General features: G+C 38.7%; 1 protein-coding gene across 5 annotated transcripts; it reads right to left on the bottom strand.

Annotated features, from left to right (window-relative positions):
• Window positions 1-36,790: 36,790 nt before the first annotated feature.
• On the bottom strand, window positions 36,791-60,790 carry pfkpa (phosphofructokinase, platelet a). 5 transcript variants are annotated; one of them, XM_059524292.1, is made up of 23 exons: window positions 60,556-60,790; window positions 57,449-57,522; window positions 56,632-56,709; window positions 56,314-56,503; window positions 55,923-56,088; window positions 55,743-55,787; window positions 55,523-55,631; window positions 54,303-54,398; window positions 52,561-52,653; window positions 51,870-51,995; window positions 51,387-51,451; window positions 50,590-50,659; window positions 49,259-49,405; window positions 48,199-48,269; window positions 47,981-48,068; window positions 46,486-46,638; window positions 43,397-43,549; window positions 41,516-41,680; window positions 41,237-41,298; window positions 40,670-40,781; window positions 38,676-38,775; window positions 37,484-37,589; window positions 36,791-37,395 (listed from the first exon to the last, which is right to left on the bottom strand). In XM_059524292.1, the coding sequence occupies exons 1-23, from the start codon at window positions 60,644-60,646 to the stop codon at window positions 37,239-37,241; spliced, it is 2,517 nt and encodes an 838-aa protein (XP_059380275.1). In that variant the 5' UTR covers window positions 60,647-60,790; the 3' UTR covers window positions 36,791-37,238. The 5 variants fall into 5 exon arrangements, with proteins under 5 accessions (XP_059380275.1, XP_059380274.1, XP_059380272.1 ...); XM_059524291.1 differs by lacking the exons at window positions 43,397-43,549; window positions 54,303-54,398 and adding an exon at window positions 54,900-54,995; XM_059524289.1 differs by lacking the exons at window positions 46,486-46,638; window positions 54,303-54,398 and adding an exon at window positions 54,900-54,995.
• Window positions 60,791-72,089: the final 11,299 nt, after the last annotated feature.

Raw genomic sequence — 72,089 nt, 5'->3', positions numbered from 1 at the left:
ATGTCTTGTACCTCCTAGCAAGGCCCAGCTGGGGTCCCGTGTGGTTCTGTTTAATTTGAAAGTCCGGTGGTTTGTAATGTTTAATGTGTCATTTCTACTGACCTTTAGTTAATGGTTCTGTCACACCATTGAAAAGGTCATATCTCTATTTCCTCTTTATTGCCAAAATGAGATGCAGAGTGACCCTCTGACCTCTTTGGTGTGGCCAGCTCACAGTATCAGTGGAGACTGATTAAATTACCACCTCTGCACACCGTTTATTCTAAGAATACCTCTTTCCTTTCAAATGATCACAGACCTTGCACTAAAATCTGACCTGGTTTGTTCCACCGGGTTGGAAGAGACCCCCTACACTCGAGATGCTTGCTAATGCTTACCACGCGAGATGGAAGAGGCGGGCGGTTCGTGAATCACAAGAATTTAATTAATGTTAATTAGTTTTTTTGTTATATTTAAACAATGCATGTTAATCTGGCCCGGTAAATTATGAATTGTCAAGCCTGTCTTCATTTACATTATATTAATAGTCATATTAGCAAGAAGTGCATAATTAAACTTGATTACGAATAATTATTCACATAAATTAGATTTAGGCTCAAATTATTGCTGTTAAAGTCCGTGAAAAGCTATTTAGCAATAAGAAAATGTATTCTGCAAATGCTTTTAGTATTCGCGTCATCTGCGCATACACAGACGCACAAGATCCATTCCCTTAAAATAATTACGGCCACATTGATATAGGAATTTGCATAATTTAATGACTTATTCGTCCAAACTTCTTCTCAGTAGTTTAGAGGATTTGTCCTTCTCAGTCAGCGTAATTAGAATAACTGCACCAGTAGGAATACACCAGTCTCAAATCCAGACACTCTCAAAAAAACAACAACACTTTACTCATAGACATGAATGCTTGAAATGGGTTATGCTGGTCAACAGATATAAACTGATTTATCATTAATATTTACAAAAAAAAACTATATATATATATATATATATATATTAGTGGTATGCAGTAGTGGTTTGAAATGAAGAGGCAAAGTCCTTTTTATTTTATTTTTTTTTTCAGATGTGACCTGGACCACAAAACCAGTCTTAAGTCACTGGGGGTATATTTGTATCAATAGGCCAAAAAAAAAAAAAAAAAAAATCTAATTTTCTTTTATGCCAGAAATCATTAGAATATTAAGTAAAGATCATGGTCCATTGAGATATTTGGAAATTTCCTACCGTAAATATATAAAAACTTAATTTTTGTTTAATAATATGCATTGCTAAGAATTTAATTGTAAAACTTCAAAGGCGATTTTGTCAGTATTTAGATTTTTTTCGTACCCTCAGATGTTGTATCTCAGCAAAATATTGTCCGATCCTAATAAACCATACATCAATGGAAAGTTTGTTTTTTCGGCTTTCAGACGATGTATAAATCAAAATTTTGCTAATTTTACACTTAAGACTGGTTTTGTGGTCCATGGTCACAAATGTAAATTCATGTCCCAGTCTCATTCCCTTGGTTAAATAAACATTACTTTATCAGAAAACACCACATTAACAATATAATTAATATTTTATTTATTAAAGTAAAGTTTGACTCTCATCAAGTTAGTGTTGTTAGCATTTTACATTAATTCCAAAATAATAACTCAATAAGTCAGTAACAGTTTAAGCAATATATTTTATTTATGAACTTATGTTCAGCCATTCTAAATATTGTGGCAAATACTGATCACAGACTTGTAGATTGACCTCAAATTTCCCCAAGCTAATGATTACTCACTAAAACCTCCCACAAATCATGTTTTCAAGCCATCTTATTTTAACATAACAAAGTAGTTATATCTAAGCGTGTGATTTGTTTGTTTACTTTTTTATTTTATTTTTTATTATTATTATTATTACTGTAGAACTGTAGATTGAAGTTATATAGAGTAGCTCACTTCCCAATGATGGCATCATATTGTTCATTCACACTGATACACGAACACAAATTATTGCATTGAGTTATTCACAGCTGAACATAACCAGTCATATCCAGTCATATTGTGATGGAATCATTTCTTTCTTTCACATGACTTTCCCCCATTCATTCTCTAACCACCCCCCACCAAACTCACCACACGCTCTTGAGGGGTCTGTTAAAACTCAGTGGGCTCAGGGGAGGCAAGAAGGAATTTTACTGATGTAGTTAGTTAGTTAGGCCCAATTTGTAAGGGGAAATAATTTGGCACAAGATATTAGGAGCATTAGAGCAAAAATATTCTGCCAACAAATATGCTATTCCAGTATCTACATAACAGTTCATATAACAATATTTGTTCATTTCATAAATAATAAATAAAGCATCAGTGCTTATAGCTTTCCCCCCCCATCGTACACATATGCACCTAGAAAGAAATTTGCACAAATTACAGTCCATAACTGCAAATCAAACAAAGAGATTTCCACATTTGAGAGTGTAAATCAAACAGAACTGTATTTCGAAGCTCACATTGTTCTCCTTCACTACGCCTGCAGTCACGTTGCATAACACTGGTTGAGAATAGTTTTTTTTTTTTTTTGGCTGGGACAGTGAAATGACAATCTAAAAGCTGTCATAAATGACTGACAACTGAGGTGCATATTCTTCTCCATAGCACAAGCCTGCAAATAGTGTGTGTGTGTGTGTGTGTGTGTATGTATATATATATATATATATATATATTTATTTATTTATAGGCAGAAACTTCTATTTATTTATTTATTTATTTGTTGCTATACGGAATGCAGTCCTAGAGAAAATTGAAGAAAAACTTTCAACTTCACAGAGGCTACTGAAAATTCAATAAAACATAAGAATTTGCCTGTTTGAGAGCATGGGGGGACATCATGCGATGTTACAAATACTGTACACTGCTTGATGGATGGATGGATAGATGGACAGACATATACTGGAGGGACAAACCATTTGAAAGCATTGCTTTGTTTGAAAATGCTGACTGTATCTGTCTGCTGTTTGCAGATTGATGATGATGGAACGTGATGATGATCTGGGATACATACTCTGAAACACTATAAAAGCACATGCTGAGTTGCCCAGATATGGATTAGCTCTATAGATAAAGACCATTTTAGAAACGATAAGCGTCGGTTTGAAATAAACTTTCACGGTCTGGCTGTTTGAGACATTGATTCTAGCTTTATCCAGGCTGAAGATAAGGTTCTGAGATTTACAACAAACGACGATGCTTCAGAGAATATATGGGGAAAACATTGTACATTATAAGGTCATATTAGTCTTATCATCTATCACCAGATTTGATCGGACCACACATGTAAATATGATAGATATAGAGTTAGTCTTTGGCTCGGCAACATATCGTCTTCCAAATGTTTTCTCAGCCTACGCAAAACCATATGGACTGTGCAAATCTGCAGTTTTCTCTTTGTGCAGACTGTTTATTTTTCCTTTTAAATGCTGCTTTCATGGTTTCACAAAAGGGATTTGTCAGAAATGAAATAAATATAAGAGAACGTGTTCACAGAACAGGGCAAATCGACAGAAACAACATAATAGACCCTCCAGAGCGTTTGTTATGTCCTCTATTACTGTACCTCAAATGACATTATAAAACAACTTTCTTCCTCTTTGTGCTTTACAGAATGTAATCATTCATAATAATGGATTCGGCACACTCAAACTCAGAATGTGTCAAGAGATTTAACTCAGAAAGGTATAATGGTAAGAAGCCAGGGGCATAAACAGATATCAGTCTGAAAACTCACGGTGAAGCAGTCAGATTAGAGCTCTTATCGCTTGAGAAACTCTGGTATATTAATTAAATCAGAGTGACTGTATTGATTGCAATATTTTTTCTCATGTGGGTCCAGGAGGGCTGTAACCTTGCTGTTTTTTCACCCCCAGCATTCTGCAGATTTGCCCTGAGGTTGAAAGTTTACCGCTGACACACAAACACACCAGTGTGCCGCTAAAGGCCCCTGGGAGATTTACGGAATGAAGGGGAAGTGGAAGTGTGTGGGGTGAAAGAAAGGTTACGTCAAGCCAGGGCCAAACTCTCTGACAAGGTGTCGCTAGACAAAAAGACTAGAAATGTACAATTTACATTCATGTGAATGCATTGAGGAATCGTATCGCCTGCAGCGATATCTCATTTTAGCTTTTAGTCACTGACATATTTTGTTTATTATTTATTTTGCTCTTTTATTGTGGAAAGTGTATAATTATAGCTGTCACAGGCCTGTGATTTGAGCGGCTGTGTGTTGAGACTGGCCCAGGTGTTGAAACGGCTGCACATGCTGATAGTGCCAGTTGCCATCCTGACAATTACAGGCGGGTGATTGCTTGATTGGCAGGGTTATTTTTGGGCAATTATTTTGATTTTATGTCAGTCAGTCATGTGTAGTTACACTCGGCAGACCGTGATTTTTTTTTTTTTAACAGGATATTTTTTGATGGAATTTATGCTGGTATCTGTGTTTGGGTGCATGCTTGTTTTAATTTAATTAATTCCAAAATTACATTTTTGGACAGCTTACTGCTTACTGCTTCTACTACAGGACTCAAACGCAAAGTAGGTGAAAAACAGAGATTTATTTCTCACAAAGCAAAACCAACACAATAGAACATTAACAAGAACAGCGAACTAGTCCTTTGGGACTCCAGTGCCAGACGGGAGAGTAATGCGGACCTCACGGGCTGTGGAAGCTGTCCCAGACCCAGAGTTCACACAGGACAGTCAACCAGAGAGGTAGCAAGGGACGAGTGGCTGTCTCTCCACACTAGGTGTCCTGGGGACAGTGAAACAAGGGAAGTGCTTGAATAAAAGCACTCATAACTACGTGAACACGGAACACACCAAACAATCTACTCACAAGGAAGGACAAGAAAGCAGAGGTTATGAAGGAAGAGGGGAACCAGCGACAGGTGAGGGAGAAACAGCTTGTGATCTGTGTAAGTCATGAGCTGCTGAAATTGACGGCACAACACAGACAACTGAGGCACCCTGAACAGTGACACTTTTTCCCTTCACCAATGTGTTTCTCAAAGGTTTATTTAACCTGAAAATCTAAATTCTGTCATAACTTAATCACTGTTACATTGTTCCAAAACTGTTTGACCCCCTTTCTTCTGTGGAACACAAAAGGAGATATTTTGCAGAATGTCAAAGTTGCACTTTGACTTATAATGAAAGTGAATGGAGACAGAATGGAGACATTTTTTTTTGGAAAAAAATAAATAAAAAATACCATCAAAATAGTCTGTATGGCTTGTGCAGTAAATCCATTTTGATTTTGAGTAAAAATGTGTTCCCTTTCAAGGGAACTTCGAACTGCGTCCTCTGAGGGGACACTATGGGGAACACCTCGTCGTGACCCGTGTCTGAAGCATACTTTGAAAAATGCCAACGTGTTGGCCGGCGACAGCCTCTGACGTCACTACCAGCGCGACTATAAATACGCGCTCGTAGGACCCGTCACTATCTTCTTCGTCTTCAGTTGACTGTTTTGTTTGAAGCGTGCATCTGAGAAACGACCAAAACGGTAAGAGCGATCTATTACTGTTTTCATCATGGCTTCCACTAGCAAGGCGTTTAGACAGTGTGTGCATCCGTGTCAGCGTTATCTGACACCCGATGAGACGCACACTCTTTGCGTCTCTTGTTTGGGCGAAGAGCACGCGCGCGATGTCCTTGAGGGGGCGGTCTGCGTGCACTGCGAGCGTTTCTCTCTGAGAAAGCTCCACTCTCGTTTGTCTCTCTTTTCGAGGAAAGAGGGACAGCCATCTGGATCCCGCGGCTCAGGTCCCGCCGTTGCCGAGGCACGGAGGAGAATGAGCTCGTGGGGATCACAAATGGATCTCGCTGAGGAGTGTAGAGAGGGACCTTCCTTTTCACACTCTCTGGCGGCGAACGAGAGCGAACTTCGGGAGGCAGATGTGGTATCATTAACCCATTCTGACACTGAAGTAAGTGCTCTGCTGGGTTCTACCCAGGAAGAGCAGGAGATGTCTGAGAGTGGTGAAGAAGCTGAGGCTGAGCCTTCTCAATCCTCCTGTCCCGCGTATGAGGAGCTGTTAGAGGTTATGGATCGCGCCACGGCAAAATTAGATTTGCCATGGAAGCGTGCCAGCAAGGTGGCGCCACGAGGTCGCCTCGCTTAGCGGTACTTGTCTGACCATAGCCCTCCAGCCCAGGTGAGCCTTCCATTCTTGCCTGACTTACATGCAGAAGTCGAAAAGGAATGGAAGAGGCCGTTTTCCTCTCGCATCCACCGGTTTCAGCATACGAGCTATGCTAATATCGAGGGCTTGCATGAGAACGGCTATGAGAGGATGCCCCCTGTAGAAGAGACGCTGGCTTGCTATCTCTCTGTGGGGCAAACATCCTCTCTTAAATCTCCCGCTTTGCCATCTAAGCCCCTCCAAGATACATCCCGCTTAAATGGCAGGTCATACGCGGCAGCCGGTCAGGCTGTGGCTTCACTGCACACGATGGCGGTGCTCCAGGCCTACCAGGCTGACCTGCTGAAGGACCTGGATACAGGTGAGGGCCTTTCACCTGACCAGGTAGCCGAGCTGCGCCGCACCACAGACCTCTCTCTCCGAGCTACCAAGCAGGCCGCCTCCGCCATGGGCAGGTCTATGGCGGCCATGGTGGTGACGGAGAGACATCTGTGGGTGAACCTGGCTGACATCGGGAAGGAAGAAAGGGGGTTTCTTCTCGATGCTCCGGTCTCGCCTTCTGAGCTTTTTGGTACCTCCATCGAGATGGTGGTCGGGAAGTTCAGGGAGGCAAGGGCGCGCTCAGCGGCCTTTAAATCCTTCATTCCACGAAGGTCCAGGTCCGAGCCCGAGCAACTCAGGGGTCCTGGCCCATCTCGATCTGAGGGTCGTAGAGGGGCGCAGAAGGCTAGTGTTGCGGCTCGCGCTCCTCCCCCGCCTAAGGGCAGGGGCAAGAGGAACCGCGGGTCACGGAGCGGTAAGCAGGGTCTGAGGGACGTGATTCGGACGAGGCAGCGTCCTCGCCCGGGTCAGAGCGGTAGGATGACCTAGTAGCTCCGGATGTTTTTAACCTCTGTTTTTAACCTCTGTTTTTAACCTCTGTTTTTTGTCCTCCCCTGCCTAATTCCCCTGTAGCCACCAGCTTTCCACCTGATCGAGGTTAGGTGGACGGTCTCTCACATAACAGTCTCCTTTCTGGACCTATGATGTTTTGGTTGGTTCTATGTTCATAGCAACCGCCTTACTGACGGTCTGTACCAGAAGGGGGCGCCCCGCAGCGGGACTCCAGTACAGGAGGGTGGGTGAGTAGGTAACCCTTGCTCTACCTGTTTATGGACGTTATGTTGCTGGTGGTTATATGTCTACTAACAATCTCTATGAGTTTCCTTTACAGTAGCTAGGTGGCCAAAGAATTGGCACAGCACTGCAGGGAATTCCATAGATGTCCGGCCAGGTCACCCTGAGGGGCCGCCTGGCGCATCCGGGGAGGTGGTGGTTACGGCAAGAAGCTCTGTATTTACTGCCTCAGGTGATGCTCCCCTCGCCTAGAAAAGAGGGTTGGAGCTCACCGCTCCCATGCGATCCAGCGCCTCTGCGATGCTTGGGAACCTCTCTGTACACACGCTTGCCTGTGTACTTTCTCAAAGCCACATAGTGGTCAGTGTGCACGTTAACGCTTTGCGCACTGTCTGAAATCCACGTAAAGTGGTAAGTGTGCACGCAAGACTCTGCGCACTTTCTGAAATCCACATAAAGTGGTAAGTGTGCATGCAAGACTCTGCGCACATTCTAAAATCCTGTATGGTAAGGGTTACGCGCTCCGCTTCGTTCCCTTTCTTGGGATGATTCGCCCCCGGTGTTCCTTGGGCTTCATCCAACCAGTGTGTATTTGTTATGCACCTCAAGCATCGCTTCCCTCAACATGAGGGGCTGGGTGGTCTCCCTGGAGATTTGGCTCCCACATACTGTGCGTCTCCACTAAATAGCATATTGTGGTTTTCAGATAGTAGGCTTCACCAGGTCTCTCTGAAGGTGAGCTCCCACGTTCGGTGGTCGCCAGGTAGTAGGCCTCACCAGGCCTCCCTGGAGATTTAGCTCCCACATACTATGCGTTTCCACGGAATAGCATGTTGTGGCTTTTTCAGATAGTAGGCTTCACCAGGTCTCTCTGAAGACGAGCTCCCACATACTGTGGTTGCCAGGTAGTAGGCCTCACCAGGCCTCCCTGGAGATTTAGCTCCCACATACTATGCGTTTCCACGGAATAGCATATTGTGGCTTTTTCAGATAGTAGGCTTCACCAGGTCTCTCTGAAGACGAGCTCCCACATACTGTGGTTGCCAGGTAGTAGGCCTCACCAGGCCTCCCTGGAGATTTAGCTCCCACATACTATGCGTTTCTACGGAATAGCACATTGTGGTTTTCAGATAGTAGGCTTCATCAGGTCTCTCTGAAGACGAGCTCCCACATACTGTGGTTGCCAGGTAGTAGGCCTCACCAGGCCTCCCTGGAGATTTAGCTCCCACATATTGTGCGTTCCACTAAATAGCACATTGTGGTTTTCAGATAGTAGGCTTCATCAGGTCTCTCTGAAGACGAGCTCCCACATACTGTGGTTGCCAGGTAGTAGGCCTCACCAGGCCTCCCTGGAGATTTAGCTCCCACATACTGTGCGTTTCCTAAAAAACGAGCTCCCGCGATTTGTGGTTGTCAGATGGTAGGCCTCACCAGGCCTCCCTGGAGTTGAGTTCCATATTGCTTTCAGTTTCCACTGAGGTGGTTATCTGGTAACAGATAGTAGGCCTCTCTAGGCCTCTCTGTAGGTGAACTCCCACATATTGTGGTTATCAGGTAGCAGGCTTCACAGGCCTCTCTGAATGTGAGCTCCCACATACTGTGGTTGTCAGGTAACCTTTCAGTACACACGCTTGCCTGTGTACTTTCTCAAATCCACATGGTGGTCAGTGTGCACGTTAACGCTTTGTGCACTTTCTGAAATCCACGTAAAGTGGTAAGGGTTACGCGCTCCGCTTCGTTCCCTTTCTTGGGATGATTCGCCCCGGTGTTCCTTGGGCTTCATCCAACCAGTGTGTATTTGTTATACACCTCAAGCATCGCTTCCCTTATCATGAGGGGCTGGGTGGACTACCCACATATTGTGGTTGTCAGGTGGTAGGCTTCATCAGGCCTCCCTGATGGTGAGCTCCCACATACTGTGGTTGCCAGGTAGTAGGCCTCACCAGGCCTCCCTGGAGATTTAGCTCCCACATACTGTGCGTTTCCTAAAAAGCGAGCTCCCGCGATTTGTGGTTGTCAGGTAGTAGGCCTCACCAGGCCTCCCTGGAGTCGAGTTCCATATTGCTTTCAGTTTCCACTGAGGTGGTTATCTGGTAACAGATAGTAGGCCTCTCTAGGCCTCTCTGTAGGTGAACTCCCACATTTTGTGGTTATCAGGTAGCAGGCTTCACAGGCCTCTCTGAATGTGAGCTCCCACATACTGTGGTTGTCAGGTAACCTTTCAGTACACATGCTTGCCTGTGTACTTTCTCAAATCCACATGGTGGTCAGTGTGCACGTTAACGCTTTGCGCACTGTCTGAAATCCACGTAAAGTGTAAAGTGTGCACGCAAGACTCTGCGCACTTTCTGAAATCCACGTAAAGTGGTAAGTGTGCACGCAAGACTCTGCGCACTTTCTAAAATCCTGTATGGTAAGGGTTACGCGCTCCGCTTCGTTCCCTTTCTCGGGATGATTCGCCCCGGTGTTCCTTTGGCTTCATCCAACCGGTGTGTACTTATTGTACACCCCAAGCCCCCTCAACTTGGGGGGGCTGTGTGGGCAATTCTCGGGTAGTTCAGCAGCGCTCCCCTTTTCTGAAAGGGTCACCTATGAGCATGCTGCTCGGAGCTCGGAGTCTTCCTCTCTTGGGAGACTGATTCCCGGTTCTTCAGAGCGCTCCAGTACCACATACTGTTTGAGACGCTCTGTGAGAGCAGGCATCCTGCTGAGGCCTCCAATTGCTCTGCTCCCGGGCCATTCTTCTACGAGCTGCTCTGACAGAGTCCCACGAGAACCCCTCCTTAGAACAGTATTTTAAATCCATGTTATGGTAAGTGTGCACGGGAGTCTTTGCGCACTTTCTAAAATCCACATTGTGGTAAGTTCGCACGCTAGTCTCTGCGTTCTTTCTAAAATCCCTAGATGGTAAGGGCTTCGCGCTGCTGCTTCGTGCCTTTCTTGAGTTGGTTTAAGCCCCGTTCATCTTGGGCACCACTCCACCTAGGTATCCTCGGATACCTATCTAGAACAGGGCGCCGCTACTAGAGTGCTGTGGGGACAGCCCTTTCGGCAGGTTTTTGCGAAAGCTAGCAGTAGCCCCTGTGTGACAGGCAAAGACTTGGTAGAGGAAAGTGCCAGGCTCTTAGCCGTATCCCTTTAAAGGAATCTCTGTGATTCCAAGCCTTTAGCTCTACCCCGGGCCAGGGCCCTACAGGATAAGTTGGGTATGTAGCTTAGGCCTTTGGCCGTAAGGGATAATGTCATAAGGCAGCCGTCAGACCGTCCCAGGGGCGACTCCCGGTGAAGAGAAAAGCGGTAGAGTTGGTACTTAGTGTTTGCCATGATTCTGGTCTGCACTCCCCTCAGCATGGCGGCGTGGGTATACTGTTCCCCATAGTGTCCCCTCAGAGGACGCAGTTCGAAGTTCCCTTGAAAGGGAACGTCTCAGGTTACGAATGTAACCATGGTTCCCTGAGAGGGAACGAGACACTGCGTCCTCTAGCTCCCTGCCATGCTTCGGACGCAAGCTTCACGAAGAAGATAGTGACGGGTCCTACGGGCGCGTATTTATAGTCGCGCTGGTAGTGACGTCAGAGGCTGTCGCCGGCCAACACGCTGGCGTTTTTCAAAGTATGCTTCAGACACGGGTCACGACGAGGTGTTCCCCATAGTGTCCCCTCAGAGGACGCAGTGTCTCGTTCCCTCTCAGGGAACCATGGTTACATTCGTAACCTGAGACATTTTCTATACTAAGAATGTGGCAAGATGAAAATCACTATTTTCTGTTTCAAACTTTCACATAGCATCTTTTTTTCATTTTTTCAAAATGCAATAAATCCATGATACTTTTTTTTCCTTCTCAAAATGCAAAATTCATTGAATCAATATGAAAGTTATATATATATATATAAACTGATGAAAATACACAACATAGTAGGTTGATACAAATATGTCAGCCTTTAAACTTGGTATATCTTATATAGGCTACAGGCACTGAACTAAAAACACATTCATCAGTCATCACTCCCAAAACAAATTCAACGGATCATCTTGTTAGTGCTAAAAATGAATTACAGCAATAAAATAAAATTTCATCATGAACAAGAACATGAACAACAGTAATACATTAGACCACAGAAATTCCAAAATGACATTTCCCTTACATTCAACGTCCAAAAGTGCTTTCATCTTTGCCATGTTAAATTCTTTTAGTTGACAAGTGCTATATTAACAAAAACATAAATGGCATTAATAAAAACATTAACACCGACAAGCTATGCAATATAATTGTGATATAGCTTGTCAGTGATCTATGGCTCTGTGTATTAAATGCATTTAAATAATTTCCATCTGAAATCACGTGATGGACATTTACCGGTACAATTAATCACAGAACGGGCATTACTGACGAGATGCACATGACATTTTATTGTGCAGCCCTTGTTTGTTGATCACAAAATACTAAGTAAATGAGGAAAACTAGGATGTCGGGTGTATTCAAAGTGTCATCATGGTGGGGAAGTCGTGGCCTAATGGTTAGAGAGTCGGACTCCCAATCAAAAGGTTGTGAGTTCGAGTCCCGGGCTGGCAGGAATTGTGGGTGGGGGGAGTGCATGTACAGTTCTCTCTCCACCTTCAATACCATGACTTAGGTGCCCTTGAGCAAGGCATCGAACCCCCAACTGCTCCCCGGGCGCCGCAGCATAAATGGCTGCCCACTGCTCCGGGTGTGTGCTCACAGTGTGTGTCTTCACTGCTCTGTGTGTGTGCATTTTGGATGGGTTAAATGCAGAGCACAAATTCTGAGTATGGGTCACCATACTTGGCTGAATGTCACTTCACTTTCACTTTCATCACTGTCTATAGAGTGCGTGGAATTGTGTGCTGTGATTGGTTGAACGGCTATATTGCATTCTGGAGAGAAAGGACACTGGCGTTTTCTGCGGTTTGGAAAAAAAGGGCGAAAACATGACCTAATAACTCTGCGAATATCGCATTTTGCGTAAAATTAAAAATGTACTTTTCAACAGCAACCAGATACAATACTGATTTTGGCAACTCATAAAAAAAAAAATGGAACCAAACTCTTCATATATATATATATATATATATATATATATATATATATATATATATATATATATATATATATATATATATATATATATATATATATATATATATATATATATATATATATATATATATATATATATATATATATATATATATATATATAGTGGCATGCAAAAGTTTGGGAACCCCTTACAGAATTTGTGAAAATGAGAGATCATACAAAATGCATATTAGTTTTTTATTTAGTACTGTCTAGAGTAAAATATTTTACATAAAAGATGTTTACATTTATACCACAAGAAAAAAAAAAGGAATGAAATATTTGAAATTATTAAATAGCCCCATTCAAAAGTTTGGGAATCCTTGGTTCTTATTACTGGGTGTAATTACCTGTTGATCCATGACTGTGTTTTTTTTTTTTTTTTTTTTATATATTGTGATAGTTGTTCATGAGTCCCTTGTTTGTTCTGATCACTGCTCTTCAGAAGATTCATTCAGGTCCTGCAGATTCAACAGTTTCCAGCATCTTTTGACCCCTTTCCAGCAGTGACTGTATGATTTTCAGATCCATCTTTTCACACTGAGGACAACTGAGGGACTCAAACACAACTATTAAAAAAGGTTCAAACATTCACTGATGCTCCAGAAGGAAACAAGATGCATTAAGAGCTGGGGGTGAAAACTTTTGAACAGGATGAAGATGTCCACATTTTTCTTATTTTGTTAAAATATAATTTTCTTCTATTTAGTACTGCCCTTCGGAAGCAACAGAAGATATCTGCATGTTTTCCGGAATAAAAAAAGTAAAATTGACCTTGATCTTCAAATTCCAAAAGTTTTCTCCCCCAAGGATTCTTCTGAAGAACAGTGATCAGTTTAACTGTTCAGAACAAACAAGGGACTCATGAACAACCATCACAAAACAAACAAACATTGTGTCGTGGATCAACCAGGGAACCACAGACAGCATAATGAAACAAGGGTTCCCAAACTTTTGACTGGGGTTATTTTAATATTTGTCGCTGTCCATACATTCCATAATATATTCCTTATCTTGTATAGACATATATATATATCTTGTATAGACATATATATATATATATATATATATATTTTTTTTTTTTTTTTTTTTTTTTTTTTTTTTTAATGCTTACATCCCAGTTACATCCCACAAAACAATCATGAATCTTCAGAAGACTTTTATTGAGCTATATGAGTTGCTTTGCTATATGACATTTTTGGAGCAAAATCTCCATTCTCCAATCTGTTGCATTAACATTCTGCAAAAGATCTTTTTTTGTGTGTCTCACCAAAAAAAAAAAAAAAAAGTAAACTGAGTTACAGGTTTGGAATGACATAAGGGGAAATAAATTGTGACCGTATTTTCATTTTGGGTGAACGATTCTTTTAAGCTTCAGTAGTCCTTGATTTATCTGTTTTTGTTAGTCATATTCATAGAATCACAGCTGCAGTATCTACTATTATTACACTCTATAATCTTACAGTTTCTCCATCTCATATTTTTGCACCTGAAGCAATCTCTATCTAGACCAACGCAGCAGCCAAGACCATTATCACTGTTGCTCTGGCTGCAAATGCTGTTGATAAGGAACAGAAACCTACTTTGTGCTTTAATGAAAATGTCAAAAGACAAAAGGTCATTAGTGAATGCTGTGTGTACATGTGTGTGTGGCCCCTTTGCACCTCGGTTTTTCTCACAGAACGTTTCCCTCAGCTTTCCAAAGGCGAAGCACAGCGACCTTACTTTTCATGTTACTTCAAGGACAACACTGCACATGCTCTTTCAGACTATTACAATATCCATGGCAACTAGGATGTGTTACAGCAAGGTGCTTTGTGTGTGTATTTAGTGATAATTTGTTTAATGAAAATCAATGAAGGTAATGCACAGAACAGTGTAGGCCGTGCTAATACGGGTCGTGTTCTCAGATTAAGAGCGGCAGCCTCTAAACAAACTATTAGTTCTAATGAAATCTAATCAGTACATCAAGAGAAAAGGTTTTGCTCCACGTCGTCTCAAATGAGCTCAATTAAATCAGGGCTTTTAGCTCTATTACAAACAGTGTCAGCAGACGCTAACCTAAATAGCTTTTGGCTACAGTAAAGAATTACGCTCAGCATAACAGATTTTAAGGAAACGCTGAGGAGACTTACCGCTGTCTACAAATTGCCAGTAATCTGTCTTTTGGAATTGTGGGAACCAAAAATAGAGTCTAAGATCAGAGCGTCGCAGCAAAAATGAATTGACGTCGACACATCAACCACAACTATGAAGAAATTGCATGAAAAAGCACTTATTGAGCTTGGAAGCCTGAGTAATGTGTTTCCTTCTGATGATCAACGATTTTCCCCCTCGCTTCTTTCTTTTAATGTCTGGGTGGTAATCGTTCCTTCTTGTGAGGGGGGCATCCGTGTCAGATATAGGCTTGTGCTTCTTAAAAGCTTGCAGTGCTTTAAGCGCACGGTAGGAAAATGCCTGAGTCAGCATCAGTGCAGCCAGTTCAGCAGGTGCGACACGAGGCAGGAAAACACATCAGCACCTCCTCCTGTTCGATGAAACACGCCGTACATGCACTTCTCCCCCATGTTCATGAATTTACATGAGGTCAGTCATCTGGCTGACAATTTTCAGGGGCAGTGAGGAAATCCTGTTGTGGGGCAGAAATTTGATGTGATGTAAATTGCTCTAAACGCACGGCTGAGATTGACTGAGTTGTTACCGGAGCCGAAATTTTTCACTCTTCTGTAATGACGTTTGGCTCAGCGAGATCTATGGCAGAGGATGCCGTAAATAACATACTTATCATAATTCTATGTAGCTCTGAGGGTTTTGGGCGGTGGGATAATTTCATGCAAACAAGCCAAAGAAGCCACTTACATGCCTCAGCGGCGGTTCATTGGCCATCTCCAAAACAAACTAATTAACCAGCGACTCAGCATCTGTTAGGATGGAAGAAAAGTCTGTAGAGAACGCCTGTGGAATGGTGGGTGTTATTGGACAAGACCTCTGTATGGACTGAAATGACGAAAGTGTGTGTTTAAAAATCGTATCGTTGAAATGAAAGGCTTCCGGACACTGTTAAGTGTCAAGAATTCAGTGTGCTAAGTTGCCTCATTTTCATAGCCAGTTCAGTTTCAAATTTTCCAAAATAAGCTTCAAATGAGCGCCAATGTGAATTCCTGCTAGCCTTCACACTCTTGGTTGGGTGATTTGGCGACGGCAGAGAGATCTTGACTGAAAGTTTTTAGGTGTCAAATTCGCTGCCCCTGAGAAGCAACATTGTGCGGTTTATATTGGCCGCACAAAAGGAATTCTTAGTTGGATGCTATAATTAGGGACACAATGCTAATAAATACCTCGGCGTGGCAGCTTTTATCTGGCCTCAGGATAAGAGTCAGATTAGAAGAGTCAGACTCCCCTCTTCCAGTTCCATTGAACAAAAGGCAGTTTTTGGCGGGAAAAATTGCTCTGCACTGGTCCCTTGAATGTTCTAGTCTTGAACAAGGTATTGCTCATGTCAGTCACCAACAATAGGGCTAATGTCCTCTTCAAAGGATGCGATATGCATGCCAATGTTAAAATTATGAATAAGACAAATTTGTAGAAATTAATTGTAAAGTTTAACACTGGACTGTTTTATTTATTTAAAAGAACCATGAGATTGGGAATTAAACTTTATTGGTCCGACTTTAAACATCTGATTATCTAAAAAGAACCATCATCATTACAAGAAACATTAGCTTAATACTCTGGTTTCACTGGTTTGTTACTGAAATGTGAAAAATAATCAACTCATAAGAGCCATTAGCCTGAAAATTGGCATTCAGCGGTTGCACAATAATACACTGAACAACGGTGTTCCATCTGCATTGATAAAAAGAACACACATTCAAGAAAGATTTTCATCCCAGGCTCATTGGAAAACTGCCTGTGGCAATGTTGTTGTTGTTTTTCTTTTATATATATATATACATATATATATATATATATAAAATACTACATTGCTTCTTGCACATTTTGTGGCACTTTTAAAGTAAAATGTCTGGGTTATGTTTAAAGGTGAATTTGGTCATGTTTTATTGTTGTTGGTTTGGTTGGTTGTTGTATGTATCGTGGAAGTACAGAAATTAATGTTTGTTGATTGGTGCTAAAAGATTAATGTTCTATCACATTTGAAAATAATGTATTACCCACTAGGCATATGACGGTGTCAAATTTTCATGTAGCGATTAAATTGCTTATGCTTCAAACACGGTATTGAAATTTAGTTGCAAAAGAAAAAAATAACTTTGCCACAGTATCATTTCAAATGTTAAAGAAAGGAACACCCCCAGCCCCCAATGCTCAGATGCTTGCTTAACTGCTAAACTGTTTTCTCACCGCTTTCATTTTTGTTGTATTTTTGTTATTGCGTGTAGCACTATGCAGGGCAAGGCAAGTTTATTTATATTGAACATTTCATACACAATGGCAATTCAAAGTGCTTTACATAAAAGGAAGTATAATAATAATAATAATAATAATAATCACAACAATGAAAACAAGGGATTTAAAAACCTACTGTTAGTAGTGAGCTCTTAAAGATATAGTTCACCCAAAAATGAAAATGTGATGTTCATCTTCTTACCCCCAGGGCATCCAAGATGTAGGTGACCTTGTTTCTTCGGTAGAACACAAACTGAGATTTTTAACTGAAACTGTTGCAGTCTATCAGTCTTATAATGTTAGTGGATGGGAATCACGGCTAAAACATACAGTAAAAAAAAAAAAAAAACAAGCACAGCGGATGCAGACTTATAAGTGCATTACCACCATCTTTCAAATGGACCATTGACACTCTATTGCCTTGTCCAAATACCCACACTTGCATTCTTTGCACTTGATCACTTGACTACTTATATGATGTTTAACTACCAAATTATATATAATTTCTTATTAATAATAATACCACTCTGGAGCGCTATTTGAGATGTCGATTTAGTGTGTGTTAAGTAGGGTGACAAAACGTGCCATTTTCCGAGGACACTTTTTTTGCTATATTGCCTAAAATATCCACGTTTTGGTTCACCGTTCTCTGTAGAGCCCACCTTCTCACGCACAACGATTGGTCAGTTATGTGCAATGTCTGTAGGTTATTGGTCAAATTATCATAACATTCATTAAGTATGTAAACAGGAAATTAAAGCCAAAACCTGGATATTTTATTTTTTTGGATATTGGCAATATAGAAATCCTGACCAGGACGTGTCCTGGGAAAATGGCACATTTGGTCACACTATATTAGTGTTTGACTTGAAGCAGCACTGAGCATACCGATCAGTGTATGACATCAAAGTACAGTGAGAGCGATTCAAAATCACAAGAAGCCATCTGCTCTCTAGAGGTCTTATGGTTCTTTGTCATACAACAGTTGGTCTGCACAACGCAAACAAAGCCAAAACGTGGATATTTTAGGCAATATAGAAATCCTGGCCAGGACGTGTCATGGGAAAATTGAAAGTTTGGTCACCCTAGTGTTAAGGTCACTGTTCTTTGGCGTTTTTTTTAGATCTGGACAGTCTTGCACACTTTCTTCCTGTCGTGTGCACGTGCTTTCAAGTGACCAAGACCGCAAGTGTGGGTATTTGGACAAGGCATATGTACAATCTCAATTAGGAGTGTCAATGGTCCACTTGATTGATAGCTGGCAGTAATGCACTTTTAAGCCTGCATCCGCTGTAAAGCAAGAAGAGGAAGCCTCCTCACACCCTGCTTGAGAACATGCTCAGGAAGACACACTTAGGAGAGTTCGAACAGTTTGCACATTGCGTGAATCAGAGGTAAAAAAAACTATATAAATACTGTTCAGTATCTTGCACAGACCGATCATTTTGTGTCTTTACACATCAATGCATAGTCACGAACCACAGGGTTTAATTTGGTTTTGTCTGTGTATGTTTTAGCTGTGATTCCCATCCACTTACATTATAAGACTGATGGACTGCAACGGTTTGAGCTAAAAATCTCAGTTTGTGTTCTACTGAAGAAAGAAAGCCACCTACATCTTGGATGCCCTGGGGGTAAACAGATAAACATCAAATTTTCATTTTTGTGTGAACTATCCCTTTAACACAAACACACACATTCTCAAACTTTGTTTAACCTCTTCCCTACTAAATAAAAAATCCTCCCAAAATACCTAACTATTCCACTACTTCACCCACTAATTACTTTAACCATCATAAACCAAAGAAATAGAACTCAGAAGTCAAACTGATTAAGCAACAAAATTTTCTTTCTTTGCACACATTTTATTTACCTTCAAAGCACTTACTTTAACCTTCTGTTTAATCTTTTAATATGATTTAAAAATATATTTAAAATAAATTTAAAACGTTAAGCATAATAATAAAAAAATAATTATACATATAATACAGTGCAATCAGTTCAGACGTAGCACAGTGCTCATTCAATAAATGGACAGCTAAACAGATGAGTTTTGAGTCTGGATTTACATGTGGCTAATGTTTAGCACATATGATCTCTTCTGAAAGCTGGTTCCAACTCTAACAGCATAATAGCTAAAAATGGACTGCCCTTGGTTTGTGTGAACCCTTGGTATTTCTAACTGAGTTGATCCTAATGATCTGAGTGGTCCGTTGGGTTTATATTCAGTGAGAATATCTGCAATGTATTTACGTAGGTCCTAGACCATTAAGTGAATTGTAAATGAGTAAAAGTACTATAAAATCAGTCACTGGAAGCTAGTGTAAGGACCTGAGGACTGGTGTGATATGCTCAGATTTTCTGCCTCTAGTCAAAATCCTGTCAGCATCGTTCTGGATGAGCTGCAGCTGTCTAAGAGTCGTCTTGGGAAGGCTGATGAGGAGACCATTGCAATAGTCCACGCTGCTGGTGATAAAGGCATGAAACAAGTTTCCCCAAGTCTTTACAGTAAACAAAACATCTAATTCTTGCAATGTTTTTGAGATGATAGTATGCTGATTTAGTTTCTGCTTTGACATGACTACTGAAACTAAGGTCTGTCTCCAGAATCACACCAAGATTATTGATTTTTTTTTTTTTGTAGTTGTTTGACACCTAGAGTCAAGGTAGGCAATAACTTTACAAACTTCGTCTTTGTTTCCAAATGCAATGACTTCAGTTTTTTTTCTTGTTTAAGTAATGAAAGTTCTGGCACATCCAACTGCTAATTTTATCAACGCATTGGCAGAGGGAGTCAATAGGGCTGTAGTCATTTTGTGATAAGGCTAGGTAAATCTGGGTATCACCAGCATAGTTGTGATTATCTCATTATTTGACTTAGTGGGAGCATATACAGGCTAAATAACAGTGGTGCAATAACTGAACCTTGTGGGACTCCGCATGTCATGGACGTCCACTTAGACTTATTCTAGCTTATACTCATATAATAACTTCATGCTTTTAAGTATGGCCTGAACCAAATGAAAACCATTCCAGAAAGCCAGACCCAGTTTTCCAGTCTCTCTAGAATTATGTTTTGATCGATAATGACAAACGCAGCTCTAAGATCTAGTAGTACCAGCACTGATTTTTTGCTACAGTCAGAATTAAAGCTAATATCATTTATTATCTTAATGAGCACTGTCTCTGTGCTGTGATGCGGTCGGAAGCCAGATTGAAAATTATCCAGGTATCTATTTGAGTTTAAGTAGTTGGGCTGGGAATATCACAACTTAAGTGCCCTTGAGCAAGGCACTGAACCCCCAACTGCGCCCCGGGCGCCGCAGCATAAATGGCTGCCCACTGCTTCGGGTGTGTGTTCACGGTTTGTGTGTGTTCACTGCTGTGTGTATGCACTTTGGATGGGTTAAATGCAGAGCATGAATTCTGAGTATGGGTCACTTCAGCTGATTAAAAATGACCTTTTCAATAATCTTGCCTATAGTGGTCTGTTATCAAGATTGATCTTTTTCAGAAGGGGCTTAACAACTGCCTCAGAAAGAAGTTTACCACTAAACAGTTAAGCACACTTTTGAAAAAAGATGTGGGAGCTACTTGCATATACCCTATACTTTTACCTCTAAACAAAGAAAGTATATTGGGGCCTTTAAACGTGACGTAATTTTTTTTTATTTGTAGTTTTGTAAAAATCTACTGGTTCGTCTCTGTTTGCTCTACTCAAAAGTGTGTTTTGTTTTATTGGAAGAAAGAATTGCAAGAAGGGCTCAAACAGTGTTAATGCAGGCCCTTACATTAGGTCATATGAGATCAAACGCCTATTCGACAACACAAATATAATGTTTGCATTGTCGATAATGTCTAATCTAATGTTGTGGTTCATAAACAAATAATTTCAGTACCAATTTTCAGCCCTAATTTTGAAAAAACTATTTTGAGATTATAAAAGCATTGGTGGAAGATCAAAAAAATATATTTTTTTAAGCTTTTTTCATTCTTTCTTCTATTGTCACTCGTGTTTCAAAAGACGGAGTACCCAAGAACTCTGTATATTGTGAATGCAATGCTGTACCGGTTGAGCTACTGTGCAAATTTACTACATTAGAAGAGTCATGTGAAGTTTGGGTTTAGCTGATGACAATATATAAATATATCAGTATTTGCAAATAATGCACTACGGTACTTTACTGCCACTTTTCACACATTTCAGCTAAAAACTGAATTGAAATATATGTCTGGACGTGGAGTTTTGCCAAAAATGTCAGTACAGCCACAGTTTTACACTGAGCCTATGTTTTCCATTTAACTAGAAAAGTAGTAAAAGAGTGAGATGAAGTGATTGTGAGATAACTCATTCTGCTCAGCAATACCCCAAAAAGCCGGCAACCCCTGAGTAAAAGACCCACTCTGAAAGCCCAAAATACATGCATGCATCTCCACTGTCTCCTTGTGGCTTTGTTGCCATGGAAACCTGAGGATGAAAAGAGTTACTTGTAGATTAAATGAGATATTTGAAGTACAGCCACCCCTCGAAAAGTATAAGCTCTTTGGAAAATATTCCTCAAATTCATGTAGATAGCGACATTTTCACTCAGTCAGCCTTTGATGGGCTTTAAACGCATTGATCAAATGCGTCAATGCGCATCTGTGTACTAACAAAGTCGCTGAATGCAGCATTTCTTACCTCTGTTTATGATAAAGCATTCAGTAACATATTTATGAAACTGTGAAATAAGAACATGAAATATGATTTTCCTCAGCGGTAACTCTGAGTAATGGAAGAGATTCAGTTGAGTCATCTGTCACTTAGAAGTCAGTGTGCATGTTTGTGTCTTTGCCAGACTACTTTGAAATGTTTCTGAAGACTGCTACATTTCCACTGGCTTCAACAGATGAGTACACCTATGACGGGATGACATCCGAAAACGGTCGAGCTGTTTGCATGCTTGCTGCCGCTCAGGGTGTGTGTGGATGCATGTTTGTGTGAATGTCTCCTTTACAGATGGCCGCTTTCTGAAGGAGATTAGCCTGGCTAGCCTTCCCTATGACGAACACAGACAGAACATCCCAATTCCCTGGAGGAACAAGCAACTAAGATAGCAGGCATTCAAACCGAGGAGGCAGCAGACACATAAACTGTTTCCCAGTCTGTCTCAATCAGAGTCCACTGAGCAGCCAGTATAGAGCGTAATTTATTGTGCACCTTGTCCGCTGAATGAGGCCTAATGAATCAAGGAATTAGAGTGTTTATGGTGGCAACAATCTCCGTCCCACTGCTTCATTATAGCGCACTGAATTGCATGTCCTGGTAATGGACAGGCTTGGAGAGCGGCGGTGCAGGAAAAAAAAAATAGCCTCCCAAACAGGGATGCCAGGTATGTGTAAAAAAAACTAGCCCAATCATGTTCCATAGGAAGATGATTATCACTACAATGTTGTATTCCGGGGATGGGGGGATGGGGGTTAAAATTTATTTCCAAGGTGTTCCACCTTGGTTTTAAACACATTCCAGTCCACTGAAGTTAAAAAAATAAAAATTAAAAATTAAAAACCTGTGAAAGCAGTATAAAAGTAGGCAATTTGAAGATTTGTCAACACTGCTAACAGACTAATAATAAATTTGACTTCCTACAGACATTCAAGGAAAGCATGTTTGGTTTCTGCCTCAGTTTGCTTAGCTGCAAATCTACAGGTGCATTGAGACACAAAAACCAAGAAAATGTAAAACTACTCTATAAAACAGCTGCTGCCAAGAAATGTACAGTCATTATATTACTACATAGTCTACAGTCAGCTTCTTTCAGTAGTTACTCCCTATAGATTACTTGGAACAGCATTACATAACCAGAACATAAAATGTTTTGTGTTACAGCTGTAAAAAAGTGCACTTTGATCACATCTTGTAAACATGGGAATTACTACATGATTGGCATTTTTAAATATATAACAAAATAAATAATGTTACTACAGTAGTTGCCAAATTTGTAAGGGGTCATCCACGCAGAACACGTTTTTGAGTTTTAAATAAAAGTGATTTAAGATCAAAAGCTGAATTCCTTTTAACTTCAGCTTCATTCTTTTAGAGTGCTGCATTGTGCACAAGATGGTGTAAAACACACGAGATGTGAATGCAATGGTCAAAGATGTGTATCTAGCCTTTTTTTTTTTACATATGAAAGACAAATGGAAAAGCATTGCAGTGAAAAAAATATGTAACGAAATATGAATAATTTTCATTAGAACTTGTATTGATACTTTTCGGTATGAAATGCATTTTGCATTTATGATCAATTTCAAAGTATATTCAAGATAAAATACATTAAAATAGATCATTTTCATTAGGTAGAACTACATATTTTAAACTTAGGGTGTCTTGCTGTTAGCTTAGAACCATGCTAACGAATAACTTTTAAAAAATAACACGTCATGTCTCCTATATGCATCTTATGAGGAACACTATGTGTCATAAAATCAAATAGTGATTTCTGAAGGAAATTTTTTTAGGTAACCCTGCCATACTGTTAATGGGTAACTCAAAGCGGGGGAAGGGATGAAAATGCCTGTCATATTTCAGATCTCCCACCGGACTAAAGATTAACCAGAGCACCATTGTGTTGGTCTGTATACTCATTCACCATCCTTTCTCAAGATCCCATGGGTAAACATATAGCCAGGCATGCGCTGAGCACAACATGCTTCACGCTATCAGCCCTTGAAGTGATTAGACATAATTCAACTTTAGCGCTCACCAACAAGCCCAAACTATGGCGCTGTCGGGATGGAGGTCAACGTGTGTAAATATCTCAACACTTATTAATGTGTCAACGTTCTAATGTGGCCACAAACAGCCCACAGGGGACCGGTAGCGAAATAAAAATGGGTGGCTGAAACAAGGTTCGCCGCGCCATTATTTTTATACGTCTTTACGACTCAATTTAGGCCGTGAGGAAATAAAAGAAGCCCACATCAAAGACAAGGGTGCAGATGATTTACCAGGCCTGGATGTGTGTGTGTGTGTGTGTGTGTGTGTGTGTGTGTGTGTGTGTGTGTGTGTGTGTGTGTGTGTGTGTGTGTGTGTGTGTGTGTGTGTGACTGCAATAGCTCTCTCGGCTGGCGTGGGTGTCAGCCAGCGAAGTCTGCTAATGAATAGGGCTTATTTTGATGAGTCTCTTTAACCTTGGTTAAGAGGTCTGGATGCAGATCGGGGGTCGGGTACAATGTCATGAAACACTCGGTTGCCTGGAAGAAGCTTGTGTGTCTCACATGTGTGCAAAAAAATGCCATTTCTCTTCTCCTAATTACGCAAACAGACTCAATTAAAACGCACATTTTAAATGCAAATGAATGCACTTTTATCAAAATAAGTCAGTTTTTTCTGCACTACCCAGACTTCATATTCCAGATGGACGCCATGGTTAAGAATTGATTAGTTTTTTAATTTTATTATTTATTTATTTTTAACCAAGGTGGTATAATGGTAGCTTGGCTGCTGGGTTTTTAATTGTTGCAGCTTTAAGAAGAGAGCCGGTAGCATCTGTAATGATGGTGACTTGCCTCGCGTCGGGTTATTTTGCAGTTGTTTCGGAGCTGATGGGGCGTACTAACACTGAAGGAGAGCGACAGTCAGTAATTAAAATTCTGTTCAGCATGACAACGCTGTTTCATGCCTCATTTTTCACACACAGGAGGAATACACAATCCGCACCATGAACACAATAAGTAAATAAAAGATGCTTTTTGTCATAAGAGACATGCAAATGAGAGGAGGGGAATGAAATCACAGTGTGCTGTGTTTACGCTTTACATGTACAGTTTTACATATGTAACACTGTGAAGATTACACATGCTATGTGGTGAACCTCATGTAACAAGCTGTCATGAATGATACGTTTGTAATACTAGCTTACAATACAAATTAAGCAACATTGTGTTTATGATAATGACTATAATGCATTTGAGCATTAAGATGAGTCTGTCATTAGACTAGTCTTTACTTGTAAACAGCGAAATTTATGAAGAAAAATCTTTTAATATGCACTCACGAGTCATGCACAATAATGCCAGAAACATGCGTTAATAAAGAAAAAATGAACAATTTAGATTTCAAGCTGACTTTAAGACATTCATTTGACTTAAGACTTTAGTAAATTTTGGTGAATCAGTTCCGTTTGTTCCCGTGAAATTCTGACTGATTTCCTTGTGTCTTCACTTGAAAAGTCCTAGCCTCCATTTTTTTATTTTATTTTTTTATTTTTTATTTTTAAAAGTATATGTTTTGCAAATATTCACAATAAAACAAACAAATAAAGAAATAAGTCTGTTCAAAATGGGGCACAATATTTTGTATTATTATGAATGAATATTCTGTATTTATGTATTTGTTTAGTGTTTTCCCTGTATTTTGAATTTTGCATTACATTATTTTAGTGTTAACAAAAAGGTTTGTAAAATTAATAGATAATTGCCAGTACATTTACATTTCCTTTTCTTTTTTTAATGAATGTGTTTTAATAATGATACTATTTATAATAGTTTTATTTTATTTATTATTAAATACTCATCCTTGAGTTAATTTTAAAGAGCAGGTCATGGTCTTTTAAACTGTCCTAATATTGTGTTGGAGCCGCCTGCAACACTATCTGCATCTAAGGTCAGAAAATGCTGTAATTTTCCCAGAACATACATTTACACATAGAGTAATTTGTCCATGATTTCAAAACAGTTCATTCTATTCAGTTCTGAGCAAAATGTCTGTAAACCCCTCCTTTCCATAAGCCTACTCTGCTCTGATTGGTCAACTGGCCATGCCTGTTGTGATTTGCACAAAGAGAAGCTTTTGAGCAAGATAGCGAGCACTACCATCTGTGTTGCCAAGTCCGTGATTGTTTTTGATGTCGCGGGTTGTAGCAACCTCAGTAACATCATATTTAGGGAACGGAATGTAAATTTACCATTGGAACCCTGGCTCTCAATTGAAAATGTACACATAACATATCAATCGTACTTACCGGTTGTGGTTCGGAGACGCTTGTTGGTCCAAATAAAGAAGATTAGAAGCCAACAAAGATAAAAGGCAAGATTAGAGAAGCAGTCCTCTGTAAAATGACAAGCACAGCAAAAGGTTTGAATTGTATTGCTGTGGTATGGTGGACCACAGCATCTTCTCGACACAGAGAGTATTCGTATTTCGTGGGAAGGCAGGATTATGCTAATGTGTTACTCGGTGATGTAACAGGCAGAAGATTAAAAAATATAACGATTCATTACGGTGATTCTGAGTCGACTCTTTCTTTTGAGAGACAATATCTGTATTTATCATGCACTTTTTTGATTAACAGCCTTGTAGACTGTTTATATTGAAGGATAGCTAGTTTACAAACTACAAAAGAGATCTTTTTCGAAGACCCATATGAACTGCTCTTTAAGAAAAAAAAACTTTTTATTATTTTTTGTTTTATTTAATTTTAAACACTGAATCTAAGTAGCAAAAAAATGGATGCTTGGTAGAAATTAAGAGAGAGAAAAAATAAATGTTTTAAATAAATGACAGAAATACTGATTATCACCTAGCCCTCTTTATTTAATTTACATCTAATCAGATTATTTTGTATAAGTGTGATTTGTATAGTAATGGACACGTGTGGGCATTTATCACAAGCACGCGACTGTGAATTCGGTGACTTGTTAGTATGACTGAAGGCAGACACGGGTGGGTCTCCTGGGACGGTGTCCGTGGGGCTCGTCAATTATTGTCAGTCAGTTATCAGCATTTCTCCCGGTATACGGAGGTCTCCGCGGATCCTCAGCATTTAACCTGGGCCTCCACACTCTCGGCTCTTTCATCAAAAGCATCCTGCCTATTTTGTTTCCCAGCACCGCTGAGAGTTATTGCTCATGACAACAACTGCAGTTCTCTCTTTTCTCTTGCTCCCTCTCTCTCTCTCCACTCGCCACTTGCTTGGATTGTATTACCCTGTGATATTCTAGCCCTCTTTATTAAATATGCATGAACCCCAGAGATGAAATTAATTTTGGGAATGCTCACTTTTGAATTTTCAAATATGCCTTCATCTGCCTTTGCATCAAACCTTGAATGTGTAATTTCATTTAGGATAGAGGCAGTAGATTAAAGCAGCACCATTTGGCCAGTGATCAATGCAATGCTGAAAAAGAATCGCAACAAAAACTATCAATATCTGGGGGTAATGTGGACTAAAAGTGGGGTTTGGGTGAAAGGTCTCAAGATATTCGAATGACTGGAGTGAATTAAAGCACAAACGTTCACCAAAAAATTAACATTATGTTATTATTTAGTCACCTTAATTTCTTTCCATATCTCATTTAAATCAAATATTGGCGCATGAAGATAGCACTGTTTTAACAAGGTGGAGATACTGTAGATCTCCTGGGGTATCTGGTACCATAATGTCAACAGCAGGTTCCTGTACTTTGCAGGATGGTGGTGATTGTAGTAGTTTTGCACGGTGCACCGATACTTCAAAAGTATCGCGATTCTCGGAAATTAAAAACGTCACGATTCCTAAATTTATTAGTATCGATACTTCAAAGAATGACTGCGTTCCAGATTAGTAAGAGATGTATTTCATGTTGGTGTGTCCAACGCACGCTTCCAGTGCCTCCCTATGGACGGCTGTGTGTTTTCTCCTCACGCAAGCAGCAAAAAAGCACTACAGCGTTATGGCTGCATTAGTGGCTTTACTAAACTGATTTGGCTTTACTAAAATGTGTGCAAAATTGCATTAAATAGTTTAAATAAGTTGTTCAGATGAACAAAGCACGAGGTTTTCTTGCATAATTAACATTTTAATTGTTTGGTCAGACAGTTCATATATAAAGGGGATTAAATGTGGACTTATGTTCTGTATGCTAATTATGAAAACGAGCGTATCTGCACAGCACCTATAACTGCGCTTTGTATATCGTGATAACACTAGATTGTAGTTTGAACCTGCTTTTTAAATGGTTAATGTCAGGTGAATTTGGAGGCCAAGGCACTAACAGAAATTAAGATCATGTTCCTTGAACTGCTCCTTGACAATTGTGGCATGATGCATTATTCTGTTGGTAATGCCCATCACCGGCAAAGAACAAAGTTGCCATGAATGGGTGCTCATGGCCTGCGACAATGTTCAGATACCTGACAGCTGTCAGGGATTGTGCTTTTGGATAATGGGGCCTAAGGTGTCCCAAGAAAACATCATCCACAGCATTAAACCACCATCTGCAGCCGCAACAATGAATCCAAGTGCCATATTATCAAGAGTCATAGTTCACGGTTTGTTAATACCGAGAATTGGAGCCTTTTTTTGTTGTTTTTAGAGCTCATCTGCATTCATGTTCATCACGCTGTTCACTTTCACTGTATTAAAAGATTAGCTTGAGCATTCAACCTATTCAACCTACACCTATTGTGTTCCACTGAGAAACAAAGTCACACTGGCTTGGGAAAACATAAGGATGAGTAAATGATGACAGAACTTGCATTTCTGGGCAAACCAACCCTTATTTCATCCTTACATTCTGTCACAACCCTGTTGTTGTCGTCTTCATACGCTCCAGCTGTGAAGCTTCCTGTAAGTCCCACACTCACCAGAGTTGAGACCCAGCATAAAAGCAAAGTGTGCGATTGGTTCCACACACACATTCCCTCTAACTACATCTGCATAATTACATTCTGCAGCAGGGAAGTCTCTCTGGAGCCATATTGTTTGGAGACCAGTCAAATCCCCTCTCAGGCAGATTACCCAAAGGCTAACCAAAGCTGATTCCAGAAAAGCGTTTTTTTTAGCCTTTTCTCCTCAGAGATATAATTGGAAATCCAGTTTACCATCTTTTATCAATGGTGAAACTATGAGCCTAACTACTACCTTGATTGGGGTGGGTCAATAACAGTTCGGGTTGGATGTGGCGGGTCGCTCGAAGGCGACCCCTGAGCTCTTATCAAGTAAAGTGGTTTTTGATTAGTGTTAATGGGGATTGGTAATGGCCTTTGGCTGTTACATGGATGGTCATGCTTCAAGTCAGGGCGCACAGTGGGAGTTGTTTGTTGTTGCGAATGCACACGCATAATTGCTTTCTCAAGGGCACATAAGCCATGCGTTGCTCTCCTATATTGTGTGTGCGCCGAGAAACTCATAAACCCATTTGCAGTGTTTTGCCGCCAATTCGAGTAATGCTTTAATGTTTTGCGCTCACGTGTACCTGAGATGTACAAACAAGGCCGGTTAAACTGCATGTGCTTTCTTTTTGCCTGCCACACTGAATGCATATCGAGCTTTGCCTTTGCATGCTAATGCATGCTTAATAGTATTCTTATGAACTGCCAGCGACTTCATATGTTAGCCAGCACTCTGTCAAATTAATGTCAATTCCATTAATTGCGCTGTCCATTTTCTGGCTCTCTCCCTTTCGCCGCTCAAAGTTTCTCTACCCAGCGCGGTCGCAGTGGGCCGTCGCCACTGCTCTTCACAGATGAAATTAATGTCTGGGGTCATTTATCAAGAATGGGACCCAAAAGTGTGGATGAAACTCTGCCGATGAAAATCTGTCCTGAGAAATGTCACTGAGATATTAGGTTTAATATATCAAATCATGGGTCTTCCCAACAGTGCTGAGCCAACACCAGTTCACCGCCTCATGCTGTGCGTAAACACCGTGGCACGCCATCGGCTTCATCATCTTCAGGAAACGGTCAGCGCGCGAGGAACGCGAAAGGTGTCATGATTGATGCCTGGTTTTACATACTATCATCTGTCCCACAATAAAATTTGAGAATCTAAGCAAACTATCAGCTCACTATCTGCCACATGAGGGATGAGCTCTTTTTAACGCTGCGTCTGTGTAGTCATGATCGATGTTTCACTTTAGAAACCAATGTGGCGAACAGCAGCTGTGATTGTTGAGAAGACAATGCTAGTTTTGATGAATGCTGCTCACCTGCATTCTGCACAACCTCACAGTTCATGCTGGATTTGAAATCTAAATTGATATACAAGGTGTGAGAAAGTTGAGGCTGGAATACAATACATGATTTGTTTTTTTTTCAGATATTTGCATGGATTTTTAGTCTGGAGTAGTTTGACGATAAATGTTAAAAGTCAGAGCCAGATCTTACAGTTATGCATGATGAGCAAAAACGTCTCTAGGTTACGAATGTAACCTTAGTTCCTCGAAGGAACGAGACGCTGCCTCAAAAGCGCTTTGGGGAAACGCCTTTGGCAAGATCAATTCTGAATATCGTGTGCAATCAGTCCAATGGAAGAGCGTGACATCACAGGCGGGGTGACATAGCGACCAGGAAGCTATAAAGGCACGTGCCACGCAGCTGGCTTCAGCTTCGAGTAGGAAAGCAAGCGCCGGCAGGGGTGCCGGGAGTATGGCTCTTCGACGCAGCGTCTCGTTCCTTCGAGGAACAAGGGTTACATTCGTAACCTAGAGACGTTCCTCTTCAGGAACTCGAGCTGGGTCAAAAGCACTTTGGGGAACAATGTGCCAACACTGCCAGACTACCAATCCCCTGCCTAGTGTGTATCCGAAGAGCACAGCTAAGGCAAGAGGACAGAAGAGCCAGGAGCGGCTCGCATATCGAGATTGTAAAATCTGGCAAATGTAGAGGGCATGGACCATCCCGCAGTGTTGCAGATGTCCGAGAGGGACACACCTGCTAGAAAGGCCTTAAAGGCAGCCATACCCGGCGTAGAGTGAGCCTTGGCTCCCATAGGAAGGGGAAGACCAGAGGACTCATAGGAGACGTTGATAGCCTCGACTATCCAACGACTAAGGGTCTGCTTAGAGACAGGGGAACCCTTTTTAGGAGGACCGTAGCAAGCAAGCAATTGGTCAGATTTTTTCCACAGGGCAGCTCTGTGGACGTATGCGTCCAGCACTCGCACTGGACACATACAATTTAGCTTCTCCTGGTCTGGCTCCCAAAAGGGAGGAGGGCAGAAGGCCTGCAGTACGATAGGTTGTAGTGTAACAGAGGGAACTTTGGGAACATAACACGCTCGAGGGTATAAGAATGCTTTGGCCATACCAGGGGCAAAGTCTAAGTAGTTAGGGGCCACCGAAAGGGCCTGAAGGTCTCCAACTCTCTTTAGAGACGTAATAGCCAGTAACAGGGCAGTCTTAAGGGTCAGATGTCTATCTATCTTGAATTGGCTCGAATGGAGCTTTGCAGAGAGCCTCTAACACCACGACCAAGTCCCACGGGGGAATTCGGGACCGTATTGGAGGAATCAGCCTCAGTGCACCGCGGAGGAAACGTGTAACTAGGGGGGGGCCTACCCACTGACTGACAGCTGTTGTAAGCAGCTATGGCCGCAACGTACACCTTTAAGGTGGAGTGAGTTAACCCCGCAGAGAGCCTAGCTTGTAGAAACTCAAGAACTGAACCAACTGGGCAGTTAACAGGGTCAAGCTGGCCACCTCGGGGTGAAGCATCCATTCCCCGGGCCTCGGCCCCTGTCTCGACAGCATGTCTGCTCCCACATTTAATCTCCCAGGAATATATACTGCTCTTAACGAGAGGAGTTTGCCCTGGGACCACAGGAGGATCTGATATACCAGCTTGTATAAGGGGCGTGAACGCAGACCTCCCTGGTGATTGATATAAGAGACTACTGATGTGTTGTCGGTGCGCACCAACACATGACGGCCTCTCAGGTCTGGGAGGAAATATTTCAATGCTTGATACACTACTAGCATTTCTAGACAATTGATGTGCCATGTCAGATGGCGACCACTCCACAGACCGCGGGCAGGGTGGCCACTCATGACCGCACCCCAACCGGTGAGGGACGCATCTATCGCTAGCGTTACACGGCGACCAAGAGCTCCCAACACCGGGCCCTGATTCAAGAACCAAGGTTTCTTCTATATGTCTAAGGCACTGGGACAGACAACAATAAATAAGACTCACAAGATAGACTTTTGAACATGCACACACAGAGTGCTTGCTGAAAGACGCAAAGCTGAAGCCAGCTGCGTGGCACGTTCGTTTATAGCTTCCTGGTCGCTACGTCACCCCGCCTGTGACGTCACGCTCTTCCATTGGACTGATTGCACACAATATTCACAGTTGATCTTGCCAAAGGCGTTTCCCCAAAGCGCTTTTGACGCAGCTGAAGAGGAACTCCCAATACATTTATTATTTATGTATTTTTGTTTCCGTCACCCTATTTTTATGCGCAGTGTGACGTGTCGCATCAGAATCAAGTGATGGAAATGGCAAATTTTGAAAGAAAAAAATAATCCCTTAATTCACAAAAAAAGTTTTTGTACTCGCTTGAGGTGGTTTTTGACTTTAATGTGAATAGTTGGAGATGGAAACGCATTTGCCGAACAAATTCCGCCATGCGCCTCAAAAAAGTAATTTGACTTTGTGCAATGGGACTGGATATTTTGACTAACCAGTGGACTGATCTTGTTGCACGGCATCTGAAATGTTGTTTTGGTCATTCTAATATGCCTGTGCAAAGTCTGTCGTCAAAGTATTTTGGTATAATTGCCTCTCAGAACTGTCTTACATGACTGCATTCTCAAACAGCAATGACCGCATTTATTGTGTGTCCTCTGCTCACTCTAAGGCACAAGTTATTTATTAAAAATGGAAATTATTATATTCAGTGGCTTCTCCTACTTTTCTTAATGATATTTAGTGCCAGTTTATGAGGAAGTGACAATTTTGTTCTCTTTGACTTGTTGGATGGAAACTATTATTTATTCGCAAATGTTTTACGCAACTTTAAAAAAAAGTGAAGTGACATTCAGCCAAGTATGGTGACCCATACTCAGAATTTCTGCTCTGCATTTAACCCATCCAAAATGCACACACACAGAGCAGTGAACACACACACACACTGTGAGCACACACCCGGAGCAGTGGGCAGCCATTTATGCTGCGGCGCCCAGGGAGCAGTTGGGGGTTCAATGCCTTGCTCAAGGGCACCTAAGTCGTGGTATTGAAGGTGGAGAGAGAACTGTACATGCACTCCCCCCACCCACAATTCCTGCCGGCCCGGGACTCGAACTCACAACCTTTCAATTGGGAGTCCGACTCTCTAACCATTAGGCCAAAACGACTTTGCATAGAAACATAGCTTATTCCATCCAGTTGGACGATATATCAAACATCTATTAAGATTTAAAATTTTATGTTTATTCCAGCCTCTAGTCACCAATCATGCCCAAGGGGTCAAAGTTTGTCTGGTTAGTATGGTCCAGTTTGTCTTTGTTGCTTTTAAAACCTACCATTATGCAGACCAAATAATTGGTAGACATTTAAATTTAAGTTTTTGCTTTAAAAATTGGTACAGAAAAGTGGTACAGAACACACTCTCTAAAAAGCTCATGCCTGTCTAAAATAGACTAATAATTATGTTTACATCTACTCTACCTCTACATTATAAATTATTATTAATTGCAAAAATCATTTTTCAGTGTGGAAATGACACTATTGAAGGTAAATCCAAATAATGTGTACAAATGTACATACATTTATGTTTTGCATTTGCAAATCTCTTTGGATAAAACCATCTACTGAATGCATAAGTATAATCAATTTGCTTTCAGGGTAACTCATAGCTATTTTACATGTTATATTTTACAATTTGTGTGATGCCATTCATATGTTTTTCCAGGATCTTCTTGATCACCACTGATGGTTAGGGTTGGAGTTTTCAAAAATAAATTACAGTTATTATTCCAAATCAGGAAACCATTATAAAAGGTTTTATATCTGTTATGCAATTACCTTTTAAAGAAAACTTGCTTATATCGTCTTCCTGCTCATCTTAGAAAAATAGCAAAACATTTCATTTTGACCAATAAAATAATGCCATGGAACATAACAATCTTAACAGCAAAAATAAATAAAAATAAAAATCTTTAACTTGAGCCCAGCTGATGAATATGAAAAGCATTGTTCCTCTTCTTCTCTGTTTAAGCAAGTGCTGGAGAGCAGATCAGTAATAATGCTCTTGATACCATCTCCAATAACAGACGAGAAAGCAGTGAAGCGTACGGCCCTTAATCAATGAAACATCCAGCATCAGATACTGTACAGCGTACAGTACAGAACAGATTTGTTCAATCTGCCTGCGAGAAAGCTTCAAAAAGTCCCACATTCATCATTCATGTTCTATCGAGCTGCAAAAACTGGAACATTACGCCAGTTTATTTCTTCATGGATTTATTCATTTATAAATATTCATCCTCCACATATGTCACACACACGCACATGCGTGATTTATCTGAAAGAGAAATATTGCTTTTCTAATATTACACACCGAGATTTATTGTCTTGCATTACCATTGTTATCGCAGTAGCTTTCAAGTAATCTATTTTTACCAATATGGGCGCTCACTATTTACTGCACAGGAATATCATTCGGGATCATACTCCAGAAATCCATATACGTGTGAAATCATAGGCAGAAATCTGCAGCACAAAGCATTCTGGGACCCCACGGTGCCTGAATTAAGCGTCTCTTTAATGGAAAAGCTCTATTTTCCAGGGCATTAGAATGATCCAGGCTTGGAGTTTAATTGGAGCGCTGTGTTTCAGAGGAGTGATGTATGAAACGAAGTTCACATCCCCGCATCTGGGCTTGATACGGAGCCTCAAACGAGCCGTCCGTCCGGGACTCAATCAGTCCGATGAGATCAGATTCTGATTTGAGACGGAAGGAAACAACAAGGGAGAAATGAAATGGTAATTACTATTGATTACCTATGTGCATATGACCCCACAGGCCTTGCTTTGCATACTTAAATCAACTTAAATAATTAGATTTGCTAATTTTTGTATGTGTAAGCCAGTGTCTGTGTGCGGTTATTAAATATGTCCAAGAATAAAAAAGTGACTGACAAAAGATGCAGCCTGACCCTTGACCCTGACTGGTTTTATTTGTGTAGTTTGCTGCACTGGTCGTTGCTCTGCACTTGATTTTGCTTCAGCAAACAGGAGGTTGTGATTCTGAATTGCTCGGGGAATCATTTATTATGTGATGCTTATTTACAAACAATACTGCATATATTTATGCTGTTAGTACACAGGCGGTATAATACAAATCAGGAGCCAAGAAGCAGTTGTGGTGTGTGTGTGTGTGTGTGTGTGTGTGTGACAGAAGCATGGCTGACCATGCTGCAGAGCACGTGCTCAAAGCTTCAGTGTGACGATGCACTGCTGCCCCCTACTGGATGAGCAGCCAATCACATCACTGTGCACGCAATCACTAATTATCTACAGACTTTATAATACATTTAGCGAAATCTGAGTTTTGCATATAAATGATTTTGTTAAAAAAAAAGAAAGAAAGAAACCCTGCTAGTTTGATTGCTTCTATTGTCCTCATTTCAATAAAAGCATCTGCGGAAAGACTAAATGTAAATGTAAAATGTTCTGCTTTGTGTGATAATTCATCCACTTGAATTCCATTCAGTACTAAATAGAGTTTTCTTGTTCATTTTACTATGGTGAAAACAGAATGAAGAACACATTACTTTACATTTCTGTGGTAAATGGCTTTTAAATGTGGGTTTCAAATTTTTGGTACAAAATATAGACTATGGCTGGCGCTTGGTACATAAAACATAAGTTACATTGTAAAACTGGTCAATCATGCAGTAGTTATTTTAGATATTTTATGTCACCAATATGTTTTTTTTTTTTTTTTTTAGTATAACAGTAAGTGGTGATGAAGTAGTTGCGGTCTGTGAGTTTTTTAGTTTTTGGTTCAGGGAGGCTGATATGTACTTCAGTATTGACAAAACCTATATAAAGACAATTTGCAAGCTATGTTTGCTGCTAACTGACTCAGTTCAAGAATTTGAAATGTACCAAATAAATTCAGTATCATCAGAAACACAGATGTGACATGAAAACATTACTGCAATTGCAACTGCATAAATAATATTGTGAGACAATAGTTTAAAAATAAACACTGAATGCAGAAAAAAATTATATATATATATATATATATAAATGAAACTAGGTAGTGGTCACGTTCATTGAACTGATTCATTCATGGCTGCATCTGAGTGAATAAGTTAATAAAAAGCATATGTGGAAAGAGCAGTATGTCCAGATTTACAGTATTCCCAAAACGTAGGTAAAGTACCCAGATTGCTTTCTACTTGTGAGTTGTGAAGTTCATATCAGAAGGACACTTTTCTCACACTGTGTTGAAGTTGTGTCGAGCAGGATGATCTGTGACAGTAATGGAGAAGCTAAAGCCAATGGTTTTGTCCATTAAACTGCACTTTAGGCTGCTGAGAGGCCGTTAGGAAGATGGTGTGCTGATAAATGACTGTCTAGTGTCTTTTTTATCATGAGGCCAAATGAGAAAAACACACAAAGCCAAATGCCAATCCAGACCCATAAAAATAGATAAATAAATAAAGATTAGTGATAAAAACTTGCCTTGCAACTTGTGCCGCGAGGAGCTGTGTATGTGTAATATTTTAAATGTTTATTTAAAAATAATTTATTTCAAAATTAATGATTATTTTTCAAAATTATTAAATAATAATTTGTAACTTCTTTGTAAGTCTTTACGTGAATGATGAATATATAATAATTATTTATATTTTACAGCTGATGGGACATATTTCACAGAAAACTGCATACATCATTCACAAAAAAATCTATATTTGCAATACTGAAATAAAACCAATGGTATTAGTAAATGACTATTATTATTATTATTATAATTGCAGTATATATTCTTATTATTATTATTATTATATTAATGTCACTTTTGCCACAAGCACTTGATTTCTCATCTTTCTGTCAGCCTCCATCCATCATCCATCCACCACTCAATCAATCATCCATCCGTCCATTCATCAGGTTTGTACCACCATATTGGCATTTTCAAATACCATGGTATTTATATACTGCAATATACATTACACGGTACTTCAAAGAAAAAGTGTACCTGTGATGTGTTTAATCAGACAGCAGACAGAGATTTCCACACATGTGATCCTGGTCTTTATTGGTGAGGGAAATGTTAACACTTGATGATGCAATACATTCAAACATCAAAGGGTGCTCTAGCGATGTGGACTTCACACCGGAACGTGGGATTTTTTACTTCTTTCCGAGAACTTCAGAGAGAGAAAGAGAGAGAAATGTGCTTTGAAGCGGAGCACTATTGCAAGGTGACGGGGTGACGGCAGGGCGACAGGAGCGAGGGACATAAAACAGCAAAACAAAACGCCACTGCTTCTCACACTCTCCTACGATTAACATCGATTTCTGTAAAATAACAAAGGGTGACATTTTTCAAACAAAGTGCTGACAGAACAATGTACTGCGGCCCAGAGGATAAAAGTGTCGAGGACAGCGCTCGCAGCCGCAGGACAGACGGCCCGTCTAAAGCGTGACCTTTGAACAGCACCGCTGTTTAGATGCGTTTAGATGGCAGCCATGGCCTCAGACTCTTTGGGTCGGCTGAGGACCACATGTTCCAGCTGTCCAGAGTCTGACACGTCGTAGCTGGTCTTGTACTTGGCCAGGATCTTCATGAGTGGACGTAACTTCAGCCACCACTGTTCTTTAGGGGTTCTGTGACTGAACACACAGGAGAGAAGGTCCGATACATTACAAAATACTAAATATTTGATGCTGTGAGAAGAGAAGAACTGTGGTGTGTGCTTACATGAAGTCGGTCTCGTCTTTGAGCTGAACCACAGGCTGGAAGACCATCGCACGCCGCCGCATGCCCAGCAAACAGGCCGAGTCTTCTGTGTTAGCAAACACTCTCCCTACACAACACAACACAACACACACACACACACAGGTTCAACACACAGTCGCTAAACTGGAAATACACAGATTAACAACAAAAAGAAATAAATACATTTATATAACTTATTATATTAATAGTTAGTATTATACTCTATTATAGTAATTAAGGATAGTATATAGGAATATTTACAATAGTGAACTGAAAAAAAGGGAGAATCCACAATAAAAAATAAATGCATATAAACAATAATGGAAATCCACAGATTAAAAAAAAAATAATATTATAATTATATAGCCTAGAATGTGAATAGTTAGTAATTACAGTATATTATATTAATGATAGATAATATATAGGAATGTTTAGAATAGTGAAGTGGCTAAAATAAAGTCAAATAAAATTCACAGATTATATATAAAAATCTAAATTAAACGTATATAGCCTATAATATTAATAGTTAGTATTTATACTATATTACAGTAATTATAGATGCTATATAAGAATATTTACAACAGAAAACTGTCCTACATAAAATATAGTGGAAATCCACAGTAATATTTATATAGCTTAGTATGTTAATAGTTAACACGTGTAGTATATTATTGTGATTATATATTGGAACAATTACAAGAGTGAACTGGCCGGAAAAAAAAAATAAAATAAAAAATGGACATATAGAGAATCCACAAATAAAGTATGCCTGTGTGTGTGTGTGTGTGTGTGTATAAATATATATATATATATATAGACAGAGAGAAAGAGAGAGAGAATGTCACCAAATCAGACTGGTTAAAACATAAATGTTTACCTTCATCTTTATTCATCCACAGGCACAGCATAAGTAATAAAAACACACACATAATACTGAGCTGAAACAATGCAGCGACTCTACAATAATATTTCTAAATCAAGTAAATCAAGGTCAAGGATTATGTTGAGTACTGTATTATGTGTGCAGTCATGATCATGCTTTAACAATATGACAATTACTGGTGAACCACAGCACAGGTCAGACAGAGGCGTGAGTGCTGAGTGAGCTCCAATGAGAGCTTTCCTAAAGTCTGTTTCAGGACCACATGAAGCGCGTGACTGTTGTCTTTCATACCTTGTCTGTAGCTTTCACTCAGCTTCTTGGTGATCCACTGCATGGCCTTGGCTGCAATTTTGGTCCCAAAGTTACGGTCAAATGGAGAAGGAGAACCACCCTAGTGAAAGATACATATTGGTAATAAAGAATCCTTTAATGTTTGTTTGTCATGTTATTTTTCTATAATGTTAATATTATAATTAGATATGATAGTTTCCTATTACTTATTTCATTTATTACTTGAGATGCACCGATCGACTGGCCTGGGCCTGACGTCACTTACGCTCACATCGCATGTAAACATGTCATAATCATGAAAGCTCTTCACTGGGATTGAAGAAGACACAATAAATGCTTTTCCACTGCATGGTATGGCATGGTACGGCTCGTGTTGAGGTTCCAAGCAAACCGTACTGTTACCAAAACATGACATGTAAACTTTGCTGATCACTGATTGGCCGAAGAGAATTGTCACTACCTGCGTCATTGAACTTGTGACATGCGACACAACAGAATTATGATTTAAATCAGCTCAGCCAGCGAAGGATCGAACGCAACTGTTTTTGTGCTTTTGTGGTCTGTTGAGGAAGTACAGACATTCCTCTTGTTGATAGCTGAGGAATGGATCCAGAGAATGAAAAAGTTCTTCAGGAGTCACGGCAGTAGAGGCGGCACAACTATAACGACATGTGAACAATCCCATCCAACCTTAAGCAGTACTAAACTACAGTAGAAAAGCAAACCAAGCCAAGCCGAGCCGTGTTGTACTGAGCTGTGCTGAGTCGGAGCACATACTGGAAAAGCTCCAAAAATCGTCAGCGATAAAACCATAATTGTTGTTTTAACGATGTGCAATTTGATATTATTGAGTATATTGCAAAAACCAAACACGCCGACAGAGTGCACACATACGTTACAGTAAGTGATAAAGTCTAGTAGGTTAGACTAGTGTGTGTGTCATATAGTGTGCGTTCTTTCGCTGCATGATTCAGTCTCTTAATATGCATTAAGAATGATCACAATTCAAGATACGAGGGCAGAGAATACATATATTCATATAGTTAAACAATATCGAACTAAGAGTGCTGTTTTTTTTCCCAAAAATCTGCATGATTACAAATGTGATATTGATTTTATACAACAGTTCAATAAACAAGAATACGTTTATATAAAGAGACTTATGTTTTAGATAACATGTTGGCTGTTTTTGCTCTATTTTGATCTATTTGAACAACATGATGGTGTTTCGTTCCTAATGAATCAACCGTTTAAAGGATTTGGTTCAATTGAATCGCCTATTAATTACCAATTAATGGTGACTTGCTGCCACCTACTGGTGGTTTTGATTTCACATTTAAAAAAAAATATATATATATAATTTCAAATAACAGTATTCAACATTTATGTCTAAAAGAACAAAACATTATTTATGCATTTGTAACTGCAGGATAAAGCATCCCATGCCCCAACGAGCTGCATGAAACTGTGTGAATGCATCTAAACGGCATTTTGCCAGATTCATTTTGTTGATACTGATTTCATTTGCCTGGTAACAGCCCAAATTTCTTATTATTCTAATTGACTACTTAAATTTAAGAATTTGACTCAAAACATGACACATCTTTAGAAAAAATTGAAAGATAAATTTAGAAAGATAAAAATGCTTAGTATTATACATAATACAATCAAATTAACCTTACATGCTTAAAACAATATATCCCAAATAATAATTTTATAATATATATAAAGAAACATTTCGGTAGGCCAGGTATTCTTTGCACATGAAAACCAGCCCAGACAATACAATACAAGCACCATCTAAAGTGCTCCTGTTTCCAGATTATAGCTGTCTTTATATTAAGCAATCATAATACTCTCGCTGGTTCACATGAATTAGCAGGCAAAAGAAAATGGTTTGTCTGCTACAGAATACTGATTCATTAAAGTGGAGTTAATGGTGCCTGTCGGCCAGAGTGTTCTGTGATGTATGATTTATGATTTATGTGCAGTACCTGCTGCATGTGACCCAGAACATTCTTCCTGCAGTCAAACACTCCCCTGCCCTCCTCGGAGTAGAGCTGATAGATGAAGTCTGTGGTGTAGTTTTCATTACTGTTCTCATTCCTGCATGAACACAAGCACAGACAAACCAGCTGAGTGAGTGACAGACCGCCTGAGGCTCTGCTCCCACGTCTCTATCACACACTGACCCAAAATACTGTCATCTGAGACAAGAGGAGAACAGACATGAGGGAACAAGCCACAAACTCAGAGTCTGTCTTCTCAGACAGACAGACAGACAGACACAGACAGAGACAGAGACACAGACACAGACAAAGACAAAGACAAAGACAGACAGACAGACAGACAGACAGACAGACACAGACAGACAGACAGACACAGACAGACAGACACACACAGACACACAGACAGACAGACAGGCACAGACACAGACAAAGACAGACAGATAGACAGACAGACAGACAGACAGACAGACAGAGACACGGATGGATGGATGGATGGATGGATGAATGGATGGATGGATAGATAGATAGAGAGACAGACAGACAGATAGATACCTCAGGATTAGTCCTCTCTGAATGCCGGTCTTCATTTTCTCTGTCAAGTGCTCTACGTTAGACTGAAGAAAAGAGAAATGCAGTTTCTTCATTTAACCAACAGATGGCACTAATGGTTTTTGTTTACTAACTGCACTAGACTTGACACTAAATCAGATTATATAACCTTATGTGTAATTATTAATGGATCATGTTACATAATTGTATTGCTAAGACTATTTTATTGCTAGCGTTTTAGCTGTGTGTTTGTGTGTGTGTGTGTGTGTGTGTGTTGTTAACCTGTAGGTCTCTAATGTCAAACGGCTCCTCAAAGATATACGCAGCATCTGCTCCTGCTGCCAGTCCACCAACACTGGCCAGATAACCACAGTAACCTCCCATGGTCTCGATGATGAACACGCGGCGCTTCGTTCCACTGGCAGACTGCTTAATACGGTCACATGTCTGACAAACACATACATGCTTAGTCATTTTATGTCTTCTTGAGTAATGCTGTAAATCTTGCTACAGTCTGCTGAATCACTATCATGCCGGATACAGTACATGCAACAAGAGCCACTTTTGGAAGTCCAACTAACTAAAAAATGTATTTTCTTACTAACTATTATGAGCACAAATCAGTCTGGAAACATGGAATATTTATTTTTTATGACAGTAAATCTAAGCCAAGATAAATTAGTTTGTGTTCACAGAGAGCTTTAGAAAGATAAACTGCACTGAATATGGGATTTTGGGAGACATCAAACTATTTATGATACACAGTAATTCTCCTCATACCAAACTGTATATAAGACTGCATATGCTATTACCAAATACACTGCTTTCTAAACTGTCTAAATGTTTTTATCACTAAGTATCTTTAAGTCATTCTCAGGAAACTGTGACGTGTGTGCTGTGTGTGTGTTATCATGTCCTACTGCTGTAATTAAACCAGTCACAATATTTGATATGTTTTAGTCATTTTATTATGCACAATATACTGGGTAATAAAAATAATCTTACTGTTTGTTTTTAATTAGAATATCAAACATGACTTGCATGCCCTATATTCACCATTAAAATGAAAATGTTATATAGAATAAGTGATATATAGACAAATATTATTTAGGTATAATATTTTATATTGTTAAGATTATTATTTAAGATATATAATTGTATTTTATATATTTATTGTTTTATTTGTTCATTAGAAAATGTACATTTTATCTAAATTTAACCTGCATTACATTTTTTTTTCCAACAACGACCTTTTGCTGTTACATTTCCCTTAAAAATAATGCTTTGGCATCACATTTGAGTGAATAACATTATAATTTTAAGTAACTAGGTGGTTCAAACAGAGATAGGTTTATGTATATTTCAATGTGTTATTAATACATACTTTTTGGCTGTCAGACTCTCAAGTCAACTCTGTTATAGGGAAAAATATTAATATCAAGCATTAAGAACTAGAATACTGACTGTAAATTTGGTATTTGAAAACATCATTATTAGATATTTTGCAATTTCAAATTGTGGATCTAATAGACTTGGCACATTCTTTTAAAATATATTAATCAAATATTATATTTAAATTATATTTATGTAAAAAATAGTATATAATTGTATAATCTTTAGTGGTATTTTGGCCTTGTCAGTCTTAATAGTTCAACTCTTTATGGAGAAAGATACTAATATTTAGCACATAAAATAATAGGATTTTATTAAAGCTTTTGCAATTTCAACCTCATAATATTCAACTCCAAAATGTGAAACTAATAGACTTGCCACATAACCTGTTTTTCTTTTGAAATTATAATTATGCACAAATTATTATCATACAAATAATGCAAAATAAAGAATATGTAATCTTATAATTTTTTTATAATTATTTCAATCTTCTTTTGGCCTCGTCAAGCTCCATATTTCAACTCTGTTATGGTAAAAATATTCATATGAAGCACACTGACTGTACATAATGTGATATCTGCAAGCTGACACTTTTATTAAACATTTTGCCATTTTCAACCCCGTTACATTCAATGCCAAAATGTGAATGTAACAGGCTTAGCACAAATTCTAATTCTAATTCTAGAATTACAAGGGATGTGTCTGGGTAGAAATAATGCTGTTTCCTAAGAATGACTCCTTAGCAGACAGGAAGGAGGTTTATCATCTTACCTCCACAATGGCATTGAGGGCCGTATCTGCCCCGATACTAAGGTCAGTTCCCGGCACATTGTTACTAATGGTGGCAGGCAGCATACAGAGCGGGACGCAAAACTCCTCATAGCTGGACCGAGCCTCACACAGCTGCAGCAGACACTCTAAGGCCTTGGGCAGGTCAGCACAACACAGCAGGGGACCACAGGGGACAGCACAATGCACACGTTAGACCAGCAGGGGGAGTACTGGTGCAGGAGTGGACCCTGCTGATGGGACACCCACCGTGTGATGGCCACCATGGCTTCCGATTGCGAGTTGAGGGGGAGAGGAAGGGGGTACGGATGGGGTCGGATTGACTTCTGCAGTCACACGCATACAGGGTTGTCACGCAGCAAAACAATGAAGCGAAACGGCAGGGATTCGGCACACTTGTAACAGACACAGAGGCAGCAAGATGACTCAGTCCACACATCAACACTGTGTACTGTAGTAGTGTACTGTAAGGTTTAAGTTGATTTAAATGTGTCAGTTAGCCCACATTCTGTCATTATATACCCTCATGTCATCACCACTGTTGTTTTGTTTCATAAGAAATAAACATTTTAGAGAATTATATATTAATGACGCACTATATTTGAAATATTCTGAACTGACGCAGTAGCTTTAAGTGAGTTGTTTTTCTGAACATCTGTAGCTACATTCACATCCACTATTTGTGCTATTTTATTATTAACTAAATGTTTTGTTATAGTGTGTGCGATGTCATCCCTTAGATTTTTTTTTAATATATAAATTTTGCATTAGTTTTATCGCAAAAGTCTTCCCTTTAGCTGTTTACATAATTAAGTGTATCACAAATTTTTTAATCCTTTACATCCCAAATCATTTCAAAAGTTGAGAGAGCAATAAGAGAAATTGGCATATGAAATTTTTAAATAAGGAAATATAAAATAATACAAAATAAAATAAAAAATTAAGACGTGTAATCAATAATAATAATACAAAATAATAATAATAATAATAATAATAATAGACAAAATAAAAAATTAGAATACATGTTTTTTGAAGAGATAACATTCTTACAAATAGTAATAATATAATTGTATATACAACTTAATAATATCAACAGAATGGATTTCACACACCTTTGAACACTGCAGAAAAAACAAAAACAGTGCTTTAATGGGAGCAGCATTACACTATATTTATTTATGTTAATGGTATTATTATTCAACATTTATGCGCTTAAGTTAAATGGGTCAACAATTGAAAAATTGCATTTCCAAAAAACCTTGGATGGACACCTGGATACTGACGCTTTATGCATAATTGTTTATAAGAGAATGATATTTGGGAGCGAAGGAAGAGAAGATTTCAGTTTTGGTGTTTTAGTTATGGAGGATTTTTCATTCAGGATTCATATTTTTTTAAACATCTTATATATCTTTATTACTTTATATTTTAGTTCAACAAAACGCTGAGTTTGGAAGACATGAGGGATTTAGGTGAACATTTATATATGAAAAACTGTCAGTAACCTGTGCTTTAGTAAGGCTTGTGTTGGTTTAAAGTAAACCATGGATGTAGAGAAACTATGCAGACAGACTCCAGTTCCACCAGTGTTAGCTGAGCTCAGCGATCTGTTATGACGGGTTAATGCAGTGTGATCACAGCACAGCACAGGCTCAGTCACATGACAGCCACAAAAAAAGCACAGCTCAAAACATGCCGCCATCATGTCATCTCCACTTACCTGTCAGCTAACGGCTCACCTTTGCGTTTACCAGCTCAAACATTAATGCTTGATGTAGAAATATCAGGCTAAATCTCACAAAACTACCAAGAACATGGCCAGGTCATATTTCATCACACAAATTAATAAGGAATAATATTTTAAAAGAAAATGAAGTTGAATTTGGCCTGGACATATATTAATAAAATGCATCTTTCTTTGCATGTTTGTTAATTAAATTAATTTTGTCCTGTCTACTAAAATGCCTTCATGTTGTTGGTTGTTGAAGGTTTCCTTTGTTTATAAATGTTTAGTTTATTTGCTTTTTTAACTTTTGACTATTACACTGATGAATGATTTTTAATTTTTTTTTTTTTTTAAAGCAGACTTGAATTTATTTAGCTCATTAGGCATTATATTATGGTGACTTGGATGCCTATCTCAACCCAGCAGGCACAGGACATCAATATAATGTCAGGTTGACATTTTGGACAGACGTTATAATTTGGCTGAAAATGAAAATCGGGTTGACGTCAGTATTTGACGCCAATTTGATGTTGACTTAAAGGGTTAGTTCACCTAAAAATTAAAATTCTGTCATTAATTACTCACTCTCAAGTCGTTCCAAAGCCCATAAGACCTTTGTTCATCATCTGAACACAAATTAAGATATTTTTGATGCATTCTGAGAGCTTGAGAGCTTTGACCCTCCCATAGACAGCAAGGGTACTACCACAAACAAGGTCCAGAAAGGACCTTTGGATGAACTAATCCTTTAACGTTGGATTTTGGTTAAACAACTTAAAAATCAACAAATATCATCGACAGCTGACGTCGCCATTGGTCATCAAATTAGCATTGGCATTAGACACTGAATTTTGGTCGATTCCTGTCACAACCGAAATTGAACCAAATATCAATGTCTTAAGACATTGTGTGACTGCTGGGAATAAGATTTGGTCGCATTTTTTAAAATTTGCAGCCAAAGAAAAATCCATAGTCTTTTGCCAATAGTGAAGCAATTTATGAAGTATAATCCATGCAGCGGATTACAGCGGATTATTATGCAGCGGTCACTTCTAAACCAAGTATCTTTCTGTTGGCCCATTTGAACTTGAATATGAAATCCGTTGCACAATCTTTCACTCTTGTGCGAAATTCTCAATTGTGACTGGATCTCATCCTCGAAAACTCACTGAACAATGGTGAATGCGAACGCAGCTTTAAGTTTTGGAACCCACTGCTGCTGGTAGCCTAGTCTGACATGATTGGCTGGTAAACGTAAGGTAGAGCCTCTGTGATTGGCTTGTAAAGAGAAGACAGAGACTCTGATGTGATTGGCTGGTGGGTGGCGCCCTCCAGCCTCACTTACATCAGTGATAGTGTTCAGAGCCGTGTCTGCACCAATGCTGAGATCTGAGCCAGGCACATTGTTGGAGACTGTGGCCGGCACCATGACCATTGGCACACACAACTCTTCATAAGTCCCACGGGCTGCTAACAACTCCATGATCCCCAGGAGGGCCTGCAGGGCAGGGCAGAGCCGGGGATTTAGTGAACCGCCACCGGTGCAGGGAATGGGGATGGAATGAGGGGACAGACAGGGAAGGAACCGAGTGGAAAGCCACGGCCATCACGACGGAGAGCATGAGATAGAAGATCCACTCCGTACACACACTTCAAATTGAAACACTTGCGTAAAATACATACACACGTCTGTATAGAAAGAGAGAAGATGAGCCTGAACTCAAAGCATGAGATGACTTTAGAAAAGCAGTTGAGCTATTCTGGAATTGAGGGTCATTGTTCGGTCTTTAATTGCGCCGTTTGTCTTCTCAGCTGTTTGAATGTGAAATGGCTGAAAGATTAACTGCTAAGAAGGTGATTAGCACCATTTTTCAATGATTTTGGATGTTACTTATGAAAAGATTAGGAGCACAGGAAGCTTTAGATGATACATACATATATATATATATATATATATATTATTGTTAATAATGGTATAATACCAATGGGTAACACTTTGCAATAACCTTTCTTAGTTAACCTTAATTAACTAGCATTAACTAACAACGAGCAATTAATTTCTTTCAGTATTTATCAATCTTTGTCAATGTTGGTTAATTAAAATACACCTCTTAGTTCATGTGAGCTCTGGTTCATTAAATAATATTAACAGATACAAGTTTAACAAATAAAGGTTTTAAAAATGTATTAGTACATGTTGTAATTAACATTAATTATGATTAATGCTGTAGTAGAGTTTTTCATTGTTTGTTCATGTGGACTAATGCATTTAGTGGAAAAGCTTGGTACTGTGCCCAAACAAAATCTCATTTTTTGAGATATCAACCTCAAATTTGGAACATAACTTGTGCAGAATTCTGATTTTATAGCAGTTTTAGAGTAAAACACGTTTTGTAAAATATATATTTTATATAAAATCTAAATATTTTAATTATTATATTTTATATTTTCATAAACTTAAACTTTGTTATATAATCTTTATAACTTTTTTCACTTCTACGATAATCTTCAGTGTCTGCTTTAAAAAGAGACCAACCAAAGCATTCACAATTTATAACAGTTTAAGCTGGAAATGTCATTTTAGCGTCTATGCTCAAAAAGTGGAACCGACAGTTAACAGGTTAAGGAAGTTTATTGCAAAGCGTTACCTTTTTATGGTGGTTTCATTTGACCTAAATGCAAAAAATGTTTTCAAATAAAATAATTGTAAAATATTATATATAATATTAACTGTGAAGCACATCACATGTTTTAATTTATTTATAAAACTGACCATCTTGTGACACACTAAATGCTAGATAAAACATTAAAAAGCCTAAAGCCCAGACTGGGAGACTTACCTCAAATCCTCCGATCATTAACAGTGCATTTATGTTATATTGTCGCATCTGTTCTGCAATTTTTTCAATGTGCTTTGCAGGAAGTGTTCTGCCAATTTAAAAACACTACAGTGAGTATATAGCACATTGAATGCAAAATTATCTGCATTACTAAAATCTGTATATAAACATGCAACTTAACCTTTGTATATAAGATAAATACCGTTTAGTTTAGTTACCGTTTAGTTCCCAGCAGGGATCCACCCTGACCCGTCCATCCACCTACATCTGCCCAATTCACCTCTTTTATCTGAGAAAGGAAAGCATAGTGTTCAAAAATGTGTTGAAACATCAATTTCTTAAAATTGTATATATATATATGTATATATAGACTTACAGTAATTGTTTTTTAATGTAGTTTTTTTTTATTTTTTTTTATAGAAATCCACATGGTTTAGATGCAATTATCATTCATGTGCTTTCTAAATTCACTGGCTTATTGGATTAGACTGGCTAAAGAGATCATAATGGAGAACTCCGCTATGATGAGACTCTTTCAGCCAAAAAATAACTCAACAAGTCTATCAATTCATCAGGGCCAGAGAGAAAGTAAGAATTCATCAATCAAACAAACAAACATGTATTTTGAACCTATTGTTAAAAGCACATAAGGATTTGATGAGGCATTGCTTTCTCTAACCAAGTGTGTAATCCTCCTTGATTTTGTTCAACAAGATAATTAGTGGATCATGTCTTAATCTAAGGGCCAAGCCCATGTAATGTAATTAATTGCTCAGTGTTTATCTTGATTCCTCCGAAAGCTCTTAGCATACAGCTAAAGGATTTTACACATCGCCCCCTATCAGCCCAGAGTGGTACTGCAGTGGTAAATGAGTTTATGTTAATCCTGTCATGTTCTGCATCAGAGCAGCAGAGCAGGGATAGAGCAGCCTGTGCTGCTTTCAACACCTACTTGAGTTAAACGTGTTCATTTACTGAGTACTTCCTGCTATTGATGCAATTACTACAGCAATAAAATTAGCACAACTGGATGTGAGCATGCCGTTTAAAAGTGCAGTATGTAACTGTAAACTAGATGCATAATAACAAAATAACGTTTGTTAAAACAATGACTTGAACTGGATGAAAATTTGTGGTAAATGCACTTTATTTGCCGTCCAAGCATGGCACAATTTTGCTCACACGTAAAGCATATCTGTGGTTCTTGAATGTCTCCCATATAAGCCACCGAGTTTAAAACCTGGTTATTAATATAGGAATGTGCAAATAAATATGTACCTGTCCCTTATAGAATCCTTCGAATCCGTCGCTGACAGCGAACATCTTGTGTCCCTCGGAGATGCCCACTCTGACAGCGGAGCGCACGGCTGCGTTCATGCCGGCCGCAGGGGCGCCCACGTTCAACACAGCCACGTTAAAATTGCTCTGAATGGGGGGTGAAGACATAACATGTCAAAAACGTTCAAATCACTTCTCATAATCCAACAAACTGTTTGCTTGCATAAGCCTTCAGCTATATTACTAACTTATGTTCGGTTCTCTATAATAAAGACATCAAGCGTCCTCATGGATTACTGTAAATCCTGCTGGATATATGCAGCCTGACATGTACAGCACATTAAAAATGGCCATATTTATTTATATAACTAGCAGGTATGTCTGTATATTTGAAGCCTGATATCACTGTGTTTTAATGTTGACCACTCGATGCCTATTAAGAATTGAACAATGTTTCCAACCAGCTGTGGCTGGTTCATCAATCTGCTTTCCATTCCCATCGGTGCAGGGTAATTTGGTCTTTCGTTTACTCGACACACAGCCCAGAGCATCAGAGAATGATTATTGACTAAACACTTCTGGACAAGTGGCTGTTTGACTCTGGTGACTGTGCCGTTCAAGACTTGTTTTCTGGTCTACACAAGGCTTTTAGAAAAGATAGCTTAGGGTTATTTAAAATACAGTAGGACAAAACAACTTTAAAACAAGATTAAATAGCTAATAATATATATATATATATATGTTCTATATTCTACATAGATGACTGATAAAATCTAAGCTGTGGAAGCTGGTTGTTTTCACCACAAAAACACTCAGGTATTGACATCGCAAACATACATTTGTCAGCATATGGCCTGTGTTTATACATCAGTGTCTGTTATTTAGCAAGTGATGTGAAGTGTTGTCGAGGGTAACCAATCATAAAAGAGCTCATTTGCATACATATGCATTAAATGGTCAATAGCAAAAACAGCCTGTTGGTGGAACATTGTTAACTAGAAACTTACAGTGTTGCTTCTTGATGTTAGTTTTGAAGCTTTAAAGCAAGCTAACACAACTAAAGGCCCTTTAAGGATTATTTGACATTGAGATGATGATAATAATAATACTAAAAATAACTATCCACAAGCAGAAATATTCACGCAGGATGTGTGTCAGGACTAATTTATCCTGGTTTCATCTGGAAGCATCTGCTAGGGGAGGAATTCTGTCTCACAGCATCCAGCAAGGGCTTGTGAATAGCTAAGTCTGGTCCAGAAGCATGCTGATGTCAAGTGAAAGATCACCAGGGTAAAACAAACACAGCATCCCTCTCAGGACCCGACACTCACGTGTGGAAGCTCAGACTCTGGTTTACGGTGAGCCAGCAGTTTGTAAGTCTTCAGATTGTTCTCAAAGCTCCTGCATGTGCACACACAAACATATAAGTGTTATCCTTATATTTTTGTAGTTGTGATCAAAATAAATTATTTGCAGGTCAGACAGAGCGAGCAGATGAATTGTATTGCATTGCTATTGCTATCCCATTTCATAGCGCAAAGTCACATGACTTTTTTGATGCGCATGAGGGAATTTATTCTGTAAATGTGTTTCCATCGTAGTTTCTGTAAAAGTTTTCGTAGTTTCTGTCAAATTTTTTGTGCATTTTTTTAATATATGGGCATTTTTCCATCCAGCGTTTTCTTTTTTTTGTTTTTGTTGTTTGTTTTTTTTGTTTTTGTTTTGCGATATTCCAAAATGGGCTAAAAAATAAGTGGATGGAAACATAGCTATTGTTAGAAATATAATTTTTTTTATTATTATTGCGCAGCAAATCAGGATATTAGAATGATTTCTGAAGATCATGTGACACTGAAGACCAGAGTAATGATGCTGAAAATACAGCTGCACATCACAGGATTTTAAAATATATTAAAATAGAAATAGCTATTTTAAATTTTACTGCAATATTACTGTCTAAAATGTATTTTTGATCAAATTCCGCCTCGGTGACCAAAGGAGACTTCTTTCAAAAACGTTTAAAAAAAAAACAGTAGTGTACAAGTTACTCTCAGTCGAAAAAAGCTTCAGTCAAACGACAAAATATAATTAACCACACCACAAGTTACAAACAAAACATATGAAATACCTGCCACGTAGCCGCACGGCCTCTTCAAATCTTTTCTCATCCATGGCCTTCTGCACCTCCTGAGTCTACAAGACAAACAAAAGCATTTCCTTTACACTGTAAATCCTGTGATATATGGTTTTTTGGGGGGTTTGAACTGACAATATCTGGATCATAATCCATTTCAACATTGAGAAAAAAAAAGTTATATAACGCACATTTTTCGTAATGTGTAAAAAAATACTGTATATATATATATATATATATAAAATCTAATTTTCATTACTGTAATGAAGTAAAGTGAATCATTTTGAACAGACACAGTTTTTATTGAACTAAATGTAATTAGATATTAAATGTAAATAAATTCATAGGGATGCAAATGTCGGAATGATTCATGAGTGCAGCAGTAATGCTGTGTTTTCATTCCTCTGCTGAACTGCATGAGTGAGGATCTTTATTATCACAGCACTAAACCCGACGTGGCATCTGTCCAAGTCTTACCATCTGCACACACTCCATGAGGGGCAGCCGCACAGACTGGTTCCCTCGCAGAGACACCACGCAGGCTGCCGTGTTTGCAGTGGTCTCAAGCAGTGCCAGAACTGCCTCTACACCCATACGACTGGCCTGAGAACAAACACAAGACAGCACTGCAATCTGTGGTGCACTTATTCAGCTCTAATGGAATCTGAGTCACTTTATGTATAGGAATAGTTTTTATTCCATGTAAACAGAAAATGTCATTTTAAATCCTTCTTGGAATTACATACTTGACTTGTTTCACCCCGCACTAAGAACTTCTACAGTACATATTGTGTTCATTAAATATATTTAATCTGAAGTATTGCTTGTGTGTTATGTTTAAGCTAATTTTATGAGAAATGTATGCCTGTTGGATCCAGCTGCTGTTAGTGTTGTTTGTGATCGACAGCATGCCAGAGAAGATCTACATAAACATAATGTTGAAAATAAATAACAAATTCCCCCAGAAGACCACTTAGGAAAAACGCTTAAGTCCTTCTGTTCCTCCATTATTCTTTTTTAAATTTCCCCTGAGTGTACTTGAGGCTTTATTTTGTGCTTCATCATTGTGGAAACCGCAGAACACGTGCCGTGTGTGGACATCAAATCTGTTTATGTACTTAATGTAAGCTGCCCAACCCTCCTGTTTATATCTGCAAGAGTATCTCACCAGAATCCTGTCAAATGCTGAAGGGGTCCCTCCTCTCTGGACGTGGCCCAGGATGGTCACGCGTGTGTCGAAGCCCAGACACTGAACCACCAGCTGGAGGGGTAATAAAGAAGATTTAGAGCTGAATTAGAGGAATCAAGGGAACTTTGTGGTTTATATATATATACATATACGTTGCCCATCATGCAAGATATAATAAAAAGTTAAATCCTGTCCCTTTAGTTTATTGTAAGTAAAAATGATCACTATAATCATACTGTTTATTAGCCATTCACTAAAATGTTAATAATTAAGTAAACCCCAAACTGAAAATGATGTTGTCATTTACTCATTATTGTTTAAAACCCTTATGACTTGGAACACAAAAAAAGTTATTTATATTTCCAAGCTGCTTAAATGTTGGTCTGTTTCTAACACAAAGCTATTGTATCATTTGGGCTATACTGCACAAGCTGTATTGTTTACTTCTGCAATACTTTTATAGGTGTGTGCGTGTGTGTGTGTTTTATTTATTTATTTTTTCCTATTTTTTTTTTGAGTTAGCCCCTGGTCACTGTTAATGTATCGAAGAGGACATTGTTAGAATTCTAAAAAATATAAAAATGTTGTGTCCCATTGAGAAAAAAAGTCATATGAGTTTGTAACAACAGACAGCAGAGTCACAGTAAATGATGCCAGAATTTTGGGTGAAGTACTCCTTCTTATGTAATACTAAATTGAAATATTGTACAGTATTAGGCTATTTAATGATAAACCTTTGTAAAAGCCAAAAAAAAAAAAAAAAATAATAATAATAAAAATATATATATATATATATATCATAAGAATGCATGCATTAGCATAAAGATTCAAAAGAAAGCTGCAATGCACATGCAAAGAATAAGAAACTGAGCATTAATTGGTGAAATCAGAACAGCTTTTCTTGCTAGTCAGTAAATTAGAGCCCATTTTTAGTAGTTAGCATTCAGAGACTGTGCTAAACATAGTAATTGGTTCAACTCCTGCAAGACCTTTTTCAGGCTGAGAAAATGTACTCCAACTCACACAACAATCTGAACAAAGAAAACAGAAATGTTTCAATTTCCACAACTAAATCTAGATTTTTACACTGGCTGAAGTAAATGTGAGTGGTGCTTGCCTGTGTAACACATTTAACTTGCAAATCTTCCCCACAATTTCCCCTTTTTCTATGATATTCTGTACCTGGATAAGGCTGGGGCCTCACATATGTACAGTACATGTAGCCTATTCCTCTATGATGTTCTAATAAGTTGATTTTTCTAAGTGTCTGTCTAAGATATCATTCATGTCAGTACCACAAAAAAGTGACAAGATATGGAATGAAGTCTAGAATTTAAGGTTAAGGGTTTTTACAAATAAAGTATGAGCCATACTAATAGTGTTGCTTACCTAGTTTTTCTTGAAACAGATAGTATTCTGAAAGAACATATAAGACTGAACTGTAAAGCACTGGGAGATGTGCATGCTCCTGGTTAAATTAGCATTCAAAATGCTTACTCACTGAAGCCGTGCAGTATTAAGATATAAGCAGAGGATAGCCGTAGCTGGTTATGTTCAGAGGTGACCACAAGTGCCGTACCAGAAAGAGTGTGTGTGTGTGTGTGTGTGTGTGTGTTTAAGCAAACCACACAGGACAAAGCCAGAGAAGGGCGGACAAACAGAGCTCACAGAGGTCAGGGGTCAGTGCATGAGCTGGATCTCTATGCGCCTCATGTACTTACATTCTTTACATGTTCTGAGGTAATGGCCTTGTTGTTACGATCAATCGCACCTTCAGCTACTATTATGATATTCAGCCTTTTCATTCCTGCCCGTTTCTAAGAGGGTAAGAGACACATCACAAACCGAAGACAAAACAGCGGGAGAGATTCAAAAAGCTGGAATTCAGGCTGCAGAAGTGGCTCTGTACTGAAAGCCCAATGCCACTGAAGCAACTTTTCCTTGAGAGCAAGTGGCTGTACTCTTCTTTATAATTACCAATTTGCTTCACTTTTTTGGTTAAGTCGCCAAGTTGTTGCACTGTCTACTAAGTCACTGTTCGTAGATACAATTACTGTTAGTTGAATTTCCGAGTCAATGTACTTGCGGTCAAGGCCAGCAAAACTCTGTACTACTGGTTGCTATTGAACTTGAATATGACTTATCAAGTTATCAATGCAAATTGCTTTCAGTGTGAAAACCCTTGTACATCTCATGGCATGTAGTAGAATCTGCAGCAAGTCTTTGAGTCTCTTTGGAGTCTTTTTGGCAATGGGCCGCTCCAGATATGGACCATTCCAGATTTTTGCTCTCTCCCTTTGAAAACATTCAGTACTCACATCCTTGACTATACTAGAAGTAATAGCTTTTCCATGTCTGTCAATGGCTCCTTCAGCGACTATGATTATGTTCAACCTTGAACCTCTGGATCGCGTCTGGGGCAGTGAACACATTTGTTTCACAAAAAAACATGAGCATGTTACAGAAGCGTATACCAATAGACAAATGGATAAATGGGATTAATATGTAATGTAAATCCGTAACCTGTAAATGTGTATGTACAGCCCATGATGAAGAGTAGTGATACTGCTAACTGTATTTTTAGTAGTGCGTCTGTTTCGACAAATACTGATAAATCCATAATAAATATCACACACTTCTAGAACGTCTCTATCAAGTTGTGATGGAAAGCTACAGTATACATTTCAGTGAATATATTCTACTTCATAAAAATTGAAGCTTATCTGAAGTTAATCCAGTTGACATTATAGCTTGCAGTTTGTCAGAGTCGCTTCCCTAACAATGTGCACACAACCTCAAGCTTACTTTAATGGTTTTGACAATTTTTCCAGGTGAAAAACTAGTAATGAATGTAATACAAGTGTGACCTTCTGACTAACAGGAGAGGTGTATCATGTGTGCTACATCTAGTTTAGTGAGAAGTGATGTATTTTTGTTTTACCGCGGAGAGTTTTTGACACATTTTCTCTTCCCAGCCATCCTCAGGGGGCATTTCAGGAATCAACACCCAGTCGGCTCCACATGCCAGGGCACTCACCAATGCCAGATAGCTTTACATAAGCGCATACAGATACGTAGAGTACAGGGTCTTATTTGAGAGAATGCAGCACGCAAATACCATGCCAATCATATGTTTTGAACAAATCCATAATATATCTTACCCACAATGCCTGCCCATCACCTCCAGCACAAATGTCCTCTGGTGACTGTAAACCACAAATAATTATTAGCCAATGACTAGGAATCACTCAAAAACTGGCTTTTTTTTACAATAAACATCTGGTGATTTAAGATGAAGTCATTTTAGATTCATGTAACCTTGTTATGGATTGTTGAAGTACCTCTGAGCTGTAGTCATGATGGCATCCACCACCTCGATGATTCGGTGGAGGGCTGAGTCTGTTCCTATTGTCATGTCGGTGCCACAGAAGTCATTGTCGATAGAGCCCACCATGCCAACAATGTGAAGAGCAGAGTATTTCTGAGCTGCCTCCTCATCAATCAGACCTACGATCGAAAACAGCAACAAAAAAGCATATTTGATCATTTTTGGCAAATTTAAGCCTAACTGAAATCATAGAAAATTCATGACCAAAACTTTGGTCATGACCAATGACCAAAATTCTGATAAATTCATGTATAAATGTTTTGAACAGCTAAAATGCTTTGCATGTAAATCTGTACATAAAATAACCCTCAATAAATTAGATTTCTATCATCTGCAGCTCATACTTTGCTGGACCAGCTCTGCCAGCAGGCCACTCCACTCCTCTCTGAAGAGATTGGCCCCGGTCAAGCTGCCGTCTCCTCCAATCACACACAGGTTAGTGATGCCCCTCTGCACCAGGTTATGAGCCGCCTTCAGACGACCTTCGTGCGTGCGGAAATCTTTGCATCGTGCGCTACCTATAACAGTGCCTCCCTGAAACACAAGCATACCAAATCTTAACCATAGCAAACATGAGATGGAAAAGCTATTGATCTTGCGACACTAGCAGCATTGGTATGTCCGAATGCTCTGAGGGGCTGTATGCTTCTCATCACACCCACCATTTGCAGCATGCTGGACACACTCTCCCATGTCGCCTCCTTGATGTTGTCGCCTCCATCCACCATACCCTGATATCCCTGTACAATACACAAACATGCATTTAAAATCGTGGCTCTTATCCCTGAATGACCTCTTAGTTACCAGAAATGAAATTTAATAACCAGTTCACGGAAATTGTCTGGCAATGTTCTGGCTTTGCAAAGACATTGCTTCACACAAGGTGAAGTGTGTCATTTTTGCACCACTAGAAAATGCAAATGCGACAAAAAAATGATTTAACAAGTCAAATGACACGCTTCAACTTTAAGAATGAGGAGGGAATCATGAGAAAACTGATGTGTGTGTTTCTTCACCGCTGCAGTTGTATAAAAGCAGGGTGGGTGAAGATATTGGGTCTGCTACATCCAGACATCTCTTCAAGCAGGGCTAAGATGCTATGTGATACTAATGGAAAAATCGTGTTTATTTGAGGGCAGATACATGGGGCTTTAATTCAAACCACTGTGGAAACACTTCTGCTATGCCAACAACTCTGAAATGGATTAATTATTATTCACAATACATGACTTATTCCACTAAAAGCCTGTGTGTGTATTCATAAAACTTCTTAAGTAGAAACATTTCTATATTGGAAATAAATAACTGGCCATTGAGAGAGGGTGAACAGCAACATTGAGAGTCATTGCACCCATATGTTATACAGCAATGACATAGTTTGTTTTATTAATGTTTGCACATTAGTATTCAGCATGCAAAGCCATGTCATTCTAATGAACAGAATCATCTGAATTCTGTAGAAATGTACTAGACACCGACCTCATGAACGAAGTACACTTTGGCTCCAACATATATTCCCATTCGGACCACAGCCCGAACAGCAGCATTCATTCCTGCATGCAGGGAAAAAAACAGACACATCACATTGGAAGGATATCGGTAGAAAAATACTGGGAAAACAGGTTAGAACTGGCTGCTTGTTTGTATTAGCACTTGATCGTGTAATTTGAGGATCACTGGAATGCAACTGTGCAGCAGTCTCTGAGGTCCGTTCCTGACATATTTGGGCAAATTGTTGCTAGCCTAATACCTAATGTATTTACATCATTTATAATTGGTTAAATCTGGTTCAATACAATTCACCATATTTGCTCACTGAAAGCAACACTGCTTTTACTAGGCAACACAGGAAAGGAATGGGAAAGAATCAGAATCAGCAGAACAGCTCAGTTCATTTAAGGAAAACAAATATTGTAGGTGATTCGATTTCAGTAGACACCTGTGTTGAAGGAACGGGTTACACAAAAATGAAAAGTAATTCTTATTTACTCAACTGTAAACTTTGTAAACTGACTTTTCTTCTGAAGAATACAAAAAAAGAGCTCTTTTTCATGTGACTTCCAACTACAAAAGCACCATAAAAGTAGTTTGTATGACATGTGCATAGCTATATTCCTAGTCCTTTGAAGTTAGATACAGCGTGGGGGAGTATCTAGATACATGTAACGAAATTATGTGATTTAATTACAAAATAAGGTAACACTTTATTTGAAGGAGTTCCTGTTACACTTATTACATGTACTTACTATTACAACACAGACTTAACCCTAACCATATAGTAAGTAAATGTAGTTAATTAATATTACTCAGTACTTAAATGTATAATTACACTGTAACAACGACACCTTAACATAAAGTGTAACCTAAAATAAATGTAACTGTAGCCTAATCTGTTACAGTTACTGAGCAATATTTTTTTTTATTAAATTACAGCTATTTATGAAAATGTTAAATGTTAAAGATTACAAAGTGGACTGGATCTGAATATTTTCACACACATACAGACATGGTTGATTTATTTCCCAAATTGCATCAACTGCTCTAAAATACGAGAGACCAATGTTTCATGAGTTTAGGACACATGCTTATTCAATAACTGAATATGCTTTATTTTTAAGATAAACGTTTTTTTTTTTCCTCAGGCAGTTTCCTGTCGTATAGCTATGCAAAGATCTGATTTCAAAAACAGTGCCATAGCTATATGGTTCCTCTTTACTTTACCTCAGATCGAGCTCAAAGTATAAAGAGATGCTAATGTCTGATTTTGTGGTGGCTGTGGTTTAAAATTAAATTATCATAATCCTAATCCTAAGGATTTTGAAAGTCTGGCAGTAATCAGTGTTAACTGTAAGCCTGCTTTAAATGTTTGAAAATGATTAACAGTTGAAAACATTCGCTAGAAATGTATAAAAGTAATCAAATGCAATCAGTTACATTACTAATAAAGTAATTGAAATCATTACACTACTTTTCAACACTGGTCATACATAGCTTCATGTGACAAACAACATTGCCTGGTGGTTTTTAGATGGTTTTAAATCCACAGCTAAAGCAACAGTCTCTCTGGGCCTGTAGATACAGTATTGATTAGGTTTCTCCTAGACCTTTTTAGCCCCTTAGCTTTTTTAGAAAAAAGCCCTAGGTGTTTATCCCCCACCTGTTCGTCTGATGTCAGATTTATCAAGGTTAGAGATCGGCCCTACAGGCTCTGAAAGATTCAGTGTCACCGTGAGCTTGAGTTTTTGAGTCAGCCACTGTCAAATGATTTATCTAAACAGACAGAGAAATCAGCAGCCCTGCTATTCATGTCCTGCAGCTGCTTTAAAGATCTAAAGTGTTAATTGAGTGAATTCATCTATAACATGTTCTGTGTTTAGGATAGCCTACACAGATACATTAAGACACTGATAGTAGACATGACAGGAAAGTAACACGTAAGATTTTAATTATATTTGATAAAATAAACGAAATGAGTCGAAAAAAGATTCGTTCATTTTGCTGAACGAGCCGCAAGGTCCTTGTCGGTAAAGTGATCCGACCTTCCCATCACTAGTGTAAACGTGACATTGGTTTAAAGCCGTGCGCGTTGGTCACATGACTCATTTTCCTGTGACGTAATTCTTCGTCTCAAACGCGCACTCGCGTCTCCTCACGTACGCATCCTTCAGACTTCATACACCCTAAAACCCCTAATTCAACTCTTCTTTAAAAAAAAAAACACATCACTTCATGAAGAAAGAGTCGTGAGCTTTAAAACATAGTCTGAACACGGGAAAGCCACTGTGAAAAGCGCAACAACTTCCAGGACGAAGAAAATCATCGTTTCGTTGATTGACAGACAGAAACGCGCTGATATGAGGTAACACGGAGATGCCGGTTAATGTTAAGCGAACAGAAGCACGCATCATAATCTTTTAGTTTGGATGGAGTGGAGACAGTGAAGACAGTGTGGTGTTTGTGAAGGTCACATGATTCCGCAATGCAGAGGCATGTAAAGTTACTGATATTCATCTAAACACCAACTCAACAGATAGTAAAGTAAAGCTGTCTTCTATCTGAAAACATTACGATATAAACGAAAGCTTCTGTCATCTGACATGAGCTCAGATGTACTATTTACTGAGAGCTGCTTCATCCTCATCCTCCACCTCAACAAGCATTTCTACTAATATTAACCAGTCTAAACAGCAAGCAGTCGTGAAACTAAAATGATAACACTGGTCCTAAACGTCAACCATGTATCGCTCAAACATATCACATTGCAACATCTTTGACCTTGTAAAAATCTCGTGGTTACATTTCCTTCCCTTCGAACCTTCAAGGGCCACATCATCCATCCTGACGAGAAGCGAACCCAAGATTCGAACAAACTTGATACAATGTAACTGAACAGCCCATTTAATCCGGGTGACAGTGTACAATGTAACAAAATGCACATCACATGTCAAAGTGAAACTATGTAGAGATCTTTCTGAACACAGTGATACAATATGACACTAAAAAGATAAGGATTTCAAGTGATACATTAGAAGGAAATGTAAACTGAATGACCAAGAGCTGTCAGGATGATAAGAGTGTAACGTCACCTTGCGCATCTCCTCCGCTCGTCAGCACTGCTATGGCTTTCCCAGCGCCTGTCAGGTTCTCAAAGAACTTCTTGTTGTCTGTCTGAGCCATCTTCCCTTTTAATACTTACAATTGGTTAAAATACAATAATGAATCAATTAAACTCTGTATGAAACGGTGCCGGTTTGGGGACTCTGGCTGTCCTCTCCTCTCCTCTTCTCTTCCTGCGGTCTCCTCCTGCACGTCCTTCGCTCTCCCTCCTGAACCTGTAGCAATATTATTTGTGACTGACAGCTCTCTCAGCCAATGGCTGGTCAGATCCCGCGTTCCTGTCGGAATTTTAACCAATAGTAAATGCTGTCGGCGGCGTTTCCGTGTAGGAAGATGATGTTGGCGGCACAGTAATCTGACAAATATGGTCCGGCTAGTATCGGAAACTGTGAGATGCCGTCAAAGAGCAACGTTGAAATTAAATGAACAGTAAGTTTATTTCTGTCATCTGTAAATTTTTGAACTTATTATTGCGTTCACCGCAATTAGTGATTGAAGTTAACTTTGACGTTGTTAAACTTGTGCTAGCCATATCAGTAGCTTTGCAACCGTTATGCTGCCGTCTGTTGGCTTGTGTAAAAAAATGCAAGGAGATGCCATTGTAGGAGCATCATTAACACTTCACAGTCAGGCCTGTATGGTGTGATTTACAGGCTATATGATTTATTGAAAATAATACATGTCAGAAAACCGCTTTTATGTCTCAGAACTAATATCATATTCGAAATCCCTAAATATGAAAATGCACTTAAAATGTGTGCTTTAGATTTTTAAAGAGATTTACACTGATGATACACGGGGCAACTTTTTGAGCAAATCTGCTGGGTAAATTATTATTATTATTATTATTATTATTTTTTACAAAGTCGCATGGGCACACATCTATTGATAATGGGTCCAAAAAAAAAAAAACTATTATCGGGATATTTTAGATTGGTTGTGTGCCTTGTGTTGGTTGCCCATTGACGGCAACATTGTCCAAAAAGTTGCCCAGTGTACTGTCAGATTTGTTGATGTAGATGTACCAATGTAAAAACAGTTTTAAACACCATATATAACAGAGTGGTGATTGTATTAGGTTTCTTTATTATGTTTGTTCAAGAACATTAACATTAGGTAGTAACATTGTAACATTAGGTAGTATTAGTACAAGTGGATATGTCAGACATTCAGATCATATACTAACAATAGCATAGAAGACACACATTTTAAAACTAAAACATATAAATAATCATGATAATAACCTCACATTCTATGTCTATGTCACATTCAGTGTTTGCATTTCATACAGTTTTATTAGAAAAATAGAAAAAACTATATCTGTACTACTACATATCGATCAAGCTTATCTCACACAGCAATAAACTCAATAAATCATGAATTTGAAACATTTTGTATATAATGTGCATTTCTTAAAATATATACATATATCCATCAAGCTTATAAAATGTCACCTTTTTTGCAATTAAATATAAGCATTAACACATGCATGCTAAAGTTTCTAACGCCGTCCTCTGACAGAGCGTTTCTCCAGCTTCTGAAGAACCTCCCGCACTTTTGAATTTATAATTTCCCATGCACATTGCGAGTGGGACTAGAAAAAAAACACAGAAATATATAGACATTAATATGGATAGATATCTTGACAGTCATACAGACAGATAAATACTTAATAATAGATTACATAAATAGGATCTTACCTTTTTCTTAAGAAAAGCTTCTAATTTGTTGAAGCATGCGGTCACAGGCTCATTTTCAGCATTGTCAGAGTGATGAATCTACCAAAAGAAACGAAGCAAAGACAACATGATTATCATGTTGATAAGGAGATATGTGGCTGTATTGTGCTTTATAACAACACATTTGTGATCCTTACACAGTTGCTGAGGGTGTGACGGGTGTGATGAAGGGCTTCAATGAACGTCTGTGGGTTTGGATTCTCCCTGTACATCGTTTCTGTTTTCTTGACAATGTCGACCAGAAGAACTGCATTATGATCCACCTGTGAAGAGCAAAACATTAATCATTAAAAAAAAAATTTAAACCCAAATATAAAACATTATTTATCTGCAACATATGGTATAAAGGCAGATATACAGTACAAACCATATTGGCCAGATGACGTGGTTCACACAAACTGGCTTCTTCATAATCAAATGCACAGTCGTGAGATATCGCAGTGCCCTTTGAAAACACAAAGCATATCTGTATTTTAAAATTGCACGTTTAGTAGAAATCAGAATTAAGTTGCTTAACGGAAATTTACCATTGAATTTAATGACTGAATGAGATGCTTCCATTTTATGTGTCTTGCGCACTCCTTATGGGCTTCCAGCAGGGATATGCACATGCAGACGATGGTGATTCTAATCCAGAACATATTTTCTGAAATCATGTAATAAATCTTCATTAGTAAGAAAATTGAGAATTGCATTTATGTCAAATACAGTGTATGCAAATCATATGTAACACTTAATGCAGAATGAACAGTTTCTCACCTGCTGTAGTTGTACTGTTTTCCAGTGAGTGCAGCTGAAGCTGAGATGCTGTGAGATGCTGATGTGACATTGTGCTCTGCCTTTTATACCTTGAGAAGTGACACCTGGCATTCCACACTTGTCAGGCTGGGTCAAAATGAAACAGGCCAGAAACACTGACCACACCTGTCAGGTAGGTGATGCCCAATTTCTGGTATTACTTGAGGAAGTTCCTGTCAGTGGAAATCATGGGGGCGTTTTACTGATACTGAGGGCGGCTCATTAGAGCACCGTTGCAACTGTTTTTTCACAGTTTAAATATGATTTCTAGTATAAGTATATTTATATTTTTGTTACAATTTAATTACGTTTTAGTGCATTTTATGCTTGTTTATTGCTTATGCTAGTTTTTATGTTTTTTGTTATCATTTTAGTTAACCATAGTTTTGCATGCACGTTTATGAAATGTATGCTATTCTTATTATAAAATGTAGTTATTATGCTAATTAAATAATTATTAGAAATGAACACAATTAGACCACTGAAAAACAGAATATAACAGGTAGCGAGTACGAGAAGCAGAGAAGTATTACGAGAAAACACCCAGCTGTAACGGTAAAGCATTATTTTATCAGAAGGATAAGATGCATTGTTCTGTTGTGTATGACGTAATTTAAATTCCCTCAGGCACTGAAGGTTCCCCAGCATGTCAAGCTTGTGACGCTTTGTTATGGTGAAAGGTAGCTTGTGCACTGGAAATGAAAATGAAACTGCTCTCACTGTTCATGATGACACAAGAGACTCACTTTAGTGTAACCCAACAGCAGTTGGTGGATATGCGTATACAGCACATTTCTCTCTTAGCCGATTGTACTTAACGGCTTTTTACAACATGCAACATGTTGGCAAAACATATGCACAGCAAAGTAAAAACATTCATTTATTAAGGAGATTATAAATAAACATTGTTTTGCACAAAGCTAGCAAAAAAAAAGTTATTAAGTGTAAATAAGTGTTATTTTCAGGCCTAATCATAGAAATTAATAAAATTCTGAAATCTCAGAAAAAACGATTGAAGTTTCTAGGCCACAAATGTATCTTTGCATGTCTGTTTGTTAACACAAATGTCTAATCAGCCAACTGCAACCTGATTTCATGGTGAAAACGTACCTGTGGGAACTTTTTAGCAAGACGCGAAATACGTACCTCGATGTACATTTCATGACATATTCGATGTGAAATGTCCTCTGGGTGGCGCTAAAAGAGTGTTTGTTTTTCGCCAAAACAGACGAACGTACATATGGCACGTATATTACATTGGTTTTGTATGTGTTCTGACTTGAAATGTTGTTGAGTTGCGCTGTAACTCTAATGCTCTGTGACGTTTTAAAATAACGTCCCATCTGCTCTATACCTAAACTTACCCGACAGTATGAACAAAAGTGAATGTGACATAAAATAATAATAATAATAATACATTTTATTTGTAATGCGCTTTTCTTAAACCCAAAGCGCTACAGTAATAAAGTAATAAATAAAGTAAAACAAAACACCAAAAGCAATACAACAATTCATTATAGAAAGACAGTCTTGAATAAATGTGACTTAATCAACTTTTTAAAATCATCCAACGTTAGTGCATTTCTGACGTGCAGAGGAAGTACATTCCATAGCTTAGGGGCTTTATATGAAAAGGATTTTTCCCCCATGGTCTTTAGCTTGCATGATGGCTGGTTAAGTGAAAGAGAGTTAGTAGAGCGAAGAGAGTGTGATGGAATATAAGGGCTGATGAGTTCACAAAGATACTCAGGTGCAGTCCCATGAAGTGCCTTGTATGTTAAAATAAGAATTTTAAAATCAATTCTCGCATTTACGGGAAGCCAGTGTAATTGTGAAAGAACCGGTGTAATGTGTTCACAAGGAGAAGTACAAGTGAGCACACGAGCGGCAGAATTTTGTATATACTGAAGCTTGCTCAACGATTTAGCTGGAAGGCCAGAGAACAAGGCATTACAATAATCTAACCTAGTTGTTATGAAGGCATGTATACGCCTTTCTGTGTCTGCAAAAGAGAGAAAAGGTCTAAGTCGAGCTATGTTTCTCAGGTGGAAAAATGCAGTTTTAGAGATGTGTTTTATGTGTGCTTCAAATGATAATTGTGAATCAAAAATGACACCAAGATTTCGCACCTGTGAAGTGGGGATTACCGTGCAGGAATCAACAATCAAACTGATCTGCTCGGCCTTACGTGTGGCTGCCACTGTACCAATCCGCATCAGTTCCTTTTTGGAGCCATTCAGCTTCAGGAAGTTGTTATGCATCCAGTTACTGATCTCTGCTAAACAACCACGCAAAGCTATTAATGAGCAATGGACATAAGGACTAGTGGTGATGTAAATCTGCGTATCATCCGCATAGCAGTGATACCCAAGACCATGTTTCCTAATGATCTGCCCAAGTGGAAGCATATAAATATTAAATAATATTGGACCCAATACTGAACCCTGAGGAACTCCCTGTCGAACAGGCACGGTATCTGATTTATAGTTACCCAAGCCAACAAACTGGGCACGTTTCGTTAAATAAGACCGAAACCAATTGAGGACAGCTCCAGAAAGACCCAACCAATTTTCCAGCCTGTCAAGCAGAAGAGAGTGACATATAGTGTCAAAAGCAGCACTGAGGTCTAACAAGACCAAAATACTGTATGCACCTGAATCTGCCATGATAAGAAGATCATTTATGACCCTAATTAAAGCGGTTTCAGTACTATGCCCTATTCTGAACCCAGATTGAAAAGGTTCAAAGAGACTGTTCAGAGCTAGGTGATTATTTAACTGAACAGCCACAACACGCTCAAGAACTTTAGCCAAGAATGGGAGGTTAGAAATCGGCCTGTAATTTGATAAATCAGATACATCACAACCAGTCTTCTTAGGGACTGGTGTAATGGCAGCTATTTTTAGTTCTGGAGGAACAATTCCAGAGGTCAATGACAAGTTCACAATTGAAGTCATAAAAGGGCAGATTGATGCAAGGCAGTTCATGATGACCGAGCAGGGAACCGGATCTAAAATACTGGTTGTAGAGTTCATGGACTTCACTGTACTTATAATAAAATCATCTCCGACCATTTCAAAGTTTGAAAAGGTAGTAGTTGGGAAGTTTGAAGGCTGGATATTAACTAGCTCAAGAGGAGTGATGGTATTTAAAGTGCTATATATATCCTCAACCTTACCAGTGAAATAATGAAGAAACTTATTGCACTGTTCAACAGAGGAATGAACAACGGCCTTAGTCGGTTTGAGAAGATTGTCAACAGTCTTAAACAGCGATTTAGTATTTGTTGCAGCGTTACCAATGATGCTTGAATAGTAGCTCTTACGTGCAGTATTCAAAGCAGAATGGTAAGCAGGCTGTTGTTCAGTGTAAAGAAGCCTGTGCACCGTCAGGCCAGATTTTTTGTACTGCCGTTCTAATTGTCTTCCGGCAGCTTTCATTAAACGTAAATCCGGGGTAAACCATGGACAGGGTTTCCTAAAAGTAACAAGCCGTTCTCGCACAGGTGCGAACTCATCCAAAAGTGAGGAAAGCATGGAATTATAGTGCTCCACGGAGTTAGAAGTGGGAAGCCCAGAGACAAAAGTCGAAAAAAGAGTGAAGTCCATGTGCTTGATGTTACGAAATTTGATAGTGCGCTCAGAAATAGATTGTGAAGACATAACGTTTATGTCAAAAGTAATAAGTCTATGATCACTTATACTCATGTCGATACTATCCAGAGATTGGATACCAACACCAGCAGAACATACCACATCCAATATATGGCCCAGCCTATGGGTCGGAAAAGTAACATGCTGTTTAAAGTCAAAACCATCCAAAATGTCCAAAAAGGTAGCAGTTTTGACACAGTTTGGATTATCAATATGTAAATTGACATCGCCAGTCAAGACCATAGACGGACAGAGTGGTCTAAGAAGTGTCAGCAACTCAGTAAACTCAGAAAAAAATAAAGGATTAGGTTTTGGTGGACGATAAATTAGCAGCACAAGAACAGGTGAAGCACCATTGACTTTAAAAACCAGACATTCAAATGATGAAACAGTAGGAGCATCAATAACATCAAGTGATATATTAGATACAAATATTGCAGCCAAGCCACCACCCTTACCCGAAGCTCGAGGCACGTCAATATATTTATATCCAGATGGGGCAAACATTTTCAAATTAAGATAGTCATTGTCTTTATGCCAAGTTTCACTGAGACAGAGAATATCAATTTTCCTGTCAAGGATAGTTTCAGTGATAAGTGCCGTTTTATTGTTTATTGACCTCGTGTTGAAGTGAGCGAGTCGCATAGTGCTACAGCACACATTCGCCGCGGGTTTTTGAGAGAGAACCTCTGGATAGCGTAGGTTACTATGGCCGATTCCATGGCAACCCGAAGTACGACGCAGCGAGCGCCTGCGGTTAGACCAAAGTGCAGTGACTCCAGCACCGGCAGTAGAGCGACTCTGACGAGAGCCTCTATGATTATAACTAGGCCGGCGGAGGAGCTGCATGGAACGCAAAGTTTGTATGACACTGATATCTGGACGGCCATGGTGTCCCAGGGACAAAAGGTCAGAGAGAGAGTACCTCAGCATGGTGAAGTCCAGAAGTACGGTCCACTGCTTTACGCTGGTTCCTGATAAAATCAGATCGCAAATAATCCAGGTGATCATATGAAGTCGCATGATAACATCCAAGAGTTGTTACACAGCCATTGTACACGGAGAACTTGACGCAACTCCAGTGACTCGTTTGATCTCACACGGAGACAGCAGCAACAGGCAGAGACAGTGCCGGTGAATCACGGCAACCAGATGTGAGCAGAAGCAGATAGACCAGGGGGAAACACTTTAAAACGCTGGCTCAGTAAAGGTAAATATATGGAAATCCAGCAGCAGGTTAAGACTCAGAAGAGTTTAAAATTATTCAGAAGAGTTTAAAACTAATTAAAATAATAAACAACTAAAATACGGCAGGAGAAGTGGCAGCCAAACGTGCACCAACGTCCTCTCCGAAACCGGAAGCCACTGTACAGTGGCTTATTCTCAAAAACACAATCGCAAGCAGTCATTTTTCAATGTCTAATCTTGTTGAACCAGTTCTGTGCCGGCTGAGCTACCAACAGTGGCGGTTCTACACGGAGGCCTAGGGAGGCCCATGCCTCTGTAGACATGTCCCTGGCCACCCCTGTGGCCACCCCCGTGCTGAAAAAAAAATTAATATGATTTTACACGCGAGCGCCAAAAGCGGAACTAATGCGATGCAACGTTCTACATGGGTAAATTAGTGCAGCGCACCCAAACACTTAGGAACTTAATCATATTCATGGATGCAAACATCGCGCTTTTTGGTTCACATCAGTTTGGGTGACTTGGGTCTGATTATAATTTCTCAAAGTCATCTGAAACCATTCCATAGCTTAATGTTATGGACAGAAGACTATTTACATCATTAAATTAAAGTTTACGGAAACCTTGTTTTCCCTCCTCTGCGGCTGTCAATCATTCTCCATTCAGTATTCAAATAGTGCGCACCTCGTCCATTTACAGCAGGATGCATGGTAAAACTCTCCAATATTATATACTCACATTATAATGCTTGATCTGTAGATTAAAAGGCTGTGGATTTGCATAAAATGACTTTATTTTGTGTATTTGTACTCTATGTTTGTTGCTGTTTTTAAACGACTCGCTTGTGCCTGTTAGATCACACACATCACAAGGACTATGAGTCAGTATCAAACGCGCAATAACTGGAATTAAAAAATGTGAAGAAACAAATGATCAATAAACTGTTGGACAGATATACAATAGGATTTGTGCGCTCGATATTTCTTCACTTTGTGCAGTGAACTTTTAAATGTTTTAAAAGCCGTAAACTTTTAAAATCACTTTGTGAGCTCAGTTTTGAAGCGTTTCATATTATCATGGTTTTGCGCACTGAAAGATTATTAAAAGCTTATTATATTTTTAGCCTGCACAATACATTTAAAATAAGCATAATTTAATTGTATATTATTTCTGTGTAGTGTAGTGTAGTGTAAGCATTATACATATATACACTTCTGAATTCTTGACATTCATATATAAATATAAAATTGTGAAATGTATGATTGAATTTTATAAGAGTACTAATAGTAATTTGTTTTTATTAACATGTTTAGATTGTATAAAATTACTGTGCAGATTTTTTCAAGAATTACTTTTTGCATTTATTTGCATTACATTTAAATAAAATATGTTGCCATTTTTAATGTGCCCCTCTGGTTAAACACTGGCCCCTCCTTGGCCCCCCCTAGTTAAATTTGTCTAGAGCTCGCCACTGGCTACCAAACAAGCTTGTTATGTCCAGAAAGCGAAACATATGGAGCTGTAATCTCCTTTGCAAGCAGGAAAAAAGCACATGGATTTCGATATTCGCAGATCGGTTTTCAGAAGGTGTCAGGTTTCAGGTTATTTTGACAAGTATTAAAGCTGCCTTCACATGCTATTGTAATTATTGTAAATACGTTTCTAATCGGAAATTAGACGTGAACACCTCTCATCTCTGAGTTGGGCGGGCCATAAACTTTAGGCATGGTGGAGGGGACAACCATTGCTGCTGTTCTATATTAGTTTTTTCCCAACAAATACATCACTTTGTCTTGTTGCTAAAGTAGTGTACTGATAGGTTATATATGACCAGTCATTCAAAGCCTCCTTCAAGACTGTTGAAAGACCATTTCAGGTGACTACCTCTTGAAGCTCATCAAGAGAATGCCAAGAGTGTGCAAAGCAGTAATCAAAGCAAAAGGTGGCTGCTTTGAAGAACCTAGAATATGACATATTTTCAGTTGTTTCACACTTTTTTGTTATGTATATAATTCCATATATAATTCCACATGTGTTAATTCATAGTTTTGATGCCTTCAGTGTGACTCTACAATTTTCATAGTCATGAAAATAAAGAAAACTCTTTGAATGAGAAGGTGTGTCCAAACTTTTGGTCTGTACTGTATATATATTATGGCTATCAGTTTGATGTGTTAACTTAATTGAATGAATGATTAATGATGTTTAATTAATTAGTTATGAAAAATAACGCAACTGAAATATTTGTATGCAGTTAACACTCTAGACCTGCCCCAGGCCTGCTTGTCATCTTATATTTCATACAGTTGACTGCTGATATATATATGATACAGGGCAACAACCCCATAAACAAAGTTATGCCCCAAAATTCAAGATATTGGGACAAAAATGCCCCTAATGAGTTTTTGTCTCTTTGCTTATCTCTCTCATTTGTCTTATTTTTTCTCTCTTATTTTTGTATATTATATATTGCATTCCCTCAATTTACTATTTCGTTCACTCGATTTATAAATTGTGCGCACGATTTAGCTAATCGAGGGAACGCAATAGTAATAATGTGCACATTTAAGTACATTGAGGGAATGAATTAATAAATCGTGCACACAATTTATTTATTTTTTCTTGCAAGTCATGTGCGCGGCTCCGTAGTATCTTATGAGTTGTTTAGTTTCTATTTTTACCAATGATCTTCCTTTGGTTTTAAAGCAAACAAGAAGAGTTATGTACGCAGGTGATACAACATTATACCAGCAACATCAACTGAAAAATGATCTGTTGATAGAGATGAGGAATTACAATAAGTGTTAAAAGGGTAATGGAATAATAAGATGGTACTAAATTGGACAAAAACCAAAAGCATTGTGTTTAGATCAAATTCTAAACTTAAACTCAAACCACAATTCAATTTTTGTCTGTAAAGAGTGTGCCTATTGAACAGGTAGAGGAAATCAGACTTCTTGGAGATATGCTAGATAGTAGGCTGAAGTGGTTAAAACAGATATGGTAATAGTTATGGGAAGAGGTTATTAAGAGATGTGCAAAATTTTTACCAGACTATGGCATCTCTCAAATTGTGCTACTACCCAGTGGTGTGATCGAGTACCTCAAGTTAAGACTACAGTAAAAATTACAGTTAGTCCAGAATAGAGCTGCGTGACTTACTCTGAACTGTAACAGAAGGGGTTAATATTATGAGAATGCACACAATTGTAAGTTGGCTACATATGAAGGATGGGACAGTTGTTTCTTTGCTTTGTTTTATGAGAAATATTTCAATGTTGAGACTTCCAAGGCTATCAAAATGATATATTTTTTTGCTTACTGTTTTAAACAAATAATGCAAAGCAACATACTGTAATGTATAGAGGAATGCAAATATGGAATGATTTGTCATCAGACATTACATGTTTTTTTAACAAGTAAAGTGAGGTTTAAAAAATTTGTTAAATAAATATTTATTGGCACAGAATACCGTAAATTGATGATTCTGATGTTCTGAATGAATTTTGGGTTTGTATGTTTTATTGTATTGGTTTTATTGTTACGGATTAATGCAATTAGTTTTTTGCTTGTTGGACCCCAGGAAGAATACCTTGGTAGTGGCTAATGGGGATCCAGAAAAACAAATAAAATAACTCAAATTCATATCATATGATAAGGGATATCACACCGGGAGCAAGAGCATTATCACACGAGTGCACTTAAAAAAAATGATTCATTGAATTTACTAAATTTCTTTTTATGGTAAGCGGTTGCAATCAATTTATTTTAGCTATATTTAAATACCCTAATTTAGTTGATTAACTTTGACCAAAATTTGTTTATTTAAATGTAGCTAAATTAAATTGATTGCAACCACTTACCATACAAATTTTTAGTAAATTCAATGAATATTTTTTTTTCAGTGTGCCGTTTTTGTCCCGTAGAAAACGAGTGCAAATCATAGACTTTAGCTATATGGTGCAAATGTGAATTTACAAAACAGTTCCATAAACAAGAAGTTTATATTGTGTTATGTACATGGATCTATTTTAAACAATAATAGCTTTTTTTTAATTATTATTTGGGTGTATTATCACAGCTAAATTTAGTTTACTGAATGAATTAGATTAATCGACTGCCAGC

The sequence above is a fragment of the Carassius carassius genome, chromosome 35, assembly GCF_963082965.1.
Source record: "Carassius carassius chromosome 35, fCarCar2.1, whole genome shotgun sequence".
In the NCBI taxonomy this organism is placed as follows: domain Eukaryota; kingdom Metazoa; phylum Chordata; class Actinopteri; order Cypriniformes; family Cyprinidae; genus Carassius; species Carassius carassius.
The sequence above is the reverse complement of the archived record's forward strand: the minus strand, read 5'-3'. Positions and strand labels throughout refer to the sequence as shown.

What these genes read in the sequence shown, in the direction of transcription:
- pfkpa (XM_059524292.1), bottom strand. Translation starts at nt 60,646, where the DNA reads ATGGCTCAGACAGACAACAAGAAGTTCTTTGAGAACCTGACAGGCGCT. An exon ending in CAGAGAGGACTAATCCTGAG is followed by an intron (nt 40,782 to 41,236) that starts GTATCTATCTGT and finishes GTGTTCATGCAG; the next exon opens with GAATGAGAACAGTAATGAAA. An exon ending in TTCTGGGTCACATGCAGCAG is followed by an intron (nt 38,776 to 40,669) that starts GTACTGCACATA and finishes ATCTTTCACTAG; the next exon opens with GGTGGTTCTCCTTCTCCATT.